The sequence below is a fragment of the Dendropsophus ebraccatus genome, chromosome 4 (assembly GCF_027789765.1).
Source record: "Dendropsophus ebraccatus isolate aDenEbr1 chromosome 4, aDenEbr1.pat, whole genome shotgun sequence".
NCBI lineage: Eukaryota > Metazoa > Chordata > Amphibia > Anura > Hylidae > Dendropsophus > Dendropsophus ebraccatus.
This window is the reverse complement of record NC_091457.1, coordinates 93,288,522-93,360,610: the sequence shown is the minus strand read 5'-3', so window position 1 is coordinate 93,360,610 and position 72,089 is coordinate 93,288,522. Positions and strand designations below refer to the sequence as shown.

General features: G+C 43.6%; 1 protein-coding gene and 1 long non-coding RNA gene across 3 annotated transcripts; both read right to left on the bottom strand.

Moving 5' to 3' along the window:
• Positions 1-33,316: 33,316 nt before the first annotated feature.
• Positions 33,317-56,923, bottom strand: LOC138789785 (thyrotropin-releasing hormone receptor-like). The gene is made up of 3 exons (XM_069968596.1): positions 56,445-56,923; positions 49,424-49,847; positions 33,317-33,721 (listed from the first exon to the last, which is right to left on the bottom strand). The coding sequence occupies exons 1-3, from the start codon at positions 56,819-56,821 to the stop codon at positions 33,317-33,319; spliced, it is 1,206 nt and encodes a 401-aa protein (XP_069824697.1). The 5' UTR covers positions 56,822-56,923.
• Positions 56,924-56,925: 2 nt separating this feature from the next.
• Positions 56,926-71,190, bottom strand: LOC138789787 (uncharacterized). 2 transcript variants are annotated; one of them, XR_011362797.1, is made up of 3 exons: positions 70,946-71,190; positions 69,983-70,106; positions 56,926-56,965 (listed from the first exon to the last, which is right to left on the bottom strand). It is a non-coding gene; the product is annotated as an uncharacterized lncRNA (long non-coding RNA). The 2 variants fall into 2 exon arrangements; XR_011362796.1 differs by having other exon boundaries at positions 71,071-71,190.
• Positions 71,191-72,089: the final 899 nt, after the last annotated feature.

Sequence of the window (72,089 nt, the reverse complement as noted above, 5' to 3'; positions counted from 1 at the left end):
CTTCAGAACACTTCAGAATTCAGCTGGGATGGGGATACCCCTTTAAAACTGGAGACAGCAGACTGTGGATTACATAATAGGAGGCCAAAGCAATTTTCTATACTACAAGATTAAAAATAGAATAAAATAATAATATCCCCAACAGAAGAAGAAGAATAAAAGCATCTCCATGGTGCCAGGCCCCCTGGTAATTTCCACTAATAAATGACTGAAATAAAATTAGGTTGCAAGGTAATTTCAATAAAACCTGTAGAATGTCACCGTAATCAAATCCACAGTTTAATTATGCACGGCATGCAAATTATTGAGCGCATAATTAATAAGCTGGCGGAGTGGTTTAATAAAAGCGTGCAATGTTTGTTTTTCATCCATTCGAGGGTGCTACGGGCTGTGCCCAGGGTCCATTAATGAATGTGTTAATGGCAGTCGCTGTCGCAGAGAGATTACCCCCCCCCCCCCCTCCTTCCCTGAAGCGCAGCACAATCCTCTGGTGATTTATGGGCAGGGACTAGAAGTGACATTTCAGAATTACATAAAGAAATATCACATGGAGCATCAATGGGGAGAAAAGCAGTAGCAATTATGGACGACTCATCTCAAATATTGGAATTAATCACTCAATCTTGGTGCCAAACATCAGAAGTTAACAATTCTATATTGGATGAAAGAGGAATTCCACTTTGGGTCGAGCAGTGGTAATACACTTAGTCACAGGAAATTAGTACAAACGCTGACAAAATGTGGCTCTCAAAATCTGACCTGAAAGGGCCACAGTTGAGAGCACTAGTAAGTCTATGTTCCTCAGCCTTATTCTTATTGGAAATATCTTCTGAAGAATGCATGGAAAACATACAAGGCATACCCGTAAGACAGGGGTAAGGAACCTTGGCTCTCAAGCTGTTGCAAAACTACAACTCCCATCATTCATGGACAGCCATGATGGGAGTTTTGTTTTGCATCAGCTGAAGAGCTAAGGTTACCTATCTCTGCCCTAAGATTTCTGCCTCATAACTCACTGTCCATCGCTGCATTTTTCGCCAGGATTTTGCATGTGGATCAGCAGCTAATCTTTGTTCTGGCTACTCACTGCATTTTTTGCACAGAAAGTGCATCTGTAAGTAACATGTAACTTATTTATGTTCTGCGACGCTGACGTTAAAGCCTCAAAGCTGTTCACAGTGTTAAAACAATGAAATACAAATTGCACATGCTTTTCACACATATTGCATGAATATGCATAAAAAATACATTATGTGAGCATACAGTTACATTGCTGAAAATGCACCTCAAAGAGGATGTCCAATATTAGAAAAATGGGGGCTTTCATCCTAACACAGTGCTACATCAGTCCATAAGTTGAATGTGATACTGCAGCTGAGCTCCTTTGAAGTAAAGGGGGTGAGCTATAATTTCATACACAACCAGTTTACAGGTGTGATGTCATTTTTGGAGGATATTACTTACGTTTTTCTAATTTTGATATAGCCAGGTCCTCCAGAAAGACAGAGAGGTAGGTATGATTAAGATTAAAGTGTTTATTCAACAGTATTATAAACTAGATAAAAGATACACTAAAAACAATATTAATTGATAAAACCTGCAAAAACAGTCAATAATAAACGTATAACATTGATGAGTACTATATGCATGCAAAATAAAAAATGAGAGAAAAAAAAGGAAAGAAAGAAAAAATGTGTGATGAAAAATGAAAAAATGGAAAAATATATGAATGAATAAAATAAGAAAAAAATAAAAAATAAATATAAAAAATAAAATAAAAAATGTAAAAATAGATAAATAAATATATGGGAGTTGGTCTGTTTATGGGTGTTGACCAAGTAATACAGCAATATTAGTAGTAAAAAAAAATATATTGCTGGAAATGGATATTAGTTCATATTCCGTATCCTTTATATTTGAAGTTGCGGGCATATTACTTGGTCAATACTAATATTGCTGTATTACTTGGTCAACACCCATAAACAGACCAACTCCCATATATTTATTTATCTATTTTTACATTTTTTATTTTATTTTTTATATTTATTTTTTATTTTCTTCTTATTTTATTCATTCATATATTTTTCCATTTTTCATCACACATTTTTTCTTTCTTTCCTTTTTTTTTCCTCTCATTTTTTATTTTTTTATTTTGCATGCATAGAGTACTCATCAATGTTATACGTTTATTATTGACTGTTTTTGCAGGTTTTATCAATTAATATTGTTTTTAGTGTATCTTTTATCTAGTTTATAATACTGTTGAATAAACACTTTAATCTTAAATATACCTACCTCTCTGTCTTTCTGGAGGACCTGGCTATATCATTCTTTTTCTGTTTGTTCATCTCTCCTAGGGTATAGGAGCCCCTTCAGGTTAACCTCGTTAGACTTAATAGACAGTTGATCTCACACTTACATTCTAGTTTTTCTAATTTTGTACAGCCTCCAGGGGAACCTGTGGAAACTTTTCTGCTACCTAAATCGCAAGTCATTGGGCAGTGGTCTCTGGTGGTTTTGCCTGTCTGCTGGCCTTAAAGGGGTTATTCAGTGCTACAAAAACACGGCCACTTTCTTTCAAAGACAACACGACTCTTGTCTCCAGTCGAGGTGCGGTTTGCAATTAGAACTGAGCAGCAAAACCCCGCCCAAGCTGGAGACAAGAGTAGGTCTCTCTCTGGAATAAAGTGGCCATGTTTTTGTAACGCTGGATAAATCCTTTTATCGATAGATCATATACCCAAACTGGTAGAAATCTGGCCTATCACAGTTTTAACCAGGTGATAAAAACTTTAAACATGTCGCTAAAAAGGCACTGTTCTTTAACCCCTTAAGGACAGAGCCTGAAATGGCCTTAATGACAGAGACAAATTTTATGAATATGACCAGTGTCACTTTAGTCATTAATACCTTCGGGATGCTTTTACCTATCCGGCTGATTCTGAGATTGTTTTCTCGTGACATATTGTACTTTACATTTCTGGTAAATTGGAGTCGATACTCATAACAAATCTTTATGAAAAAAACCCAAATAATGTGAAAAAATGTGAAAAAATGCATTTTTCCAACTTTGAAACTTTTTTGCTTATACAGAAAGTGGTTATACCACATAAATTATATATTAAATAGCATTAGCAACATGTCTACTTTATGTTGGCGGCATTTATTAAACTATTTTTCATTTTTTTTACACAATAGGGAGCTTAAAACATTAGCAGCAAATTTCCAAATTTTCAGTCAAATTTCAAAATCAGATATTTTTAGGGACCTGTTCAGGTTTAAAGTGTATTTGAGGGGCCTGTATGTTAGAAAGCCCCACAAAGCACCCCATTTCAGAAACTGCACCCCCCAAACTCTGCAAAAGCACATCCAGAAAGTGTTTTAACCCTTTAGGGGAGTCACAGAAATAAAAGCTAAGTGTGTAAGGAATTTGAAAATTTTAATTTTCTGTGCAGAAATTTTATTGTAATCCAATATTTTTCATAATTATAAACCTATTACCAGAGAAATGCACCCCAATAATTATTGCCCCGTTTCTGCAGTTTATAGAAATACTCCATATGTGGCCCTATTGCGCTATTTGACGCAACCACAAGCCTCAGATATAAGGGAGCGCCTAGTGAATTTCAACACCTCCGTTATATTTGGTCATTTTTGACTGTACCACTTCAGGTTGGCAGAGGCTCTGGGGTGTCAAAACCTAAAAAACACCCCTAAAGGGACACCATTCAGAAAACTACACCCCTCAAGGAATGTAACAAGGGGTGCGGTGAGCATCTGGACCCCACAGGTGCTTCACAGATTTTCCGAACAATATGGCGTGAAAAAAGAAAAATTTATTTTTTACACTAAAACGTTGTTCTAGCCTTCAATTTTTCATTTTCTTAAAGGGATAAGAGGCAAAAAAAGACAAAAAATGTGTAGCGCAGTTTCTCCCGAGTACAGAAATACCCCACATGTGGCGATAAAGTGCCAAGGGGGCGCAGGACGAGCCTCCAAAGGGAAGGAGCGCCAATTGGCTTTTGGAAGCTGAATTTCACTGAAAAGGATTTCAAGGGCCATGTCGCATTTACAGAGCCCTCGTGCTGCCAAGACACTGGAAACCCCCCACAAGTGATTCCATTCTGGAAACTACACCCCTCAAGGAATCTAACAAGGGGGGCAGTGAGCATATGGACCCCACTGGTGACGGGCACAAATGTGGAACAATGTGACGTGAAAGGGAAAAATTTCATTTTTTCACTTTCATGGCACAAATGTGCCCGTCATCAAGGGGTCCATATCCTCTTTTCCCCCCCTGTTAGATTCCTTGAGGGGTGCAGTTTCCAGAATGGGGTCACTTGTGGGGGGTTTCCAGAGTTTTGGCACCACGAGGGCTCTGTAAATGCGACATGGCGTTCATCATCCATTCTAGCCAAATCCAACCTCCAAAATCCAAATGGCGCTCCTTCCCTTCGGAGGCTTGCCCTGCGCCCACATGGTGCTTTATGTCCACATGTGGGGTATTTACGGACTCGGGGGAAATTGCTCTACACATATTGTGTGTTTTTTTCTCTTTTAACCCCTTGTGAAAATGATAAATTCAAGGCTAAACCAACATCATAGTGTAAAAAATTTAATATTTCATTTTCACGCCACATTGTTCCACATTTGTGCCCGTCACCAGTGGGGTCCATATGCTCACTACACCCCTTGTTACATTCCTTGAGGGGTGTAGTTTCCATAATGGGGTCACTTGTGGGGGGTTTCAACTGTCTTGGCAACACAGAGGCCTTTTGAATGCAACATGGCCCCTCAAAATCCATTCCATCCAAATCCAGCCTTCAAAAACGAAATGGTGCTCCTTCCCTTCGGAGGCTTACCCTGCACCCGCATGGTGCTTTATGTCCACATGTGGGGTATTTACGGACTCGGGGGAAATTGCGCTACACATTTTGTTTTTTTTCTCCTCTTTTAACCCCTTGTGAAAATGATATATTCAAGGCTAAACCAACATTATAGTGTAAAAAATGTAATATTTCATTTTCACGCCACATTGTTCCACATTTGTGTCCGTCACCAGTGGGGTCCATATGCTCACTACACCCCTTGTTACATTCCTTGAGGGGTGCAGTTTCCATAATGGGGTCACTTGTGGGGGGTTTCAACTGTCTTGGCAACACAGGGGCCTTTTGAATGCAACATGGCCCCTCGAAATCCATTCCATCCAAATCCAGCCTTCAAAAACCAAATGGCGCTTCTTCCCTTCGGAGGCTTACCCTGCACCCGCATGGCGCTTTATGTCCACATGTGGGGTATTTCCGTACTCAGGGGAAATTGCTCTACACATTAAATGTTTTTTTTTATCTTTTAACCCCTTGTGAAAATGAAAAAACATGACAAGATTAATAATTTAGAGTAAAAATTTTACAAAAATTACACTAAATGTTGGTCTAGCCTTGATTTTTTTCCATTTCCACAAGGGGTTAAAAAAGAAAATGAACACAAAACGTGTAGGGTAGTGTCCCCTGAGTACGAAAATACCCCACATGTGGGCATAATGTGCCATATGGGCACAGGGCAAGTCACCAAAGGGACAGAGCGCCATTTAGAGGCTGGAATGGAGGATGGAGGCGATGTCGCAATTACAAAGCTCCTGTGCTGCCAGGACAGTAGAAACCCCCCACAAGTGACCCCATTCTGGAAACTACACCCCATAAGGAATCTAACAAGGGGTGCAGTGAGCATATGGACCCCCCTGGTGACGGGCACTTACGTAGAACATGTGCCGAGAAAATAAAAAATACAATTTTTTTCACTTTCACGTCCCAAATGTGGCCGTCACCAGGGGGCCATATCCCCGCTGCCCCCCTTATTAGATTCCTTATGGGGTGTAGTTTCCAGAATGGGGTCACTTGTGGGGGGTTTCTACTGTCCTGGCCGCACAGAGGCTTTGTAATTGCATCATGGCATCCTCTAATGGGAATGGCGGCCATACCTACTTAGCTGGGGAAAAGGGACAATTCTAATTTATTTGGGGGTATTAGGCCAATTATTAGTTTATAAGGTTGGAAATGACAGGTGTCCATCAAATTCAACCTGTGTTGATCCAGAGGAAGGCAAAAAATCCTCGTGAGGCAGACGACAGTAGCCTCATCACAGGGGAAAAATTCCTTCCCGACTCCATAATGGCGATCAGAATAATCCCTGGATCAACGTGACCACTGAAATAGGAATAAGGGGAAGAATTTAGATAATGTGGAACCCCAGTGACGTGTGGTGCGCCTTGGAGCGATCCAGTATGCAGAGGCCGGGGGGATCAGGACAGGTGTCACACAGGAAAATGGTGTCCTTCCTGATCCCCCTGTTACCCCACACTCTGCACTTCTTCTGGCGTCTCCTGTTTTCCAGTGTGGGGGACGTCACCTGGAGAATGTTGTCCTGGTGCGATACGGGGTCCTTCATATCCAGAAGCGCTGGGTCCGCTCCATGGCTGCTAAATATTAGGGCGCTATTACTACTTCTGATATGTTCGGATCGTGCCGGAAGCTACAGGGCAGCGAGGGACCGGAAGAGGGGGCGCTGGTATAAAAGTTATCCCCGTACAGGTGGTGACCTTTATCCAGCAGTGGGAAGATCAGTTCCCGGACGATCTTCCCACTAACTCCGAGGATGGGGGGGGCGGGGGCATCTGGGGGCTGGATTCGGGTGTCCCTTCCTACATACACTCTAAGGGTACATGCACACTGCGGAATCGCGACAGATAACCCTTCGTGCATTCCACAGCTGGCACCCGCCGGCGGACTGATGCAGGCGCACGTCTCCGTCCGTGTCATAGACTCCATTCTATGCACGGGCGGATTCCGCTCTCCGTCCAACGTGTTCATTCTTTGGATGGACGACGGATTCCGCCCGTGCATAGATTGGAGTCTATGACACGGGTAGAGACATGCGCCCGCATTAGTCCGCCGGCGGGTGCCAGCTGCGGAATGCACAAAGGGTTATCCTTCGCCATTCCGCAGTTTGCACGTACCCTAAATCTGTAAGTGTACCCTGAGGTACGCTCACAGAGTTTGTAGAATTTCACACCATACTGTGATCTCTTATTGGGACGGTACTGGCGGAAAAGACGTGTCTGGGGGGCAGTGCACACTACGCTACCCCCAGACACGTCACTGGATGATGAGGATGAATGGAGGAAAGAAGGATCCCCCCCATTCATCCTCACTGGCTGTTTCGGTGTCGGAGGTAATAATAACGTATCCCTCTGACGCCGAAAACACCCTGGGGGCCATCTTTATACGGGGATTGGTATATGGGGTATGTAGTGGTGTAGTGTCAAACTTTATTCAATGTAGTGTGGTGTAATGTAGTGTTTTTTACGTGTTTTTTTACAGTAAGTATAAAAAAAAAACCTACGCCAACAAAGGAGTTGCTGATAAATGCCGCACTTATGTGCGGCACTTATAAGCAGACCGTGGCAGTAGGATATAGAAAAAAAAACACCCTACGCCAAAAAGGAGGAGTTGCTGATTAGCAGCGCACTTTCGTGCGATGCTGATCAACACTCAGCGGCGATAGGGTGCGGAAAATAGAAAAAAAAAAATTTGGAAAAAAAAAACAAAACCTTTTTCTACATTCAGAATATCCCTGTAGCTGCTGATAAGTGTATTACACATATCAGCCGCTAGGGGGCAGCAGAGCGCAAAATCCGGAAAATGACGAGGCTGGAGCCGAAAATAGCCGAGAGAAGACGACGGGGACCGCCGGAAAGACCCGAAGACCGAACGGAATGACGGAGGACGCCGCGAACCCGGAAGACGCCGATCAGGAGCCCGGGACAGGTGAGTAATGTACAAATACCTGCTCTGGACCCCTCGGCTACCTAGCTGAGGGGTCCAGGGCAGGTATTTACTATATTGTGGGACTCTGATCGCCGTGCCACCGGCCCGATCGCCGTGAACGGCCGGCCGGCCGTTCACGGCGATCGGGCCGGTGGCACGGCGATCACCATTACTTTTTACAGTAATGGCGGTCGGTGCCGTCCTCGGACAGCACCGACCGCCATTTTTTTCCGGGTCATCGGGTCACCGATGACCCGGAAAGGTTCCGATCGCCGCTATTGGCTGATCTGAATTGATCAGCCTATAGCGGCGATCGTAAGCACGGGGGGTGTTAACCACCCCCCGTGCCGTGAAGCTATGATGGCCTGCTATGATTTATAGCAGGCCATCTTCCCCGACCGCTGTGTGTGAACACGCAGCGATCGGGGAAACATCGGGCGTACCCATACGCCCGTTTGCGTTAAAGCCCAGGCAACGGGGGCGTATGGGTACGCCCGATGTCGTTAAGGGGTTAAAGGGAATGTGTCATCAGAAAATGACATATTGTTTAAATCAATTTTTTTAATGCTAAACATATTTTTTAAGATTTCTTTAGCAATTATTTTGTTAATTCTTCATTTTACAGTTTACATTCTACAGTTTAACTAAGCTAAGACTTTATGTCCTGTCTGTGATGATATGTAGAAGTCTGCTGTACAGCATTACAGGGAAAGGTGACAACAGAAAATAAAGAAGGCAATAGCTCAACCTTCTCCTCTTTTTGGAATGACCTCTTCAAAAGTCACAGAGCACAGCCAGACATCTTTCCTATTCCTGTGAATGGGACAGTCCCTGTCCATTGTCCCCAATACCCATGGGCTTGCATTAAAGCATATCTCTAAATAATGTTAAAAACAATTCAACATGCACATGTCCCTTTAACAGCACATGTCCCTTATTCCATACCTGCTGCTGGTCGCTCTGTGCTTCAGTCATCTGTTCACTCTCCCGCTCTTTCTTTCTCCTGGTAACCTGCATTTATGGCCTCAGCACACAAGTTCTAGTGAATTCTAGGCTGATCACCTGCGGGTATTTATAGCCTCCTCATCCAGACCTCTGTGCTTAGTTGTTGGTTTCCCTGACCATTCGCCACTGTCCTCACATCCCAGCGGCATTCTAGCCATTTGGATCTCTCTATGCTCACCTCTACTCTGGTTGACGCCATCACTTAAAAATATTGCAGTTTGACAGCGGAAGAAGAACATCTAGTCCCATGCTACAGAACTCGTTCTTTCCATTCAATTGGACCGGGGACCTTCTCTGAAGGTAGCTACCTGGAAGTTTCCCGCAGTGATGACCATCCTGGCTTGGGGCAGGCTGTAGTGAGAACTGGGGGCTCCTTAGACTCCAACCCTTGGAGACGGTACATCAAAACTCCTGGGTGATGTAGAGCAGTGACTTTCAACCAGTGTGCTGCGGAACACTAGTGTGCCACGACACATGGTCGGGTGTGCCGCGGGGAAAGTTCCCCAAACTATGGTGCCCTTGCAGATCGCCCCGCTGCTGCTGTCCGCCTCACCTACTGGCCGCCTGTAGCGCCCGGACGTGCTCCTTCTATCCAATCGGCGGAGACCGGGAGCATGGTGCGCTGCGGCGGGCCGTGATGCATGCATCCAATCAACGTGTGCGCTATGGGACCGCCCACGCTCCCGGTCTCCGCTGATTTGAGGAGCACGTCCGGGCCCTATGGGCGGCCAGTAGGTGAGGCGGACAGCAGCGGCGACCATCTCGGAGGAGGTGAGGAGGAAGGGGGGAGAGAAACCTGGGGATGGGGAGAGAAACAGGAGAAAACAATGGGGGAGAGAAACCTGGGGATGGGGGAGAGAAACATGGGGATGGGGGAGAGAAGCATGGGGGAGAGACTGAGAGAAGCATGGGGGAGAGAAACCTGGGGATGGGGGAGAGAAACATGGGGATGGGGGAGAAACAGGGGAGAGAAGCAGGGGGAAGAGAAACATGGCGATGGGGGAGAGAAACAGTGCAGAGAAGCAGGGGGGAGAGAAGTATGGTGGAGAGAAGCACAGGAGAGAAGCAGGGGGGAGAAGTATTGTGGAGAGAAGCACAGGAGAGAAGTAGGGGGGAGAAGTATGGTGGAGAGAAGCATGGGGGAGAGAAGCAGGGGGGAGAGAAGCATGGGGGAGAGAAGCATGGGGGAGAGAAGCACAGGAGAGAATCAGGGGGGAGAAGTATGGTGGAGAGAAGCACAGGAGAGAAGCAGGGGGGAGAAGTATGGTGGAGAGAAGCACAGGAGGGAAGTAGGGGGGAGAAGTATGGTGGAGAGAAGCAGGGGGGAGAGAAGCATAGGGGAGAGAAACACAGGAGAGAAGCATGGGGGAGAGAAGCACAGGAGAGAAGCAGGGGGGAGAGAAGCACAGGAGAGAAGCATGGGGGAGAGAACAAAACAGGCTCAGGTTTCACACTGAGTGAGTATAAATACATTTAGAATCTATATTATTAACTATATGTATAATATGTACTGTTTTAGTGTCATTTTGTGCCATTTTGGTTGGTGGTGTGCCCCGGGATTTTTTAAGTATAAAAAGTGTGACGCGGCTCAAAAAAGGTTGAAAATCACTGATGTAGAGGATCCTTCCTCCTCTTGCCTGGTCCATCCATTACATTCCCCGTAATAATGTACAGAAAATTTAAATTAGAATCAGAAAATAGAAAATGATCTAGATGATACATGCCCTTTACACACTTACACAAAGATTGATTAGTCTAGACCAGGTATGAGGCCGTGCTCCCACATTTGTGTTTGTGTAACATTTTTAAATTCAGGACCTGTTCTTATGGAGCAGCTATGGCGAGTGGAAAGTTACCAACATGAGATGGCCAATGGCAGCACAACACTGGTGTGGTGTCAAATGGAAAAAATTGGTACTTTGGACAATATAAGTATGTTTTACATTTTTGACATTTTATGACATGTTTTCTTGTGTGTCAATGTGTAAAATTACAAAATGCTTGCCATACAGAGAACATAAAAATGCTTCAAAATTTGAAATTTTCATTTTCCTTGTTAGTACAAGCATATAGCCTTATTGTAATAAAGGGCTTTGGAAATGTACAGGTTATATAATGGGAATAGAAGCAGGGATATGAATCTGACAGGAGGACAATATGTGGCCCCTGATTGTGATTATGAGTGGCAGATAATCTGCATCGTATATAGGAGCTTTGCATAAATCGGATTTTACTGATTTTTATCAGTTTTTGTGGTTTCCAGTTAATCAGCTATCAGTGTTTGCTTGTGATCTGTATGGGGCTATTATCTACCGAACATTTATCAGCACAATACAGTGTTTTCTAGGGATTGCTCATATAACATCACATATTATACTGAATACTTTTATTTTCTCTAAGATCATCATCCATGTGAAATACTCAAATATGCTGGGAGATGCCCATAGCTGTAAATAAAGTTTCAGCTGGTTATTTGTGCTGTGAGCAGGGTTCTCCTCCTAGCTGAGAACTTAAATGGGTTATCCAGTGTTAGAAAAGCATATGGGAACTTTCTGCCCTGTCTCCAGTTTTGCAACTCAGTTCCATTGGAGTGAATGGAGCTTAATTGCAAACCACACCTGAATAAGAGACAAGAGTCGAGTTGGCTCTGGAAGAATGTAGCCATGATTTACTAACACTGGATAACAGTTGTGTCCCACCATGGGTGTTGTTATATATGCACCCCAGTAAGTTGCACACTCAGATAAAAGTGGTGGATGAAGTACCTTAGTTTCACCACTGGGTGCTACTATTATTTGTTTGTATCTCTATACACAGGTGAGGTAATGGGTTAAGTGTTTATGTCATGTGTTTATATGCTGACCACCCACAGGTGCTTCTTCTATCTGTCCTATCCTCTTCTTCCTCTCTCTTACCCACACTCAATTTAAATATTGCCCCTGTAGGAGAAGTTAAACTGGTGGAGGAAGTAAGTTCAATCTTAGTCAGATTTCTAGTGAGAGAGGACACACAAAACAGTTCCTGCAGAAGACAGATGCACACAAATATTTCTTAAATACAAACCACTATTTCTCGTATGCATAGCTAAGTCCAACTAGAAGAGAGCAGACACTGAGGAATACCCTAGCCCACACCAGGAATCTCTCAAAAAAGTGCAGGGCAATCTCCTGTTACTAGAGGAATCGTCCCCAGTAGGAAAAAGCTGCCAGAGTGAAAAGTTCTACGTATCCTACTGCGCAGTGCAGGGCAACTGGGAAGTCTCCGGAACCCGCTACACCCAGATAACCAATGACTGGGGCTTGTGCTACCCACCTAGGATGGGTTCTACAATACTAGGGGGCAGAAAGCAGTCAGACATTTATCACTTATCTACCTATATATCTACGCTACATTTCCGGCAAAGTACAGGATCTACACTGGGCAAGGGCTCCTTTGGCAACTCGTCTTGACACCTCTCTACCTCTACAAAGCACTACTACTTCTACCAAAGTTCTTACTACCTTCCAGCACCTATTCTTAAAAGTACCAGGTCTACTTCATTGTCAGCACTTAAGTTTGTACAGAAAAAAAACCAAAAAGTGCAGCAGCAACCTACAGGTGCAGGGGCCTACCGTATATACTCCTCCCAGCATACACACGATAAACACCTGCTCTGTAGATATTAAAAAGTGAGGATCTTAGCAAACTATTTGATCAAACAGAGTGTACCATGTCACCACGTTAAGGCGTGCTCGAGACATGGTCCCTACTCACTAGCATTTTCACACTAGCAATGGCCTCTCCCAGGCTTTAATAAGCCTACAACTGGGCAGATAGGAGCCAAATGATCTCTTTTATAACACCCTTGGGACATGGGCGGAGTGCAAGCCAACAGGAGGTAGCCACACACCCCCACATTCAACAGAAAAAAAAAATAGTAAGAACTTGTTAGCTGGGAGGAGGAGGGGGAGCGGTGGAGGGGGCATTCTGAAGCTCTTGGGACAAGCAGCTGTGCGGCAGCGGCGTTCGTTATGGGGATAGCACAGGTATTACTCCCCCATTATCTGCTCATAGTATGAGCAGATAATGGGGGAGTAGTACTGTGTATATGTGGCAGCACCAGCAGCACCGAGCAGGGGGGGAGGTAGATGCACTTCTCTCCCTCCCTGCTCGGTGCCCTCCAAACGTACTGGTTAAATACATTTATGGATTACTTTGGGGAGCAAGGACACTTGCTCCCCAAAGTATTCCATAAATGTATTCAATCAAAAACATACTGTCTATTACATTTACATACACATCCATTGTAATTCCAATGGAGTGTCCAGCAGAGGTGCACTATATATAGAAGTCAATGTTTTTTTTAGAGAATCTGAAGTCTCCCTGGCTACTAAATTAAGGGAAATAGCCCTATAAGCGCATTTCCCATAATTAATGTACATTAGAAATTTGTCGAACTTTCCATAAGTAATAACATATTAAAAAATAGTTTTGGCCGGACTTCTCCTTTAATAATATTGGTCTTGGTATACCTTAATTTGGTCAGTAACAGTATGGTAATATTTGGCCCTTGTATTATAGCTATACATACAGATTTTTTGGGGGTGAGGGGGTGCAGGGGGTAGCATGTCTTTATAAATTCTATCAGTGCTTGTCTTATCTGAATCAGCTACCAAAGAGCCTTGTTCTAGTAGGCAGCCCAATTTTTTTTTAGCCAACTACATAATCCTAGAAGCCTCTCCTGCAAAGAGGCTTCTTTTGTGATATAGTTATCTAAGCACTCTCCAGGTTGAGGCTTTTGGATGGGAGGGTGCTTTTTTAGAGTTTACCTCAGGCAGCAGAGGCCAGGGTCACCCCTTCACCATATCTGGAAACAACTGGAAAAGGCCAGCGAATCTTGCAGTGCCACAGTTTTTATTGTAATATTATTACAGCACAGCCCTGTGGATTTCTGCATGTTAATATTTCCTCTTTTTCTTCTGCCCTGTGACTAATGCGATTAAACGAATTAATGAAGAGCGCTGGAATATGTCATTAATAAACATTTGCTGTTCTTTCATGTTGTGCGTTAGAATTGTTTAATTAATAATTACGTTGTTTTCTGATCTTGGTCTTTACAAACAACATGAAGCATCTTTAAAATATTTAAATAAATTATCATTGAAAGTTTAACCCCTGTGGCCACCAGGGGGCGTTATAACAGTAACCCTAATTACAATGTTTGTCTCAAACAGTTGTTTGTAAATCTGCAGTCCACAAGATTGTACACAACCCAATGGCACCAATTTACTATGTCAGCTTTCCTTTTTACATTTCTTTCCCTCTGACTCACTTGCAGTTTGTCTTGTCTCATTTACTATTTTGGCACTCTTTTGATGTAGACAAGTTTGAATATTCTTTTTAACCTCTTTTCTTAGCTTATTGTGTAACCTAATGTTTTGATATTTAAGGGTATGTTCACACTGGGTAAATGAGTCCTCTCCAGCTGCTCTCCGTGCAAAGAATTGACATGTCAATTCTTTGAGTGGAGACCATGTAAATCACATTAATTAGTTTGTGTAAAAGATGCAGCAAAGATTAAAATAGTAAATAAGGGCCATTTTAGTTCTGTAGCTTGATAGTTAAAATCAATATGTAGCGCTACAAGAAGTCTCAGTATAGCCTTAGGCTGGGGCCATACAGCAACTTTGTTCATGTCACATAAAGATCGCAATGTCACATTGCAGCATCCCATCTAATGATTGTCAATGTTGTTGTACTGGGACATAACTCAAACGTGACATTTTATACAAAAATAGATTAAGACATATCCATTTTTATTTTTTGGTGCACAAAAAATGTGGTTGACCATGTTTTTTTGTACAATAAAATTATATATACTGAACAGTGTATGGACAGTGTGAACAAATGGACAAATGCAGTGTGAACAAAGTCTAACTATCAGGCTGCAGCTACAGTTTCATGTAATCTTGATGACTACGGCTGTCACTTGATTTAGTTAAAATCAATCAGTAGTGCTACAAAAAGTCTCTGTGCAGCTCAGGCCTAGTGGTGTGTTTATCTGACAGGTTTTTGAAGCCAAAGCCAGGAATAGATATGAGAAGAAGAGAAATCCCAGTCTTTCTTTATGACCTGTTCTCTGTTTATAGTCTGTTCCTGGCTTAGCTTCAAAAATCTGTCAGATAAATCTCTCGAATTCGATCGCGATAACGATCGAATTCGAACGATAATCGTACGTGTAAACGCGGCGAACGATCGAAAAATCGTTCATTTTGATTTTTTAACATGTTCATAAATCGTCGTTCGCCGATCGCAAAAAATTCGCCAATCGTTCCGTGTAAACAGTCGTCGCACGATAGTCCGGCCGCCGGCCGCCCACAGCCCCACCCGCCGCCCGGCCCCCCGCTCGCAGCCCGGCTCCCCGCTCATCCGCAGCCCCCTGCGCCGGCTCGATCACCACCCCCGCCGCTCTGATCGACACCCCCGCCGCCCCGATCGCCTCCCCTGCCGCCACTCGGATTGCCACCCCCATCCGCTGCCGCTCCGATCGCCACCCCCACCCGCCGCCGCTCCGATCGCCGCACGCCGCCACTCCGATCGCCCCCCCCCCCCCCGCCGCCGCTCCGATCACCCCCACCGCCGCCGCTCCGATCCCCCCCACCGCCGTGGCCAAGAACATACGTTACCTGCTCTGCGCAGCAGGTCGTCGGACATCCCCGACTCCGGTCTTCAGTGCACTGATTGGCTGAAGAGATGAGCCGGGAATTTCAAACGGCTCCTCTTCAGCCAATCAGTGCTCCTCTTCAGCACTGATTGGCTGAAGGGGAGCCGTTTGAAATTCCCGGCTCATCTCTTCAGCCAATCAATGCAAGGCATTGGGTTGGGTGTTACATAGTTCTAGGGTATTCATTTTAAAATGAATACCCCAGACCTATGTAATACCCAACCCCATAGATTGGGAACTACAGCTCCCATCATGCCCTGACAGCTATAGACCTTTAGGAACTGCTGGGAGTTGTAGTTCTCACAACTAAATAGATAATTCTGGAGTATCCATTTTACCTTAATAAAAAAAATATATATTTTGTTGGGAGAACTACAACTCCCAGCAGTTCCCGAAGGTCTATAGCTGTTTGGGCATGTTGGGAGTTGTAGTTCACAACCTATGGGGTTGGGTGTTACATAGTTCTAGGGCTGCGGCAGGACAGTGCACTGAATGGCTGAGCGGGACACCAGGGAGCCCCAGAAGCAGCCGGAGCGTGGACGAGTAAAGTATTCACTAGGCAGGGACGGGGTAAGGGGGGGCGGGGCTTTACATACTCTCAGTGGAAGCAAGAACGTAAACCTATACAAACTGGCAGTAGCGGGAACTCACAGCATGAAATCCACTGCAATTCCGCTACATGTAAAACTGGCCTTATACACAATTATTAATACCCTTCCACTGCCACACACTGACTACAGACACCCATACACTGACTAGACACCCTTATACTGACTACAGACACCCTTTCACTGCCACACACTGACTACAGACACCCATACACTGACTACAGACACCCTTATGCTGACTACAGACACCCTTTCACTGTCACACACTGACTACAGACACCCATACACTGACCACACACACTGACTACAGACACCGACTACACACACCTATACACTGACTACACACACACATACACTGACCACACACACCCTTTCACTGCCATACACTGACTACAGACACCCATACACACACCCTTACCCAGTCTAATCTTCTGTGGTGCTGACAGTCTCTTCACATTCTCCATCCTTTGAGGGGGTCAGGAATATAGATGATGGTCACCAGGAGCAGGGGACAGGGGCAGACATCTGTGCAGGCAGCCTCCAGGCCTCCATGATCCCTCTGTGCTAAGCAGGATGCCATACTGTCATCCTCCTTCCTCCTCCCCCAAGTCCCGACAGCAGGAGGAAGCTAATTGGAGTGACAGTATTGCTCCATCCTCTATCCCCTTCTCTGTTTCCAGAGCTCTCACACCAGTGCCAGGACCTTGTGGGCGGCTTTAGGTGTGTGCATCCAAAGAGGGAAACAGGAAGGCAAGCTGTGCCAGACAGAGAAGAAAGGTGCCCTGGAAGTTCCAGTGGCGGATTAAATGTACCCTGGGCCCGGGGCTGTCCACCTAACCTGCCCCCCCCCCCCCCATAAACATCTTGCCACCTCATCTGGTCCTTTGCTCTGCCCCCCCCCCCCCCACCAATAAACATCTTGCCACCTTGTTTTCTGTTGTTGCCCTTAACATATGGCCATCTGGCCCCCCTATGCAGCCTGTCCCAATAATCATTGTCCGGTCCCACTGCCAGGCAGCCTCCCCCCAGCCCCCAATGGTCCATGTTCCGGTCCTAGCACCCCCAGTGCCAACACACACTGCTTACATGTTAGCCGGGCCGGGCTGGGACTGAAAATCATCCCTGGCATTCCAGAGCACACAGGCCCGCTCACAGCGCGGTGATAGGTTATGAGAAGAAGTTGTGAGCGCAGCACGGCTACATGTTGTATCATCACAGCCATGACTGGAATTACAGATAATAACACAGTAAATGGGGTCAGAAGCTTCCGTATCTGTACTGTGTAGCTGAGCTGCAGTTCCAGGTCATCACCACTACACAATATACAGAGACAGAAGCTTCTGGCCCCGATCACCGTGCTGAGTTTAACACCACCACCGCATACTGACTAATACCACCGCATACTGACTAATTCCACCCCCTACTGACTAATACCACCGCATACTGACTAATACCACCACATACTGACTAATGTCACTACATACTGACTAATATCACCACATACTGACTAATGTCACTGCATACTGACTAATACCACCACATACTGACTAATACACCCACATACTGACTAATACCACCACATACTGACTAATGTCACTACATTCTAAATAATACCACCACATACTGACTAATACCACCACATACTGACTAATACCACCACATACTGACTAATTCCACCACCTACTGACTAATACCACCGCATACTGACTAATACCACCGAATACTAATACCCCCGCATACTAACTAACACCACCGCATACTGACTAACACCACTGCATACTGACTAATACCACCACATACTGACTAATTCCACCGCATACTGACTAATACCACCACATACTGACTAATTCCACCACCTACTGACTAATACCACCGCATACTGACTAATACCACCGAATACTAATACCCCCGCATACTAACTAACACCACCGCATACTGACTAACACCACTGCATACTGACTAATACCACCACATACTGACTAATTCCACCGCATACTGACTAATACCACCACATACTGACTAATGTCACTACATACTGACTAATGTCATCGCATACTGACTAATACCACTGCATACTGACTAATGTCACCACATACTGACTAATACCACGACATACTGACTAATACCACCACATGCTGACTAATACCACCGCATACTGACTAATGTCACCACTAATAGTGACTAATACTGCCGCTGCTACTGAATAACATCCATTGTACACAGATCACTATCACCTCATACAGTCATGTAGAGGTACCCAGCTCTACACAGGTTCTGTACACCATATACATTACAGTGCTGTTATATCAGGTGACTCACAGGGGACGTCTTCTCTGATCGGAGTTCTTCCCTTTTCATCTTCGTCTTCATCTGCTCTGGACCATCATGAGAACTTCTCCGAGCCACAAATCCACAGAATCTGCCAGACAGACATATTAGGCTTCTCACTCTGACACCATCCTCATCTTTTTACAAACTGCACATCTTTATTGGCCCCTTTACACCCTCGTTTAGTAGGTAGGCTGACTCTATGTGATCCCCCTTATAGTATATACTTTCCTCTATGTAGCCCCCTTATAGATGGCCCCCTCTTTCCCTATGTTGTTCCCCTGCCCCTTATAGATGGCCCCTTCTCTCCCCCCTTATAGATAGCCCCTTCTCTCCCCCCCCCTCCCTTATAGATGGCCCCTTCTCCCCCCCTTATAGATGGCCCCCTCTCTCCCCCCCTTATAGATGTTCCTCTCTCTCCCACCCTCCCTTACAGATGGCCCCTTTCTTATCCCCCCCTTCCAGATGGCGCCCTCTCTCCTCTCCCCCCCCCTATAAATGGCCCCTTCTCTCTTCTCCCCCCCTTATAGATGGCCCCTTCTCTTCTCCCCCCCTATAGATGGCCCCCCTCTTCTCCCCCCCTTATAGATGGCCCCTTCTCTCTTATCCCCCCTCCCTTATAGATGGCCCCTTCTCTCTTATCCCCCTCCCTTATAGATGGCCCCCTCTCTTATCCCCCTCCCTTATAGATGGCCCCCTCTCTCTTATCCCCCTCCCTTATAGATGGCCCCCTTTCTCTTATCCCCCTCCCTTATAGATGCCCCCCTCTCTCTTATCCCCCTCCCTTATAGATGCCCCCCTCTCTCTTATTCCCCTCCCTTATAGATGCCCCCCCTCTCTTATCCCCCTCCCTTATAGATGGCCCCCTCTCCCCCCCCCCCCCCTTTATAGATGGTCCCCTCTCTCTTATCTGCAAGTCAGATAAAAAAAAAAAAACTTACCTAACAACCCGCTCCCCCGATCGCCTCTTCTTCTCCAGCCTCTGTCTGCCCCCGTCTGATGTGCGGCTGCCGGGGGTGTCGCGTCCTATCCCCGGCAGCGCGCGCATCATAGAGCTCCCTGTACGCTGGGGATGGGACTTCCGGCACAGGGACGCTCTCTGTACCGGAAGTCACGGCCACAGGGAGCTCTATAATGCGCGCGCTGCCGGGGATAGGACGTGACACCCCCGGCAGCCGCACATCAGACGGGGGTGACGAGCGCTGTGGGCCGGGACTCCAGGGACAGAGCGCCACTGCAGAACATCACTCAGGGGCCCACTAGGCCCCAAAAGTGATGTGCTGCTGCTGTGTAATGTGGGCGGCGCGGCATGGGCCCCCCCCCCCCCGGAGCCTCGGGCCTCGGGCCCCGGGCGGCCGCCCACATTATAATCCGCCATTGTCTGGAACGTACCATTACGGACCCCCCTCCCCCTGTTGCTACTTTGCCTGTGTCCCTGCTCTGCCTGCTCCATCACCCTCTGCTGGTATATACTGTAATGAGCACGGCAGCACTGAATAATAGGCACAGGCCGTGGGGGGGAGTAGCTGTAGTAGCATTTCTGTGACTAGTTTATGCTGCCCTCATCTTTTATACCTTTTATACCCAAAGGTCTTCAATGGGAGGGTGATAAATTTAACAGATGGTTTAAATGAAACCAATAGTTCCTGTAAATGAAATAAATTCACACAGAATGTAAGAGAAGAAGCTTTTTATTTTTAAAACCACAGATTGCTATATAATATAGATGGAGCCACATGACATCATATAATAATACCTAAAAATATATGCAGCTACATACAGTTCTCTTGCGTATATATATCAAGCCCCCTCTCCAGTCTAATCTTCAGTAAGTAGAAAAATATGTTAACACAAAGGCGTCACCTAAGGAGCTCTGCACCTACATGTTTATTCTTTGGTCCGACTACAGTAAAAGGAATGCCACTTTGAAGGGTATTCCACTCAAACATAACTTTTAATATGTTGCCCATGGTAAGACTAACAATTCCTTCCATACTTGGTATTATCCATTGAGTCTCCTTCCCCTATTTCTGAAATGCCTTTTTCTGCAGAAGACACAAAAACTCTGTGAGCTTTTCTACCTTCCCCTCCTCTCCCCTTCCTTCTGTGATGGCTGATGTAAACAAGTTTCTATCTTTAACATTGTAGCAACTTTGTAAAGGCCCTATTCCACGGGCCGACTGAGAGGAGCAAACGAGCGCTATTAGCGTTCATTTGCTACTAGTTCCCCGCTCACTGCCGCCGCTATTCCACGTGGTCCAGGGAGGGCCGTGGAGAGGTGCGGGGGGGCTCATAGCATACAGCAGGGGTCTGCTGCCGCTGCTCCTATACCACAGAGTGATGCCAGCAGATCGTTGCTGTATGAGTCGTTTGTTTTTTAACATGTTTGAAAGACAAACGACCTTATGTTTGAGTGGAATTCCCCTTTAAATATAAGAACCATCAATAAGTTGCTGTTAATGGATCCAATGTTTCCATCATGTCTCACATTAGTACTTTGAGTGCATCAGGGTAAAATCACACTAGTTTTTGCAAACTATGGAATGGCAACTTTGGTGCATGCTATTTTTTAGCTAAAAAATGCTGCGGACAGATGAGAGTCAATAGGGAAATATAAAAATACCAAACCCATAGGGGGTTTTCGTGTTGCTGTTTTTTCAGGGCATTTGTTTGTGTGTGCTTCATGACAGTTTTGCTACTGTATATCACAGCATGCTCTTTGTTTGCCAACTTAAAAAAAATTGTGGAATTTTTCCCTCTCATAGACTCCTGTAGGTGGGAAAAGATGCCAGGAAAAAATGTTCGGTCTGTATGCATGTTGGTGTTCTCTTCTGCCATTTTTATTTACCCAGTTCTTCAATAGAAATCCTGGAACCACAAGATAAAAGATAAAACACCAAACAAAACGCTTATACCAAGAAAATGTCATGGCTTTTTTGAGCAAAAATGCAGCGGCCAGATGTTAGCTGTGAGTCAATAGAATTTTATGAAGTGCTATAGGCTGGGTTAACACTACGTATTTTTCATCCATTTTTTGTACACAAAACACATGGTCAACCACATTTTTGTGTCCGGTAAAACAAATGGATGCATTATAATCAGTTTTTTTCTTTTTTATAATGGAAGTCAATAGAAAAACAGGTCAAAACAGATGCACACAAAGGCATCTGTTTTTCCATCCGTTTTTTTCATCACTTTTTACAAAAAATGGATGAAGAATAATATAGTTTGAACCTAGCCTTACTTACTTGGCAGAGTTTATTATTTTGTGGCGTTTTTCTATCCTCTTTGGGGTTTTTTTTTGGCTCTGTGGCAGTTTTTTCATTGTGCAGCATGCTGAAGGTTTGGTGTTTTCAAGTTCAGTGGAATTTCTTCTGTTTGTCTCAAAAACAAAGGCAACGGCAAAAAATATATAAAAAAAAAGGCCTATCACAAGTCAAAAAGGCCACAAAAATCCCAGATAATATTTGTCAGTTTCTCTGGCTTTTTTTGGTCAGAGAGATGCCACAACAAAGCTGTGTCTGGGGGCACCTTTACACTTAAGTGAACAGGACTGAAAAACTAGTAAAGTAAAACAATTGGCTGATCGCGCTATGTTAAAAATATGAGCCTGATTAGTAAACACAAAAATGACCAGTGCTGTAATGGTCAGGTGAGAAGAGATATACACCCAATAGATGTGAATCGGCACCATTTTGTGGTGATCATATTGGATGTATTATGTAGTCCTTCTAAATCCCCATCCAATGTGGGTATGCACTGAGGGTCAAACTTCCTTACCATGTTTCAAAGGCTACAGCCTTCTTCCTCAAGAGGTTCCGGCTCTCACTTCCTTACTCCTTAATATGGGTAATCACCATACATCACGGGATGGAAGTTTGGCCCTCACAGCGACCTATACTATCTCTGATGTCACAGTAAATCCATTCTTGGGACTTTCATGCAGCAAGCTGAAGTACGCACCACTGGCCGGGGCGCGCGTTCCTTGCATTCCACTATCAACATGTACTAATGAGCTGTATCAAGAAAAGTGGCAACTATCTCAGTGCATACCCACGTTGGATCGGGATTTAGAAGGACTACATAGTACATTCAAATACGATCACTACAAAGCGGGTGAGTGCCGATTGTCATCTGTTGGGTGTATATCTCTTTTCACCAGACCATTACAGCACAGGTCATTTTTGCATTTACTAATCAGGCTCATATTTTTAACATAGCGCGATCAGCCAATTGTTTTACTTTACTAATTTGTATACACATAGGGGGAGATTTATCAAACTGGTGTAAAGTAGAATTGTTTTAGTTGCCCCTAGCAACCAACCAGATTCCTCCTTTCATTTTTCAAAGAATCTGTGAGGAATGAAAGGCAGAATCTGATTGCTAGGGGCAACTAAGACAATTCTTCTTTACACCAGTTTGATAAATCTCCCCTAGTACGTCTTACTAGTATAGACACAGGGGGGGATTTACGAAGGCGCAGATTCACCCCTTCTCCCTGGTGTACGCCTCCCGTGTGCCCCCCTCGCCCGATGGGCGGACTGGCAAAGCTTGCGGAGGCCTGATGAGGTGGGGAGGAGGCGTGGCCTCCTCCTGCACCTCATTTAACATGATTTACTCCTGCTCGCAGGCACAAATCTACACCTGCTTAAGCAGGTGTACATTTGGCACGCCGGGGGCAGATTCGGGCACCCGGCCGCATGGATTCACTAAGAGACGTACGCTGGAGGAATCTGACTGGTTGCCAGGTGTTCATAAATACCCCCACAGTGTTTTTTTGTGTTTTTTTGGTAGTAAGCAGGTAACACCGGCGAGATTACGCTCCTATAATGTACATACAGAGTCTGTTAGCAGCACTTGTGTCCTTCATCTTTTTAATCTTTTAAGACTGAAAAACTGACTGGGCATTTTTCTATCTGACAGAAACCTTAGGGTGAGAACACATTGCAGTTTCTGCCTCAAGGTTTCAATACAAAACATAAGAAGCAAAGCGCTTTCATCCAAAGCCGCTAGTTAAAACTTTTCAGTAGGCAATAGAATCTTATTGTGTATTTGAGGGACCTAAAGTGTGAATGAAACATCACAATTGGGGATCCATAAATAGCAGCTTGTTAATGGCTTCTGGTTAGCAGAAGGTGAATCTTTTCTTTCCCAGCTCCCAGTATAAGCAAATAAAAATATATTGGAGAGACACGTTGATGTCATTTAACCGCGAATGAGCATCTCTGGTAACTGTCAGTGATGAATAGCTTTGTGACGTGGAATAACATTACAAGACACTTCCTTGCACAAGGACACTTGAGAACACTTTGAGGCTTGTGTATAGTGTAACCTGTGTGACTGAACATCAGGGCCCTGGAAACCTTCATGGAAAAGTTGCAAAACTTGTGATTATACATTTAGACGATAGCTTCTATATATCTTTATTATCAGCTTTAGTGTTATGGAGTAATCCTATCTTTTTACTAATAATATACGACATGGAGAGAAAGGAGCGGCTGCACGTCCCACCTAGGCCGCTAGGCCTATTTTAAAAACCAACGCCAGGATGTTGGTATATAATTTGATAAAACCATATTGCTCCGTGTACCACGTGCAGGTCCCCTGGTTCACACGGGTCCCTACGCCAACTCCACACTGTGTCGGGCAGCGACCGCCAACCCCACAAAGCGTGCACATGCAGGGAAGGGAGGCCATGGAATGGCCCTGCAACCCCAATGTCACAGGACCAAACTCAATGTAAGTGAGGATTTTCAGTGCATTAGAGGCACCTACAAATGAATATTCAACCGGTGTTCTGCAGTGACATCACTTTAATCTGTCATTCACTGCAGAGGGCTGGCGAAATATTTATTAGGGTGCTTTTACACGTACAGAATCTGCAGCAGATTAGATGTTGTGTTCAGTTATTTTTAGTTAAATATGCTGCAGATCTGCTGTGGAATTGCACCATCAAATCTTCTGCGGATGCTGTACGTGTGAAGCTAGCCTTAGTAGGCATTCTGCAGAAGTCAGCAAACATCCTCATTTAAATGTTAATAAAAAGTTAGTATTATCCAACAACGCTGCAGTGCACCAACGTTATACTGGTGTGCACAGCCTCCCTATCCCCATTAGAATCTTTCAGCAGGTTACAATCATCTAACCTGCTGATAGATTCCCTTTAAGCTTCCTTCCCTGGATACTGTAATAGTGGTGAGCTGAATTCAGCTTCAGGATAAGATCATTTGTATCGATTTATTGTTCCCCAGAATACACATACACAGGACAATTCACACACAGCTCTATTAAAAGCTGACAACAGAGAATAATAGAAGCGCTATGTCCCAGTGTCACCTACTACTTTGCATTGCACATTTTTTTCCTACTCGTACTCAGTGGTCCTGCCACAAACCTTATTAAACCCCCTGAATTCATGTGCTGAACACGTAACTAGAAAATCAATAATTATCTTGTCTTGGACTGAGCATCAAGGCTCTTTACTTATCTGGGAGATATTGTTCTTGGCTACAGCACAGTAACTGCAAGCTATAAAGGTCCGCTATACGTAGTGGGAAAGGGGAGAGAAAAATACCAGGAGCAACATTTAAAAAAAGTCATGATAGATACACAGACAATTTAGCTATCGTAACCAATCTTAAAGAGACCTGTCACCAGAACTAACTACGCCCAAATAAATCTGAAACAGAAGGAGCAAATAAACCCACTAAAATCCTCTCCAAAGTGCCATTTGGAAATGTCAAACAAGCTCCTCCATCTATGAACCTTCCCAGCCAATCAGAAAAGCTGGCAGGGATCACATGGCACATTTCTTTGCAATTTTAAATATAAGCAATAGGAAGAGCCCTTTCTTCAATGTGATGGATGGGGTTCCTCCTAAATGGCACCTTGTGGGGTTTGTTTAATGACTGTAACATGAACTAGCAAAGAAGACATATGAACAATTCTAAAGTATTGTTATATAGTAATTATTTTATAATACAGACATCTACTTGTGGCGACACAACAAGCTGTTGGGCCCCAAAGCAAAATCTGAAACAGAAGCCTAAACCAGCTATTTATAAAACTGGTGTTTTCTTATGCAACACCTGAGCTTTTGAGACCACTTTGGCACCAGGGCCCTGCTGAAACTGTCACTTCTCTACCAAAACAATTTTATTTTCACCCATAATTGTCAACATAATCCTGAGACATTTAAGCACCGCCCCTGGGATGGACCAAAACAGCCAGTAACACTCACAAAAAGACTAGAAATGCGCAAGCCCCATCCAAACTTTGTTCCCTCTACAGTCAGCCCTGCCCCCTTGCAGCAGTTTCACGGTGCTGTTGTCTGGTTTCACCCACAAAGTGCAGTAACTCTTCATGGACATAAGGGATTGAATAAATAATGGTGGTTTGATGGCCAGAATAAACATCAGATTTAGTTTCTAGCAAGTTTTCTGTCTCCATGCATTTGGTATCATTCCTTCGCACCTTCACAAACCAAAGCTTTTCCATGCACACTTAAAGACTAAACATTTTCAAGAAATTTATAGAAACCCATCAGAGGATAAAACATGTTGGTCACCAAGAACATACAGTGAAGAGACCAAGGCTCTACAGTAAAATCAGCAAAGGCCCCATCTCTTTGTGCATGTCTGTGAAAAGTCAACACACAGGGCAAGGGTGTCTCATTGTAGTATACCTATACAGACACTTAAGCCCCATCTTGCCCCATCTCTCAATGCCCTGAAAGGTGTGGTAATATGGCCAGTGGATCGGACCTGAGGCAGCTACTCTGACACCATGGGACATTTTTAGGACATAGTCTGCACCTATAAAGCACAGCAATTTGAAGCCAGTGTATATCTATAATGTCATTATGCAAATGGTCTTTCATCTGCATTTGCGCTGCTTATATTGCCAGGATTTTCATGGGTCTTAGAATTTTGGCTCAGCTTGTATTCGAGCCTGTGGTTTTGTAGTCAGGTGCAGCAAGTAGAGCTTTACCTTCACTGGTAGTATGAAGCGTGAGCGTACAGTGGGATTACACAACACTATAATACAATTCTCCTTCTACCTTCGGCTTGTCGGATTGTTTTGGTACAATGTTTGGGTTCTCTAGTGGTGGTTTCTCTTTCTTCTCGAGCCTGACATTGGTGGGATCCTTTACCATGCTGTAGCTGGTGGTGGTCATGTAAGTGTTCCTCCTTTGGGTCTCCACTTGGCCACACTTACACAATCTTTTGAAGGCTGTGCGGAACTTCTGGGACATGACGTTGTAGATGACAGGATTGATGGCACTGTTGGCGTAAACACAAATGCGACAAAAGAGAAGAAACCAGGGGTCCAGGTATGGTTTCTCCACAAAGGAGTTCACTAGAACTAAAGTTCGGTAGGGCATCCAGAGAAGCGCAAAGAGCACTACCACCACTGCCAACATCTTGGTAACCTACAAACAAGACAAGGAGAAAAAGTAATAGCAATGACAAAGATAAAGTAGCATTTTATACAGGGCAATTAGGCATTGTGGAGAAGTTTTTAGTAATACCATCATCCCTTATAACATACCTACAGTGGTGCTGGAAAGATTGCAAACTCTCCAGAATTTTCTACATTTCTGCAAAGATTTTTTACCTAAAACTACATCAGATTGTCATACAAGTCACAATGTATAATTAAGTGTTGGTTATGTGAATGAGAACATGCACTGCATTTGCTTAAAGGGATTGTGTCACTAAAAAAACAACCTACTGTTTAAATTTTTAGCATATTTTAACATATCTAAAAATCTATATTATAAAATAATACTGAAATCTTGCAGTTTATATTCTCACTACTGGGGCTAAAGCTAAACTGAGACTTTCTGTTCTGTCTGCAGTGATAAGAAGAGCCTGCTGTAAAGTGATCTGCACAGAATTGCAGCATCAGTCAGGTGACACCAGCAGATAGATAGCACCGATATAAGACAATATCAGCTCCCATAGAATGACCTCTTCAGAGGTCAGAGAGCATGCTCAATAATGCTTCACATTCATTTCAATGGAACAGGTCCTGTCTATTGATGTCTGTGAGCATGGGTAACACAGCAAGGCAACAACCTTAAGCACAAAAGTCATAATACAAAAATGGTTAAAGTATTCTAACATTTTAGAATAGCAAAGTATTGATCTTAATCCAATAGAAATGCTGCAGAAGGACCTAAAATGAACAGTTCATGGGAGGTAACCCACCAACATAACAGACTTGAAGCCGTTTTGTTAGGAGAAATGGGCAAAAATTCCTCTAAGCTGATGTGCAGGACTAGCCAACAACTGCCATAAACATTTTAATGCATTTAGTACAACAAAAGTGGATCATACCAGATAATATTGTCACTCACAGATATGTGATATGGATGATTTTCCATGCTAAATTACCAAGTCTATTATTTTTGACTCATTTGTTTGATCTGGTTGTCCTTATCAACTTTTAGAACTTGTGTGAAAATCTGATGTAACTTCAGGTAAAATTTATGCAGAAATCTAAATTAAATTCTGAAGGGTTCACAAACAGTGTCGGACTGGAGTATCTGAGGCCTACCGGAGAAAATGATCCTGGGGGGCAACCAATGAAGAACCAGTGAGAAAAGACATGTCAATCAGTGTTAGTGCAGGTTCTAAAGCTGGGGGCCCACCGGAGGATCCTCTGGTCCTCTGGTGGGCCAGTCCAACACTGTTCACAAACTTTCAATCTCCACAGAACATAATGAACTTGGAATCAGAACCAGCTGTTTAAAACCGGTGGCGTCAGTGTTCAAATTTGTATAATATTTTTGGGTTTATTCATGCAGAATATTAGCATTCGAAATGCAGCTAAATATATGGATACATAGACAGACATCCACATAGATAGACAGACAGACATGGAGGCAACTTTTATTGATTTCTAATATCTGAGTACAGTCAGGCCTGCATGGGAAGGAATGCTCCTTAGTAATTATACTGAGCACAGAATCAATAGTCTCCATACAACCGCCTCTTTAGGTTCCCGTCCCCCTCACAGTTTTCTTTGATGTGTTGTAGATAAATCTTAGTCTGTTATGTGAGGCCTACGATGAGCCGCGGGATCTCTTCTTCCATTAAGCTTATCTCCTACTGGAAAGCACTATGACTTCAGTAAAATCTACAGAGGGGAATGTACATAATGTTCTGCAGCCAACATCACACACTGTGGCAGATCAAGTAATTCCACCATAAAACAACTGGAGACGACCGACTGTGTCCTGCAAAACTGGCAGGCTTTATTTCCATCATATCTGAGTCTCCTGCACAAGAAACAAATGCTGGGTGACAGCTGCTAGAAGCTGCCATCACAGTGCCCACATCCTTGTCAGCCGTCTGCAGCAGCGAAGCAGCGGTTTTTATGAAAGATTTTCCAGTGACAGGACTGATTGGTTATTGTTTGCTGATGTTTTCTGGTCGGAGAACCATGTGTCTGGCCATACTAGCCCTCAAAGCCCCAACCCACATGCCTTGTGTCAGTAACTGATCACCAGGAGAAGCTAGATTAAATTTGAAAAATAGGTAGTCATGAGACTACACCTTTAAAAGGGGTATCCAGGTATAAGACCCTGTCAACAATCAGCCAAGAAGCGGGAAAATGGCCGCTGTTTGGCTGATCTCATCTTTTGTGCAGCTTCAAAATGTATCACTATAAGTCATACATCTTCCTGTGTAAACAGGGGTAGTGCAGTCGACAGTAATTCATTTAAGTTGCTGCACAAATGATACAGTGATTAATTGTGCTGATTGGCACTCACATGCTTGCACAACCCGAAGACATGGATGGTGCTGTTTTTGCAAGAAAGTAGCTGTGCTTTTCCTAATCTTGGATACAATTCAATGGTTCTATCTTGTCTATGGCCAACTGGAATTAAAAAAAAAACACTGTTTTTTCTAGATGACAGTAATTAGTAGCAGGAAAAACTTCTGACAACCTTGTTCCCATGCTTTTGCTGCAAAAGTATAGCCAGCCAGAGCTCCGTGAGAGAAATATAGTGTGCAATCCAAAATCAGGCTGGGTTCACACTACGTATATTTCAGTCAGTATTGTGGTCCTCATATTGCAACCAAAACCAGGAGTGGATTAAAAACACAGAAAGGATCTGTTCACACAATGTTGAAATTGAGTGGATGGCCGCCATTTAATGGCAAATATTTGCTGTTATTTTAAAACAACGGCTGTTATATTGAAATAATGGCAGTTATTTACTGTTATATGGCGGCCATCCACTCAATTTCAACATTGTGTGAACAGATCCTTTCTGTGTTTTCAATCCACTCCTGGTTTTGGTTGCAATATGAGGACCACAATACTGACTGAAATATATGTAGTGTGAACCCAGCCTTAATGGAAAAAAGGAAGATTTTCAGCTTTCAGAAGTTCTATGCTAGAAACCTGTCGGATTATGAGGTAAAGAATACAAATGTTTTTACTACATACAGGGATTAGTAGGAATTGGATACAATTGGAAATGAACAGTAAGAAATCACCATTAATGTTTCTTCAAGGGGTCTACAAGGTGATCAGTCCTGCTCCTGACCTCCCGGTAAATTGAGATGGTGCGCTCTGCTGTTTGTGCACAATTGTGATTAACAAACCTGTTTAAAGATGCAGTGTCTATCTATCTGCAGTGATGCTGATGCTCAACAGCAAGCCCATTCCCACAGTCTTCTTATGGCAGCCAATGTGGATGTATAAATCAAGGTAACCTCATACCTCTAAGACAGATTTTCCCAAACAGGGTTCTTTGGGATTCACTGTAACAAGACCTGTCACTTTTACAATAAGGGAGATTTCCAGTATATTAATATACTGTACTTCCAGTATATGTAAAGCAGATGTGTCTGGATCCAGTGACACCAGATGACCGTCAGGATCGTGTACTTACCTGATATCAGGCATTGATCATACAGTGAATTAAAGCTGCTCTATTATTTCTCTGAGACTTGGAAATTGTCCATTGAATGTTGCAGAATCATATGAAGAATATGAGTATTCTCTGTCCTCCACGCAGCCCCTCACTGTGGCCAGCTGGATCTCTACATGGGGGATGTGGGAAGCGGGTTCTGTGCCAGTAAAGAGAGGAATTTCATTTCTCCTCTGATAATCTACATCTACATACAGTGCGCTATGTGCGCAGAGAATATGAGTTATTTCTGCCATACACTTCACAGCATGAACCAGAATTTGATCCTTGTTGGTGACAATTGCTGCAATGACGCCACCATCCCAGCCCTCTCCTTGCCCTCTACCCTTAGTCATATAGAAGGCAGTCTGTACACTGTTTTACTGTAACAGTATATGTTCTGTTTCTATGGAGGTCTGTGGATTACGTATGTCACCATGTAGTATACAGTGGCATTGGTCAGGGCTTTATGTTGGGAAATTAATTAGACATATACAGTATGACGAACAAAGCCCTAAAATGTAATTGGACCATAGCCTTATTTGCTACAGAATTAGCTGTGTTGGTTCATATGGCTTATAAAGGTATAATGGGCTAGTCTTACTTGGCCCTTTTCTCATGTTTCTTATACCATATACAACAATTTTATAATCTGAACTAGAACATACTTAGTTAAAAAGAATGGTGGACTCCTTATGAACATATCATTTTCACCTTCTTCACCCATGATCTTGCACACCCTATACAAGTTTTAATTTTTGGAACTTCCCTTTAAGCAGCTCCTTTTCAAGTACTTTTCTTTTTACTGTTCAACAATCCATTTATATAAAAAAGTATTATGAACACAGACAAAAAAGTCTGCTTAAACTGCGGATATGACATCAATAAATTCAATGAAATGTACTTGCAATTCACATGATGCATGGATAGGATAGAAGCCTCAGTCCTTGAATGTTACATTGCGTTTTAGTAAAACCACATTCCTCTAATTTTTATCATAAAAGCTTTAAAAAAAAGGAAAAACACAATAATAACAGAGATAAAAAAACACACACCGAAAAGAAGATGCAATACACAACAACGCATACAAACCTGCCACTTTTTATTATCTGCCTATTCCTATGTGCATTAGTCTGAAGCAGAGGATTAGGCTTTAATAAAAGGCTCCTCCTGACGTTTGTAAATTAAGCTTTTTAATGAAAAATTCAGCATTTTTTACAGATGTCTTGCTATCAACAAATACAATTTTATTTACATCCAGAGCCTCAAAATCCAGCACCACTTTGTACTTCTCACCCAAAAGTTTGCTACTATGCTTTCTTCCCTGTGTTCCAAACAAGTTGGATTGTAGATTGATTCTACATTGTGCACAGCACAGTTGAAACATGTCTTGTTCTGCTGTAAAAGGCCATGTTCACACATGGCAAAACAGCGGCTATACGTAGTGGGAAAGGGGAGAGAAAAATACCAGGAGCAACATTTAAAAAAAGTCATGATAGATACACAGACAATTTAGCTATCGTAACCAATCTTAAAGAGACCTGTCACCAGAACTAACTACGCCCAAATAAATCTGAAACAGAAGGAGCAAATAAACCCACTAAAATCCTCTCCAAAGTGCCATTTGGAAATGTCAAACAAGCTCCTCCATCTATGAACCTTCCCAGCCAATCAGAAAAGCTGGCAGGGATCACATGGCACATTTCTTTGCAATTTTAAATATAAGCAATAGGAAGAGCCCTTTCTTCAATGTGATGGATGGGGTTCCTCCTAAATGGCACCTTGTGGGGTTTGTTTAATGACTGTAACATGAACTAGCAAAGAAGACATATGAACAATTCTAAAGTATTGTTATATAGTAATTATTTTATAATACAGACATCTACTTGTGGCGACACAACAAGCTGTTGGGCCCCAAAGCAAAATCTGAAACAGAAGCCTAAACCAGCTATTTATAAAACTGGTGTTTTCTTATGCAACACCTGAGCTTTTGAGACCACTTTGGCACCAGGGCCCTGCTGAAACTGTCACTTCTCTACCAAAACAATTTTATTTTCACCCATAATTGTCAACATAATCCTGAGACATTTAAGCACCGCCCCTGGGATGGACCAAAACAGCCAGTAACACTCACAAAAAGACTAGAAATGCGCAAGCCCCATCCAAACTTTGTTCCCTCTACAGTCAGCCCTGCCCCCTTGCAGCAGTTTCACGGTGCTGTTGTCTGGTTTCACCCACAAAGTGCAGTAACTCTTCATGGACATAAGGGATTGAATAAATAATGGTGGTTTGATGGCCAGAATAAACATCAGATTTAGTTTCTAGCAAGTTTTCTGTCTCCATGCATTTGGTATCATTCCTTCGCACCTTCACAAACCAAAGCTTTTCCATGCACACTTAAAGACTAAACATTTTCAAGAAATTTATAGAAACCCATCAGAGGATAAAACATGTTGGTCACCAAGAACATACAGTGAAGAGACCAAGGCTCTACAGTAAAATCAGCAAAGGCCCCATCTCTTTGTGCATGTCTGTGAAAAGTCAACACACAGGGCAAGGGTGTCTCATTGTAGTATACCTATACAGACACTTAAGCCCCATCTTGCCCCATCTTTCAATGCCCTGAAAGGTGTGGTAATATGGCCTGTGGATCGGACCTGAGGCAGCTACTCTGACACCATGGGACATTTTTAGGACATAGTCTGCACCTATAAAGCACAGCAATTTGAAGCCAGTGTATATCTATAATGTCATTATGCAAATGGTCTTTCATCTGCATTTGCGCTGCTTATATTGCCAGGATTTTCATGGGTCTTAGAATTTTGGCTCAGCTTGTATTCGAGCCTGTGGTTTTGTAGTCAGGTGCAGCAAGTAGAGCTTTACCTTCACTGGTAGTATGAAGCGTGAGCGTACAGTGGGATTACACAACACTATAATACAATTCTCCTTCTACCTTCGGCTTGTCGGATTGTTTTGGTACAATGTTTGGGTTCTCTAGTGGTGGTTTCTCTTTCTTCTCGAGCCTGACATTGGTGGGATCCTTTACCATGCTGTAGCTGGTGGTGGTCATGTAAGTGTTCCTCCTTTGGGTCTCCACTTGGCCACACTTACACAATCTTTTGAAGGCTGTGCGGAACTTCTGGGACATGACGTTGTAGATGACAGGATTGATGGCACTGTTGGCGTAAACACAAATGCGACAAAAGAGAAGAAACCAGGGGTCCAGGTATGGTTTCTCCACAAAGGAGTTCACTAGAACTAAAGTTCGGTAGGGCATCCAGAGAAGCGCAAAGAGCACTACCACCACTGCCAACATCTTGGTAACCTACAAACAAGACAAGGAGAAAAAGTAATAGCAATGACAAAGATAAAGTAGCATTTTATACAGGGCAATTAGGCATTGTGGAGAAGTTTTTAGTAATACCATCATCCCTTATAACATACCTACAGTGGTGCTGGAAAGATTGCAAACTCTCCAGAATTTTCTACATTTCTGCAAAGATTTTTTACCTAAAACTACATCAGATTGTCATACAAGTCACAATGTATAATTAAGTGTTGGTTATGTGAATGAGAACATGCACTGCATTTGCTTAAAGGGATTGTGTCACTAAAAAAACAACCTACTGTTTAAATTTTTAGCATATTTTAACATATCTAAAAATCTATATTATAAAATAATACTGAAATCTTGCAGTTTATATTCTCACTACTGGGGCTAAAGCTAAACTGAGACTTTCTGTTCTGTCTGCAGTGATAAGAAGAGCCTGCTGTAAAGTGATCTGCACAGAATTGCAGCATCAGTCAGGTGACACCAGCAGATAGATAGCACCGATATAAGACAATATCAGCTCCCATAGAATGACCTCTTCAGAGGTCAGAGAGCATGCTCAATAATGCTTCACATTCATTTCAATGGAACAGGTCCTGTCTATTGATGTCTGTGAGCATGGGTAACACAGCAAGGCAACAACCTTAAGCACAAAAGTCATAATACAAAAATGGTTAAAGTATTCTAACATTTTAGAATAGCAAAGTATTGATCTTAATCCAATAGAAATGCTGCAGAAGGACCTAAAATGAACAGTTCATGGGAGGTAACCCACCAACATAACAGACTTGAAGCCGTTTTGTTAGGAGAAATGGGCAAAAATTCCTCTAAGCTGATGTGCAGGACTAGCCAACAACTGCCATAAACATTTTAATGCATTTAGTACAACAAAAGTGGATCATACCAGATAATATTGTCACTCACAGATATGTGATATGGATGATTTTCCATGCTAAATTACCAAGTCTATTATTTTTGACTCATTTGTTTGATCTGGTTGTCCTTATCAACTTTTAGAACTTGTGTGAAAATCTGATGTAACTTCAGGTAAAATTTATGCAGAAATCTAAATTAAATTCTGAAGGGTTCACAAACAGTGTCGGACTGGAGTATCTGAGGCCTACCGGAGAAAATGATCCTGGGGGGCAACCAATGAAGAACCAGTGAGAAAAGACATGTCAATCAGTGTTAGTGCAGGTTCTAAAGCTGGGGGCCCACCGGAGGATCCTCTGGTCCTCTGGTGGGCCAGTCCAACACTGTTCACAAACTTTCAATCTCCACAGAACATAATGAACTTGGAATCAGAACCAGCTGTTTAAAACCGGTGGCGTCAGTGTTCAAATTTGTATAATATTTTTGGGTTTATTCATGCAGAATATTAGCATTCGAAATGCAGCTAAATATATGGATACATAGACAGACATCCACATAGATAGACAGACAGACATGGAGGCAACTTTTATTGATTTCTAATATCTGAGTACAGTCAGGCCTGCATGGGAAGGAATGCTCCTTAGTAATTATACTGAGCACAGAATCAATAGTCTCCATACAACCGCCTCTTTAGGTTCCCGTCCCCCTCACAGTTTTCTTTGATGTGTTGTAGATAAATCTTAGTCTGTTATGTGAGGCCTACGATGAGCCGCGGGATCTCTTCTTCCATTAAGCTTATCTCCTACTGGAAAGCACTATGACTTCAGTAAAATCTACAGAGGGGAATGTACATAATGTTCTGCAGCCAACATCACACACTGTGGCAGATCAAGTAATTCCACCATAAAACAACTGGAGACGACCGACTGTGTCCTGCAAAACTGGCAGGCTTTATTTCCATCATATCTGAGTCTCCTGCACAAGAAACAAATGCTGGGTGACAGCTGCTAGAAGCTGCCATCACAGTGCCCACATCCTTGTCAGCCGTCTGCAGCAGCGAAGCAGCGGTTTTTATGAAAGATTTTCCAGTGACAGGACTGATTGGTTATTGTTTGCTGATGTTTTCTGGTCGGAGAACCATGTGTCTGGCCATACTAGCCCTCAAAGCCCCAACCCACATGCCTTGTGTCAGTAACTGATCACCAGGAGAAGCTAGATTAAATTTGAAAAATAGGTAGTCATGAGACTACACCTTTAAAAGGGGTATCCAGGTATAAGACCCTGTCAACAATCAGCCAAGAAGCGGGAAAATGGCCGCTGTTTGGCTGATCTCATCTTTTGTGCAGCTTCAAAATGTATCACTATAAGTCATACATCTTCCTGTGTAAACAGGGGTAGTGCAGTCGACAGTAATTCATTTAAGTTGCTGCACAAATGATACAGTGATTAATTGTGCTGATTGGCACTCACATGCTTGCACAACCCGAAGACATGGATGGTGCTGTTTTTGCAAGAAAGTAGCTGTGCTTTTCCTAATCTTGGATACAATTCAATGGTTCTATCTTGTCTATGGCCAACTGGAATTAAAAAAAAAAACACTGTTTTTTCTAGATGACAGTAATTAGTAGCAGGAAAAACTTCTGACAACCTTGTTCCCATGCTTTTGCTGCAAAAGTATAGCCAGCCAGAGCTCCGTGAGAGAAATATAGTGTGCAATCCAAAATCAGGCTGGGTTCACACTACGTATATTTCAGTCAGTATTGTGGTCCTCATATTGCAACCAAAACCAGGAGTGGATTAAAAACACAGAAAGGATCTGTTCACACAATGTTGAAATTGAGTGGATGGCCGCCATTTAATGGCAAATATTTGCTGTTATTTTAAAACAACGGCTGTTATATTGAAATAATGGCAGTTATTTACTGTTATATGGCGGCCATCCACTCAATTTCAACATTGTGTGAACAGATCCTTTCTGTGTTTTCAATCCACTCCTGGTTTTGGTTGCAATATGAGGACCACAATACTGACTGAAATATATGTAGTGTGAACCCAGCCTTAATGGAAAAAAGGAAGATTTTCAGCTTTCAGAAGTTCTATGCTAGAAACCTGTCGGATTATGAGGTAAAGAATACAAATGTTTTTACTACATACAGGGATTAGTAGGAATTGGATACAATTGGAAATGAACAGTAAGAAATCACCATTAATGTTTCTTCAAGGGGTCTACAAGGTGATCAGTCCTGCTCCTGACCTCCCGGTAAATTGAGATGGTGCGCTCTGCTGTTTGTGCACAATTGTGATTAACAAACCTGTTTAAAGATGCAGTGTCTATCTATCTGCAGTGATGCTGATGCTCAACAGCAAGCCCATTCCCACAGTCTTCTTATGGCAGCCAATGTGGATGTATAAATCAAGGTAACCTCATACCTCTAAGACAGATTTTCCCAAACAGGGTTCTTTGGGATTCACTGTAACAAGACCTGTCACTTTTACAATAAGGGAGATTTCCAGTATATTAATATACTGTACTTCCAGTATATGTAAAGCAGATGTGTCTGGATCCAGTGACACCAGATGACCGTCAGGATCGTGTACTTACCTGATATCAGGCATTGATCATACAGTGAATTAAAGCTGCTCTATTATTTCTCTGAGACTTGGAAATTGTCCATTGAATGTTGCAGAATCATATGAAGAATATGAGTATTCTCTGTCCTCCACGCAGCCCCTCACTGTGGCCAGCTGGATCTCTACATGGGGGATGTGGGAAGCGGGTTCTGTGCCAGTAAAGAGAGGAATTTCATTTCTCCTCTGATAATCTACATCTACATACAGTGCGCTATGTGCGCAGAGAATATGAGTTATTTCTGCCATACACTTCACAGCATGAACCAGAATTTGATCCTTGTTGGTGACAATTGCTGCAATGACGCCACCATCCCAGCCCTCTCCTTGCCCTCTACCCTTAGTCATATAGAAGGCAGTCTGTACACTGTTTTACTGTAACAGTATATGTTCTGTTTCTATGGAGGTCTGTGGATTACGTATGTCACCATGTAGTATACAGTGGCATTGGTCAGGGCTTTATGTTGGGAAATTAATTAGACATATACAGTATGACGAACAAAGCCCTAAAATGTAATTGGACCATAGCCTTATTTGCTACAGAATTAGCTGTGTTGGTTCATATGGCTTATAAAGGTATAATGGGCTAGTCTTACTTGGCCCTTTTCTCATGTTTCTTATACCATATACAACAATTTTATAATCTGAACTAGAACATACTTAGTTAAAAAGAATGGTGGACTCCTTATGAACATATCATTTTCACCTTCTTCACCCATGATCTTGCACACCCTATACAAGTTTTAATTTTTGGAACTTCCCTTTAAGCAGCTCCTTTTCAAGTACTTTTCTTTTTACTGTTCAACAATCCATTTATATAAAAAAGTATTATGAACACAGACAAAAAAGTCTGCTTAAACTGCGGATATGACATCAATAAATTCAATGAAATGTACTTGCAATTCACATGATGCATGGATAGGATAGAAGCCTCAGTCCTTGAATGTTACATTGCGTTTTAGTAAAACCACATTCCTCTAATTTTTATCATAAAAGCTTTAAAAAAAAGGAAAAACACAATAATAACAGAGATAAAAAAACACACACCGAAAAGAAGATGCAATACACAACAACGCATACAAACCTGCCACTTTTTATTATCTGCCTATTCCTATGTGCATTAGTCTGAAGCAGAGGATTAGGCTTTAATAAAAGGCTCCTCCTGACGTTTGTAAATTAAGCTTTTTAATGAAAAATTCAGCATTTTTTACAGATGTCTTGCTATCAACAAATACAATTTTATTTACATCCAGAGCCTCAAAATCCAGCACCACTTTGTACTTCTCACCCAAAAGTTTGCTACTATGCTTTCTTCCCTGTGTTCCAAACAAGTTGGATTGTAGATTGATTCTACATTGTGCACAGCACAGTTGAAACATGTCTTGTTCTGCTGTAAAAGGCCATGTTCACACATGGCAAAACAGCGGCTCTTCTGTGACACGGCCTTGTCACAGAATGGCCACTTTCTGAGATGTTCAACCCAGCCAATACTGCAGTATGGGCCAGGTGAACATCACTTCAACTTAATTAAAATGTTGGCACATTTGGGTGTGCCTGCAATCCAATTAGCTATAGTACACAATGTAAAGTGGAGCCGTACATTGTGTGCACAGTCTAGTTCGTGCTGCCGATGTTCACTGAATAGCGACCGCACAAATAGACATGGCAGTTTTCTCTGTGGCCGCATAGAATCCCGGCCATAGTGTATACAGTGTGTATACACTATGGCCGTGATTCCGTGGGGATTAATGCGATCGGCCGTTGTTGCAACGACCGTTGCTTAATAAAAAAATACATAGTGTGATCTTGACCAAAGAGAGATTTGTGTTTATGTTGTGTTTAGCACATAGGAGACGCCAGGGGATGCCAAGCCAGAGCAAGTAGGGTGAGGAGAGAGTTCAGGTTAGGGTGCTTTTTACATGGCCCAATATCCCTATTCCATGGGATGGTTATTGTTCGGATAATCGTTAACGATAAATTATCTCAAACGACCGCTATTGCGAACGACCTGAAATCGTTGACCCAATTACTCGGAACGATGATTGTTACTTATAATCATTCTTGCGGTCGTCTTGTCATCGCTATTGCGTTCATCGCTACTGCAAACAATTTCTTATTCCATTTTCGATTTCCGAACGAGCAACAATAAAAATAGGTTCAGGTCTCATTAAGCGATCAATGATTTCTCGTTCGTTGTTTAATCGTTAACTGCTATTCAACTGAACAATTATCGCTTCTATCCGAGCGATAATCGTCCTGTGGAATAGGGCCCTAACAATTCATTCCATACATGTCATTACCTTATCTGTCTCCTTTCTTCAGTTTTTGAGCTATTAATTCTGTCTCTGCTTGTCAGGCCTTTTCTGCAATGCTAGAAGGGTTAATCTGAGGTCAAGTTGCTGATAACCTTTGATTATCTCTCCCAGCATTGCAAAGTTGCTACAATGTTGCAGATATGGAGCTGTTTACATCAGCCAGCTGAAAGGGAGTGGGGAGGGTATTGAGAGCAGACATGGACTCAGCAGCTTACACACAGTTTTCTGTGTCTTTAGCAGAAAGCAGCATGCTCAAAACCGAGGGAAGGAGACAGAAAAGGTAATGACATGAATTACATGAATTGTTAGTCTTCAGGAGAGGGATGATTCAATATAAATATTTACTTAACAGGATAACCCCTTTAACCCCTTAAGGTCAAAGCAAATTTTCGTTTTTGCGCTTTTGCTTTTTCCATTTTATGTTTAAAAGTCCACAGCGCTTGCATTTTTTCACCTAGAGACTTATATGAGTGCTTATTTTTTGCGAAACCAATTGTACTTTGCAATTACAGGCATAATTTTTCCATAAAATATGTTGTGAAACCGGAAAAAAATCATTTGCGCTGTCAAATTGAAAAAAAAATGAATTTGTTTTGATTTCGGGGAGTTTTGCATTTACGCCGTTCGCCCTATGGTAAAACTGACTTGTTATGCATGTTCCTCAAGTAGTTACGATTACTATGATATATAACATGTATATGTATATCGGATGGCCTGTAAAAATTTCAAACCATTGTTAACAAATATATGTCACTTAAAATCGCTCCATTCCCAGGCTTATAGCGCTTTTATCCTTTGGTCTATGGGGCTGTGTGAGGTGTCAGTTTTTGCGCCATGATGTGTTCTTTCTATCGGTACCTTGATTGCGCATATACGACTTTTTGATCGCTTTTTATTACATTTTTTCTGGATTTGATGCGACCAAAAATGCGCAATTTTGCACTTTGGGATTTTTTTGCGCTTACGCAGTTTACCGTGCGAGATCAGGAATGTGATTAATTAATAGTTCGGGTGATTACGTGTGCGGTGATACTAAATATGTTTATTAATTTATTTATTTATTAATTTATATTTATAAAATGGGAAAAGGGGGGTGATTTGGACTTTTATTAGGGGAAGGGATTTTTTATTAATAAAAACACTTTTTTACTTTTTTTTTTACATACACTAGAAGCCCCCCTGGGGGGCTTGTATATACATAGCACTGATCTCTCATAGAGATCAATGCTGTGTATATACACAGCAAAGATCCATTAGATCGGTCATAGATTGCTATGGCCTGCTGCAGGCCACAGCAATCTATTGCCGAGCCGGGATAAGCGTCATTCCGACGCTGAGGCCCGGCACGGGCAGAAGAACGGATCTCCCCCCCGCGATCGCATCGCGGGGGGGAGATCCGTGCCACTAGACACCAGGGATGCACGGAGGAAAGCACTTCAATGCAGCTGTCAGGTTTGACAGCTGCATTGAAGGGCTTAATTAGCCGGCGCGGGTCCCGTTGCCGCGCCGGCTAATTAAGCCCTTCAATGCAGCTGTCAAACCTGACAGCTGCATTGAAGTGCTTTCCTCCGTGCATCCCTGGTGTCTAGTGGCACGGATCTCCCCCCCGTGAGGCACTGCCCGGCTGCAGATTGCAGCCGGGATCGGTGCCGTTCAGAGCGGGGTCCCGGCGGGACCCCGCTCTGAACACCCCCTGCGGCACCATGACGTATCAGATACGTCATGGGTCGCTAAGGGGTTAACAACAACCCTCTAATATCTATCCTTCAGCCAAACGCAAATACACTAAACTATCCAGGTATTAAAGGGGTTTTGCAGTGTTAGAAAAACATGGCTTTCTTTCTTTCTTTCTTTCTTTCTTTCTTTCTTTCTTTCTTTCTTTCTTTCTTTCTTTCTTTCTTTCTTTCTTTCTTTCTTTCTTTCTTTCTTTCTTTCTTTCTTTCTTTCTTTCTTTCTTTCTTTCTTTCTTTCTTTCTTTCTTTCTTTCTTTCTTTCTTTCTTTCTTTCTTTCTTTCTTTCTTTCTTGACACAGCATTACTCTTGTCTCCAGTTTGGGTGGGGTTTTACAACTTTCATTAAAGTAAATGACACTTAATTGCAAACCACACCTGAACTGGAGACAAAGGTCATGTTGTCTCTGGAAGAGACAATTTTCATTTACTTCTCTATCAGCTCTTTATGGGGAACTGTATGAAAAGCTTTGGTGATATCCACGGCACCACCTTTATCCAGAAAATTTGTGACATAATCAAAGAAATCTGCCCTCAGTGAAGCCATGCTGATTTGCATCCATTAAATGATTGTTTTCTTCTTTAAAAGAGTTCCCATCATTTTTTCCACTCGCATGTCAAGCTAACTGGCCTGTGGTTACTAGGCTCTTTTCTACTACTATTAATAGTAAGGAAAGGGTTACACTAAGCACTGAGTTAAAGGGGAGGGTGGGGGGGGATTACACAGCAGCAAGGTGGACACACAGCAGTAGATACACTGATATCTACACAATGGAAAAGCCCTGATTTACCTTTGTGGAAAAGTTTGGATTATCTTCAGCAAACAGGCTGAATCAATTTCAGGCACACAGGCCAGGCTCTCTCCCTCTCTCTCCTTCATAGAGCACAAGCTAAGCTGCACCACCACTTCCTGAAATGTTTTCTAATCTATCTGTTACTAAAATGAGATTTTCCCTGAAAACTGACAGTGGACAGCAGATTGCAGGGAAGATGTGTGAAGCCCCACCCCTTTCACACCAAGCCCTGCCCACTGGTGAATACAAATAATAAAGTCTGTTAGAAAGTTGCATAACATTTATTCAAATACAAATAATGCAAATAACTTTTTGCACTGATATTTGATTTCAGTACATCCAAGGCTCCAGTCACATGCAGAGCTGCATTTATAATTTATTTAATATTTTGTAACCGGAGGGCAATGCATCATGGAAGTTGAGCAATTAGGTTATTTCCTGTGGATAACTCATTACTCCATCCTTCAAAATGATGGCCATCCAAATAAACGCCCGCAAAGCAAATGTGTGAGCATAGCCTTAAAGTTAATAGTCCTTTGATGAAAGGTAGAGGCAGTTACCATGCCCTAGAGAGTAATTCTGTGAGTCTAAAACTCCCCCTCCTTATATTCTTAAATGGAAAATTTATTAAATGAATAGAATTTTCCAGTTTCCAGTTATAATATTGACAAAATAAATATACTTAAGTATATCTAATACATGGCTTGAGGGAATGGTGCATGACTTTCATGTTCTTTGACTCCTTGAGTCAGAAGCCACGTTTAAAGGCCCTGCACCAAGCATAAGACAATGCATTGGTATTACACAGAGGTTACATAGAGGTTACACAGTCATGGCAAGCATATCATGTCTTTAGATTTCCACACTACTCAGGAAATTTGGACATGTCTCTATCGCCAGTGGGGGACAGCTACTTATTTCATGCACTGGAGAGTGGCTACCTATAATACTTGGTCCATCAGCATTTCCCTCCAAACAATGAACTGATTACTGTAAATTACAATGCCCACAGGGCCAACTACGAGGGAATTGCTAACAATTGAAAAAAGTGCCCAACAATAATATACAGTATGATTAGCTCTCAGGTCTTATAGAGAGTGTTCTCAAATGGAGACACCCACTTGTAACCCCTGCAGACCTTCGATAAGACAGCCCCATTCAGTGGACAATGGCAGTAAAGTGTAACTGTAAGTGTAAGTGTAAAGTGTAACGACCTCCTCCTGCCCCATGCAGCCGCCGGCGTCCTTGTGCAGGGACCCGGCGCTGCTGCTAGTTCGGCCCCTGGGGGCGCCTCCGTCTGTGCCGGCCGGCGCGCGCGTCCCCGCCTCCTAGGGCGCGCGCGCGCGCCGGCTGTCTCAGATTTAAAGGGCCAGTCCGCCCTCAATTGGTTAATTGCACCTATCACTCCCTATAAATCCCAGCATGCCCTGTCCCTTGTGTTGGAGCCTCTACATGCTTCCCATAGCGTTTGGCCCAGCTCCCTGTTGTTCCTGATACCTATCCGCTACCTGGTCCCTAGTCCTTGTTCCTGGTTCCTGTTCCCCTGTTTCACCATTGCTCCTGTGTTCAGCCTGTCACCTGCGGTTACGCCTACAGACCTCGGCCAGCACCATCTCCTGCCTACTGCTCCTACCACGCCCCGCCTGCCGTCACTAGCAACCAAGCCAGGGGTAGCGACCTGGGGGTCGCCTGCCGCAGCAAGTCCATCCCGCCTTGCGGCGGGCTCTGGTGTAAACCAGCGGCCCCTTAGACTCCGCTCCCTGGTGAGGTTAGTGCCATCGCTGGTGACGGTCCAGTGGATTCACTACTCCAGGCGTTACAGTAGGCTCCAACCATGGATCCCGGCGAGGTGCCTGATATCCGTGACATAGCCCGAGTGGTCGCCCTACAGGCGCAACAAATCCAGCAACAGTCGCAGCAGATCCAGCAACTCACTGCCGCCTTACAGCAGCATACTACAGCCCAGCACACACCACCTCCTGCTGCTTTTTCTACACTTCGACTGGCTCTCCCAAGCAAATACGCTGGTGACTCCAAGTTGTGCAGAGGATTCCTGACTCAGTGCACCATGCATATTGAACTTTTAAGTAGTCAGTTTGCCACCGAGTGCTCTAAAGTGGCTTTCATCATCAGCCTATTGGAAGGAAGAGCTCTGGCCTGGGCCACACCACTGTGGGACCGTGATGATCCTGTGGCTGCTAATCTCCGAATTTTCCTGGCTGAGTTCCGCTCTGTCTTTGAGGAACCTGCCCGTGCCTCTTCAGCTGAAACTGCTCTCCTCAACCTCTCTCAAGGGAGCTCCTCTGTTGGTGACTACGCCATCCAGTTCCGCACCCTGGCGGCAGAATTAGACTGGAATGAGGCCGCTCTAATAGCCACCTTCAAGAGGGGTCTGTCCAGTCGGGTGAGAGACGTGCTTTCCGCCCGAGACCTACCTACCTCCCTGAACGAACTCATCCTACTGGCCACCAGGGTCGATACTCGTTTTTCTGAGAGGGAGAAGGAGGTCTGGCATGAACGGCGACTAGGCCTGTCCCGTCGCCATCACCAGCTGGCGCCGGTCTTCCAGTATCCTGACGTTCCGGAGTCCCAGTCGACTCCTGAGATTCCTATGCAAGTGGAACGGGCTCACCTGACGCCTGATGAAAGAATTCGTCGTCTGGAGCTGAATCTCTGCCTCTACTGAGGTGGTTCGGATCACTTTCGGCTGAGATGTCCCCAACGTCCTCAAGCGTCCGGGAAACTCCAGCACCTAGGTCCGGTGGGAGAGGTCTCCCTGAGTGTGAATGCCACCTCTCCAAGTTTGTCTGTGCCAGTTTCCATCCAGACACCCTCAGGACAAACTCACCAAACTACTGCCTTTCTCGATTCTGGGTCAGCAGGCAATTTTATTGCAGCTACATTGGTCCAGAGATGGCGGCTACCCGTGACACCACTAGCCAGACCCCTGTCTATCTCCTCGGTCACGGGCGAGATTCTTACCGACCATGTGCACTACCAGACCGCACCTCTAGTCCTCCAGGTGGGCACTTCACATCTGGAAAAGATCTCCTTCTACGTCCTGCCCCATTCTTCTTCCACCATCCTCCTGGGACTCCCTTGGCTGCAAATACATGCCCCTAAACTGGACTGGAGAACCGGGAAGATTCTCAGTTGGGGTCAGGACTGTTCCAACCAGTGTCTGAGGTCACCTCAGCCTAAGCATTCTATGTTGTCACCCGAGCCCGCCAAGCCTTTGTCCGGCCTACCGGCGGAATACCAAGATTTGCCTGATGCCGCCTTCTGCAGGCAAGAAAGAGGGGGAGGCCAAAGGGGGGGGTACTGTCACGGCCGCGGCAGCGTCCCGTGTTCCGGGCCACCGCCGCGACCTCCTCCTGCCCCATGCAGCCGCCGGCGTCCTTGTGCAGGGACCCGGCGCTGCTGCTAGTTCGGCCCCTGGGGGCGCCTCACCTCTCCTCCGCTCCTGTCTCCGTCTGTGCCGGCCGGCGCGCGCGTCCCCGCCTCCTCGGGCGCGCGCGCGCCGGCTGTCTCAGATTTAAAGGGCCAGTCCGCCCTTAATTGGTTAATTGCACCTATCACTCCCTATAAATCCCAGCATGCCCTGTCCCTTGTGTTGGAGCCTCTACATGCTTCCCATAGCGTTTGGCCCAGCTCCCTGTTGTTCCTGATACCTATCCGCTACCTGGTCCCTAGTCCTTGTTCCTGGTTCCTGTTCCCCTGTTTCACCATTGCTCCTGTGTTCAGCCTGTCACCTGCGGTTACGCCTACAGACCTCGGCCAGCACCATCTCCTGCCTACTGCTCCTGCCACGCCTCGCCTGCCGTCACTAGCAACCAAGCCAGGGGTAGCGACCTGGGGGTCGCCTGCCGCAGCAAGTCCATCCCCCCTTGCGGCGGGCTCTGGTGAAAACCAGCGGCCCCTTAGACTCCGCTCCCTGGTGAGGTTAGTGCCATCGCTGGTGACGGTCCAGTGGATCCACTACTCCAGGCGTTACAGTAACCCTAGTGAGGTTTGTCTTCTTTAAAGCAACACTTTCACCCCCTGACTGCCTACTGAGCAGGCTGCATCGATGGATAGATATCAATAAAAGAATTCAGAACATACCTTTCTTGCCTGTCTCTTTTTTTATAGGCAATGGATAGTGTCAGGAGGCGATGCCTATTATTTCCTGGGTCCTAGCATTGCTACAACTCACTGTATATGCACAGTACTTGGACTTATGCAAAGGGCTGGGCATACAGCACAGTAAAGTGTAGCAGTGCTAGGGCTCAGGGGAGGATCGTCCCTGTCCTTTATTCACAGCCCAAATGAAAGCCTTTTTTAAGAAAATAAAAACACAGACACAAGCAATAAAGGTATGTTCTGATTGCTTTTATTAATATCTATCCAGCAGTGCAACAGGTATGAGGGCAGTAAGGGGGTGATCACAGTGTCACTTTAAAGCGAATGTACCATTTTTTTATCTTTACATTAGCCAATCAGTGGTGGGGTGGTCTTTTTTTTAAACACCACCAGGTTCCCGCATGCACGTCCTGGCTCTGGGGGTTAAAATGGAGACACATGACAGAGGAAAGGAGAAATGGTCACACGGGGGGGGGGGGGGCAGTGCATACAGCTGGGCCAGTTCACAGCAAAAGAACGGTAACAAGCGCAGGAACCAGGCAGCATTTCAAAAAAGGATGGCGCAACCGGGGTCCCCACACCAGGGCGATCAGCTAATGGGGGGAGGAAGCGAGGTACCTGCTCTTTTGCATGCTATGGAAGTTCTATGGTGTCATTATTGCATGTTACTGCTTACAAGTCAATGGTTTACTCTGGTGGAAATAATGCAGATGACCTTGCTAAGCTAAAATACAAAATGCTGCGTAGAAACTGAAATCAATGGCAGCTAACTACTCTTTAAGAGATTTTGCTAATTAGAGATGAGAATACGATCTGATCTGGAATGATCCATATAACTATGGCCTCTGATAAACCTGCCTATGTAAAGCCTGGGCACGACATCATGGGACACCAGAGCTACTACCCGCAGGCAGTCGTTTCTACAACCAAGGTGGCAGACAGAAGCTGGACTATTCTGGTGTAAAATTGAGTTGGCATTATTGTGGTAAATTGGGTGAGATTGGGGAGTGACTCCATGTGTCTGCTCCAATTCTTCTTTTGGTGTACAATAACTGCAAGTAAGTGCCAGTATTTTTGAACAACTTATTTGTCAGAAAAATTATTTTTTTGTCCATTTCCCCTGATGTTTTAATGTTCCGCCCTATTTACTAATGGTGTGTGACACACAAAAATGCCAGAAACCCGACTGAGCCATGTGGGCGAGTCGTGGGCATGTCCCTTTACACCCACTATAACCAACCCATTTCTCAAACAGTCATTTTTGTTGGGTTTTGCATTCTAGTGTGGCGGGAAGATCAGGTATTAGTTTTGTTCTTTTTAAAAACCCACCATTTATAAATCTGACGGCTTGGGAAACTAAAACGTTGATGTGTACAGTTGTTGAAAACCGGACAATTTTAGTAAATGAGGCCCTATAAGTCAATTATTGTAAGATATACAAGATTGCATTTACTATTTAGAAACTGTCTTGACATTAATAAAAATTTGTGACCATGGTCTGACATTAAAGGTTAATCAAGCGACCCTCATAGTAAGTGTAACAATGGCTGTATAATATCCAATATTAAACAGAATCCATATTCATAGCCGCGTCTGAATTTGCCTTCTAATGACTGATTATACCGTGCGCCAGTGACTCAGAAATGGTAATTGTATTCTGTAAAAGGCCATCGTCTAGATCTCAGAGTTGAATGTGATTGTCACACAGTAATAACAAGGCAAAGAAAAAGAACAAAACCTGATGAATATTCCTGTAGGTTTCTTATGGGAGATCTGAAGATACATGGAGACCTGAAGAATCTATTTGTCTACATAATGGGGTAAATTAAGAAAGTAAAAAGCGGACATAAGATTCACATCAGGTGCAAAATCAAACAAAGAATGAACTTTATTATTCGCAAGGTAGCAAATCAAGAGAAAATATAAAGTTGTGAAAAGGTAAATCCTGGATTAGAATGCAGGGTTATTTTAAGGGATGCAGGATACAGTGTCTCACATACACAGTCATATACATATCTACACATATATACCTATAGACAAAAGACACACATAGCTCAGTATGAACACAAAGGGGATGGCTTGTTTGTGGGTGATGTAAACTGACTGGCATATAAGAGGACAAAATGGTTAGCACTTATTGGCTGGGCCGTATTTACCACTAGGCACCTGTGGTCCGGTGCCTAGGGCAGCACCTTACAGGGAAGCAGCTTCAGGGAGCAGGGGGAAGGAAACAACTTTTGCTTTTATTTTTTTAATCTCCCACCTCCCATTCAGACTTCCCACTAAATCTGGTGTCTTTTCAAAAAGGGGGGGGGGGGTTATGGTGGAATTATTTAGGTCTGGTATGGTGGTGTTATCTAGTCACAGTATGGCGGCATTGTTTTGGTCTGGTATGTCAGTGGTAAATGTGATATCTGAAGCTATTACCTACCAATCCTGTGGTGAGAAGGCCTTCAGACAACATGTAGACGGCTCTAAGCATTGATTTAATGTGTGGAAATTTGTTTATGTTTTAAGCAGTTCATCTTCAGGTTTAGTGCCTAGGGCAGCAGCAGCTGTTAATATGGCCCTGCTTATTGAGAATGCAGCTGGTACCTATAAAAGCAATTTAATTGCTTACAGGGGCAATATAGATGACACTTATGGCTCTTATGTAAAGTAACACTTATGGGGCTTTTGGTTTTTACTTGATCAACACTTGTTGTACATGAGCAATGTGGCTTGCCCTGATGGCTTAAAATGTAGCAATGAGGCTGAGTAAGGGTGCATTAACACTAAGGAAAAGAGGTGGAAATTCTGAGCGGAATCCCTGCCACAAACTCAGCTTGGAATGCCACCTGGCTCACTGTCTCAATATTATGTATAAGTCGCCTCCGCTCTCCTTTCAAAGAATTGACATGTCAATTCTTTGAGTGGAGAGCTGTGGAGGCGCCCTATAGATAACTTTGAGACAGTGAGTTAGGCGGCATTCTGAGCGGAGTCCGCGGCAGGGATTCCGCTCAGAATTTCCACCTGTTTTTTGCAGTGTGAACGCACCTTAATGTGGCTAACACAGAGAGGATCATCTTTGATCATAAGGACCATGTGTTAACTTTATTCGTGAGAAAGTTTCTCACATGGAGAAATAAAAGATGTATGTTTCAATATCTCTTATTTTTTATGCAGTTCAGATACATTATTTTTGCACTTTGATACATCACCACTGATCAAACACATTTTTTTCTGGAAATGTACCTGCTTCCTTGAGGACAGTGCTCCCTTAGGTCGATTACGACTGTTCATCTTGTTGCTGTCGGATTCTGCCCCATTTTTTTCCTTGCTGCTTTTTTCCCTCCATCTCTCAGTGGTGCTCTCTGGATGATTGGGGATAGGGCTAAGAAACAAGATTCGTCCAATAAGCCCATATAAAATGGTGGCCAAGAACAGCGGGATCACGTAAAATATAGCAAAGTCTGTGAAGTAAATCGGAAGGTACAGGTTCCGCGAGACCTTGTAACCACATTCCACCTGTTGGTTCTTGTTTACTTGAATATCCACAAGGAAGAACCACAACATGCAGTAAATACAAGTTAAGAACCAAACAATGGCAATGATGCGTTTAGCACGGGATACCGTGCACACTGTCTGTGCTTTCATAGGGTGGCAAATTGCGATGTATCTATAGAGGAATGAAAAAAAAAACACAGAGATATTACATTGTCTACGTTTTCACCTATATCTTGTAATAGAGTAAAATTCCACACTTTACACATTTCACCCAACGGAACATCTACAGCACCAGAGATAATAAAGAGAAGAAAGGATATGCAAAATAGCTCTCACAGCACTTAGAATAGGTGGTGTCCCTCAAGTCAGTGTTTCACTATATTCAGGAGACTAAGAACATTGACCAGGGATTAGTGTTGAGTGAAGTTGACGAACTATTCGTGTCCCGCAACTTTCTCCTAACCCGAATGCTCAGTATTTGATCTAAAGCAAAGTTGGATGCCACCTTAGGGCTGCCAGGACAACGTGGCTATATTCATGTTTTTTAGGACTCCCTAGGGCAGCATCCAAGTTCTCTAGCTGCGGGGAGTCAAATGCTGAACCTGAACAGCAAGTTCACTTAAAGGGAACCATTCACCCCATGGCCCCCGGCAGAAACTGACATACAGTGACATAAAGGTCAATATACTTACCACATCGCTCCCGTTCCCGTCCCGGATCCCATTGTTGACACAGAGAAATCGATTCTTCTTTTCGCGCCCATTATGGTAATGAGCGCTGCCGTGTCCGAAGTCCAGCCTTATCCCCGCCTCCGACACTTGATTGACGCTGGGTCTTCTTCCTCCTCGTCTTCTTTCTTCTCGCCGGATCCCGCGCAGGCGCCGTGACAGTCGTTTTCGGCGCATGCGCAGTTCACAATTGAAGCCGCTCCGCAGCTTCACTGTTTACTGCGCGTGCGCCGATTGTCTCGAACACGTATCCTGTTTACCGCGCAGGCGCAGAAGAGGTGACGAGACCGTCGCATTGGCGCCTGCGCGGGAATTCGTCAGAAGACTGAAGACTGAAGACGTCAATCAAGTTCCAGTAGGCGTGGATGGGCGCCGACGAGAAGAGGACCTCATGAATAAGTTGGACTCGTCCGTCATTTCCTATGGACGTTGGACTCATCTCAGCTCATTACCATAATGGGCGGGAGAAGAAGAATCAGCGATTTCTCCGTGTCAACAACGGGATCCGGGACGTGACCGGGAGCGATGTGGTAAGTATATTGACCTTTATGTCACTGTATGTCAGTTTCTGCCGGGGGCCACGGGGTGAATGGTTCCCTTTAACACTATTAGAGATATATGCAAAGCCAACAATCTCTACAAAAGGAAAAATACAGGAAATAATACAGTCAGGGGCGTAGCTAATGTCCCTTGGGCCCTGGTGCAAGAGTTCAATTTGGGCCCCCCCTTCCTCGACCAAGCAATTAGATAGATAGATCCAAGAAATAGCAGCACTTGGGGGTAAATTGGGGTCTTCTCATCATGGAATCCCATTTCTTTTGTCCACATAAAAAAGTTAAATTATCTATTATGCCATGGTACAAAGACCCCCCTTGCATTCCAAGCTTCCTTTTTTACTTACTGCCCCCACTTTCTCACAAAAAAACATCCTACCCCCATGTGTACCCTGCACCACATCCACTGCCCCTATGTGCCTCCTAACATACCCTTCACCACACACACTGCCCCCTATGTGCCTCCTCGCATAACCTGCACCACACACACTGCACCCTATGTGTCTCCTCACATCACTGCACCACACACACTGCCCCCTCACATACCCTGCACCACACACACACTGCCCCCTCACATACCCTGCACCACACACACTGCCCCTATCTGCCCCCTCACATACCCTGCACCACACACACACCTACTCACATAAGCTGCACCCCAGGGGATCATGGCGGCGGGCGAGGAGCAGGCTGCACACCTTCAAGCAGCAGAATTAGGCCCATAAGACCGGCTGGCACCGTGGCCGCAGTGCACAGGATCGCGAGAACTAGGGTGAGAGGAGAGGGCACCACCTCACAGCCTGGCCCAACACCTCCATGTGTCTCCGACGTGTGCAGTCTGTATCCCCTGCCTCCCAGTGCACGCCGGGGCTGTTATTTCCGCACAGGGAGCGACGCGCTCCCTGACCCGGAAGTAACAGCCCCAGCACACACAGCTCCCTGGTGCGTGTGCTGCTCGGAAATCCCGGGGAAACCCCCAGGGAGCCAGAATCAACCGGGGCCCGTGCAACGCTGACTCTTATGGCCGCAAGCAAAACACTGTGGTCACAAGAGTTGATTGATCAATGGGGCAGCGGGCACTGGGGAGGCAAGGAGAGGGGCCGCAGGTATCCTGTGTGATACCCTAGATGTCTACTGTACTCATGCATGGGGGCAAGTTCCTGGTCCTGACTACCTGCAGGTTGGATGTAAATCAAGATTGGCAGCCTTGTAACCATTCACAGCTGTCCCCAACTATAATCTAATATGTTACTATGACTGCAGGATGGTGGAGCCATATGTTAACTCAACATATCAATGTCATGCTTCACACCAATTTATAATACCCAATTTTAAAGGGTCACTTACTAAATGTGGTAGCCTCATACAGTAGGTAGTAGAACTGATGGTAATAGTCATGGTCAGGTCATGCTTACAATTAAAGTTTGATACAGTCGATCAGCCTTAAAGCACAGATCTATTTTATTGCACCTTTTATCCTAGTTATCCCACATAGTTATGGGTTTATAAAGTTTTGGCTGCCAGCCACTGCCACTTGGGGAATCAGAGGTGAGGTTGGCTTTAGGTTGGATAGTATTCTGTGCAAAACTTTACTGTTGCCCTTTTTATACTTTTATAGTGGACTTTCACATGGGTTGGATAAGCTGCAATTAACAAACCTCTTTTACAAGCTGCAGAAAAAAATCAGCACAGAATCTGAACAGAAATTTTGTGCAGATTAAGGCTATGTTCACACTACGTAAGTTTCCGGCCGTAGCGCGCTCCGTGAATAAGCGGCCGGAGATTTACTTAGTTTGCGTACAATGTAAAGTATAGGATCTACGGCTGCACAGTTAACACTACGTACGAACTTACGCCCGGATCGTATGCGTCGCTGTAAAAAATGAACCAGACCATTGTTTTGGGACGGAAATGCTGTAAATTACAGCCGTAGCGTAACATGCGGTCCCGTACGGAGTGGTGATTTCTTCTTTTTTACACTTTGATTTGTCGATCCAAAAGGTTCTGTGGGGTGTCTGGGGCTAGCCTAAGATATCCTAGTAAAATACCGCTGTCAGATCGCTACGTACGCCGCTCGGGAAGCGTAAGTACATTACGGGCGTAAGTTTGCGGACCGTACGTAGCCGGCCGCAACTTGCGTAAATCCCGGACGGAGTTTTACACGTATATATCTGGCCGCGAAAAATATGCGGCCGGACATATACATAGTGTGAACATAGCCTAAATCTACAGGACTCATTGACTTTGCAAGTGCCCTCATTTTACCACAAAATATACACTAAAACACAAAACAAATTATTTGATTTGTAAGGTAAAATTAAAAATAAGTTTTTCTTTGCTAATTTTATATCTATATTATGTGGGTCAGTATGAATACAATGATACCCAATATATATATATATATATATATATATATTTATAGTCAGTGGCCATGACAGGCTGAGTAGACCTCACACATCACAACTTGGGTCCCCGCTCAGACCAGGAATCGACTGGGGACCAGAGTGGCGGTAGGTGGCCACCAGCGCTGGAGCGGGGGAGGTAAGAGCACAGTTTTTCTTTTATCCTCCTCCTCCCCAGCATTTGCTAAATCAGCATTTGCTAATCTGACCCCTATAATTTTGTTATTTTTATACAGTGGGGAAAAAAAGTATTTAGTCAGTCACCAATAGTGCAAGTTCCACCACTTAAAAAGATGGGAGAGGCCTGTAATTGACACCATATGTAGACCTCAACTATGAGAGACAAAATGAGAAAACAAATTCAGAAAATCACATTGTCTGATTTTTTAAGAATTTATTTGCAAATTATGGTGGAAAATAAGTATTTGGTCAGTAACAAAATTCCATCTCAATACTTTGTTATATATCAATGACAGAGGTCAAACGTTTTCTGTAAGTTTTCTGTGTGAACTGACAGGTCTTTCTGCGGCGGGAATTCACTGAATTCCGTCCACAGAAAACTGACATGTTTTACGTAGTGTGAACATAGCCTTAGGCAGTATTGATTAATGTTGCAGCTTGCTGCTTATGGAGCTTCATAGCCATGATTTACATGGTTACAGTATGTGCTGACACTTATCAACTGCTAAAAGCACCTACAATGGCCATGTGAGCATGGGTTTATGTGCAGTCCATGACTCAATGGGACAGAGCTGTTTCAGACACATGGGGGTGTAGACAATATTAGGCAGGTCATTTTATTGTTATAGTAGATTAGTGTATATAAGACACATATAGGGCATACACCAGGGCTGTTTCTAGGTAATTTGAACTACAGGGCGAATCTTGCTAAAAGCGCCCCCCCCCCCCCAAAGTGATGTTGGGGGGGTTTGTTACTAGGAAGAAACAGTGTGTGTATTATGGCATAGAGCAGTGTTATTCAATCCTTTTCAATTTGGGGCAAAGTCATTCAGTGACTCACAGGTGACGTCTTCTTCTGAGGTGTCACTTTCCTTTCCCTCTCCATCCAGCCCAGACCACCATGATGATTTCTTGCAGCTACAATTCGTCTCTTCTGAACCTGCCAGACAAACATTTTAGGCTCCGCACTTTTACAACTTTACTTGTGCAGTAAAGTCAGTAGCTATGTGGGTTGCCCCCTGTATGTAGCATCCCCTGCTACCTGCTTTGCCTCCATATAGTAATAATCCCCCCTGTGCTGTCCCCACAGTAATAATCCCCCTGTGCTCTGTCCCCACAGTAATAATCCCCCCTGTGCTCGCCCCCTCAGTAATAATCCACCCTGTGCTCTGTCCCCACAGTAATAATCCCCCCTGTGCTCTGTCCCCACAGTAATAATCCCCCCTGTGCTCTGTCCCCACAGTAATAATCCCCCCTGTGCTCTGTCCCCACAGTAATAATCCCCCCTGTGCTCTGTCCCCACAGTAATAATCCCCCCTGTGCTCTGTCCCCACAGTAATAATCCCCCCTGTGCTCTGTCCCCACAGTAATAATCCCCCCTGTGCTTGACCCCCACCAGTAATAATCCCCCCGATGCTCGCTCCCCACAGTAATAATCCACCCTGTGCTCTCCCCCCAGTAATAATCCCCCCTGTGCTCTGTCCCCACAGTAATAATCCCCCCTGTGCTCTGTCCCCACAGTAATAATCCCCCCTGTGCTTGACCCCCACCAGTAATAATCCCCCCGATGCTCGCCCCCCACAGTAATAATCCACCCTGTGCTCTCCCCCCAGTAATAATCCCCCCTGTGCTCTCCCCCAGTAATAATCCCCGCTGTGCGCTCTACACACAGTAATAATCCCCCCTGTGCCTGCCCCCCCCCGGTAATAATCCCCCCTGTGTCTGCCCCTCCCAGTAATAATCCCCCCTGTGCCTGCCCCCCCCCCCGGTAATAATCCCCCCTGTGTCTGCCCCTCCCAGTAATAATCCCCCCTGTGCCTGCCCCCCCCCCCGGTAATAATCCCCCCTGTGTCTGCCCCCCCCAGTAATAATCCCCTCCCTGCTCTGCTCCCCATCGTAAAAATCCCCCCCATGCTGTCCTCATATTAATACCCCCCCCCCCCCGTGGTCTGCCCCATAGTAATAATAGTAATAATCTCCCCCTGTGCTCTAACCCCCCGCCCCCGCCACCCCAATTACCAAACACACACACACAAAAAAAAAACCAACCTTATACTCACCTTAATACATAGATCGGGTCCCTGTCTCCTCTCCTCCTCCAGCCTGCGAGGAGCAGGCAGGCCGCTACCTCCCCCGCACACATCCTCTTCCTCCAGGCGCAGTAATATGACGTCACTGCGCCTACTTGAGGAAGAAGATGTGTGAGGGAGCAGCAGTCGCCGGCCAGGTGATGAGCGCCCGGCTCGGCCGAGCCGAGCTCGGTCCGAGAGGGGCGGAGCTTCGGTCCGGCGGGCGGTCGGGCATTCATGGCAGCTGATGGGGAGGGGAGGGGAGGTCAGGCCAGGTGATGGGGCGGGCGGACTGACGGCCGACGGTGCGTGCCGATAAGTGACGTCCTGGGGGTGCCACCAGCGCCCCCAAGCTGTCGGCGCCCCGTGCGGTCGCCCGGCCCGCCCGCCCCTAGAAACGGCCCTGGCATACACACACACACACAATACATCTCACTGGCTGATCTCAGAGGTGGAATCTTCTGCTGCCTTTACTTTCTGAATATATTAACAGGAGCATAACATGTAGGAGCAGTGGGAGCCCCTTTCCACACCAGACACCTTGCAAAAGAGGGGAGCTTATGGTAGCATACTGATTATTAGTTAAACATAATAAAAGCACACTATGCAATAAGGTCCTAAGCTCCCCCTAGTGGTGTCCACAGGCAGCAAAGATGTTATTATTTGCAGCGATCTATTCAGCAGAGAGATGGCTAAAGGAGGAAGAAATTGGTTCTTCAAATGGGTTAGAATTCATGCATCCACCATGTGCCATAATTACATAGCCTGCCTCACCCTGTCTACTATGTTACCATTTTAGCAGAGTTTTTCCAGCAGATACATATATATACACCTACCTTTCAACAGTAAAAGCTGTTATAGAACAGGAGGAAGCATTGATCCCCAAATATTGGAAGTAGGTTATCCCGAGACATCCAGCGTGTCCATATATCCATGTTCCTGCCAAGCTGTCTGATACATTGGGCAGTCCAGCAGCCACCAGGACCATTAAGTCAGCCACTGCTAAGCTGACCAAATAACAGTTAGTTGGGGTTCTCATGTCCCGAGTTATAAAGACCACAAGGACCACCATGATGTTTCCTATTATACCAACACCACAAACTAACAGGACAAGAAAAACAGAAATGGCTTTGTACTCAATCATGGTGGAAACTAAGTCTTTATTTGCCAAGGAGATGTTGGTTGGGCTGTCAAATTTGCTGCCGTTCTCCATGTTGTAACCAGGAGCACACCTAAGCCCCACAGCTTATCTACAATACTAACTCCATTATGTTCTCTGGTTTGGTGCTGAAGAAGATCTTTTTCATGGTAAATCCTAGGGATGGATATGTTGATTCACCATTCACCAAGGCAAAATCTGGAAAGAAACACAACAACAGTTATTTTCTCAAACTTTGTGCAAAAAATAGGACTTTAAAGCACTTTAGCATAGTATCATACAATGCATGTGGGGAAAAAGAAGAAGAACAATCTGAATTGCTACAAATTCAATATATGGAGTTGTTTAAAGAGGACCTCACAGCTATCCTGACTGTGTTTTTGTAAGTACATGTATTGCCCATGAAATAACTCAAGAGAATTGTCTTTTTCTAGAACTCTCTGGGTGTTACCAGTCTCCTTGTCAAAGGGGTGTTATCCCACATATTTTATATAGGCCATTTCACATTAGATATTTCAACTAATCCTCCAACATTATATACTCTGCAGGACCTGTGACAGAGATGCACAACCTGAAATTCATAGAACCCTACAGATGGAAGACATGCACGGCCAGTCTGATAGGCCTATTACACTGGTCGTTTAGAGGAGCAAACGAGCGCTCTCAGCGCTCGTTTGCTCCTCGTTCCCCGCTCGCTGCCGCCGCTATTCAACGCGGCTGCAGCGAGAGGGTGAGTGCGGGAGGGGGCGGCGGGGAGCTGCGTGGGGGGCCCATAGGATATAGCAGCGTCTGCTGCCGACGCTCCTATTCAACGGAGAGACGGCAGCAGATCACTGCTATATCAGTCGCTTGTTTTTCAACATGTTGAAAAACAAGCGACTGCAACGATCAGCCGACATGAACGATGTCGGCTGATCATTGCACTCTATTCCACGGGACGATTATCGTCCGTAGCGGCCGATATCGGCCGAATACGAACGATAATCGTTCCATGGAATAGGGCCTTGACTCTGCACTAAGCGTAACACATCAGAATTTCCTTGTATGTCTCTTTAAAGGTTTGCAAAACTGCTCAAACTCATTATTCAGGGTATGCAGTGACAATATGAAAATAGAATGGAATTATACTTTAAAATGCACTTCTCAGAAAAATACACACATAAATTACATTTACATATCTAGAACTATAGCATATTATATACTCTAGTTTTATCTACAGTCTAGATGACCCATAAAGCTTAGTCAGACGGTCACATGTCTGATTGGCTCATTTGGCTAAATAGTAGTCTGTTTCTAAAGATCCTTTTACATGGCCTGATATTTGGCCATAATGCTGCTTGTAGGGCATGATTGAGCGATTCATTGTACGCTCATTAAATACATTGTTATAGGCAGCACATGTCCTGTTTAAAAACAGAATGTGCTGCCGATAACAATAACCCCTGCAGTGATCTGTGATCGCTGCGCTCCTGTCACTGTCCAGTCCGGGACCCTACAGTGTGACCTATTTTTACTGCCTGCTGGATGTCCCTTACCTTCCTCCCAGCAGTCAGCTTGGCGATCAATGCATAGAGTCTGCCACAGGCAGCCTCAATGTAATGATCGCAGATAATACTGATCAGTGCTATGCTATGGCATAGCATAGATCAGTGTCAGTAATCTAATGTTAGGCTATGTTCACACTACGTATGAGTCCGGCTGTAGTTCGTACGCAGCCGTACATGTGCGGCTGAAAGTACAGCCGTGGGAAAAATAGACATGTGGCCGGATTGCGAACATGCGGGCGAACCGCGAACATATGCCCGTAGTAGAGTTATGCTTCCCTAGCTTGTTTCAAAGTGATCTGAAACAGGTTATTTACTTGGAAATCTTCGCCCAGCCCAATAAAACACACAGAACCTTTTGGATCTAAAAATCACGTTCAATTTGGCTAAAATAAGTACTCCATACGGGATCGCATGAAAATCCACGGCCGTGAGTTGGAACATTTCCGTCCTCAAACAATGGTCTTGTTCATTTTTCACGGCGCCGTATACGATCCGGCCGTAAGCTCATACGCAGTGTGCATTGTGCGGCCGTATATCGTATACTTTCAAGCGAACGCATCAACCTCAAAACTACGTGCTTATATTCGCGGTTCGCACTACGGCCTGACTCATACGTAGTGTGAACATAGCCTAAAAATTTTAAAATCCCCTGGGGGACTTAACAAATGTAAAATTAACAAAATGTAAAAAAAAAAAAAAAAAAAATGACATAGAGCAACACGTTTAAATTACCCCTTTTCCATTTTATAAATAAAACATATAAAAATAATAAAACAAATAAACATATTATATACTATAGCATGTGTAATTGTCAGATCTATTAAAATATAACAATATTGTTCCTGCACAGTGAACGGTGTAAACAAAAAGCTGAAAAAACACCAGTATTGATGATATTTTCTTACATTTTATATAAAAAAACTATAAAAAGTGGTCGATACGCCCCATCTATACATATATGGTACTAATAAAAACTAGAGATCATGGCGTACAGCCCTTTGGGTGAAAAAATAAAAGTGTTATAAGAGTCACAATAAGGCAATTTTAATCATAGCTACGTGCACCTCTTCATAAATCAGCAAACCGTCGGCACTGCAGGGACATTTAATAAATGTCCCCCATCATGTCAGTTTTATCGTTAAGTGCACTACGTAAACAAGGACACCCCCCCACACACACACTAAAATTGGCATTTTGAATTCTATTTTTTGTATTTTGAAGCCAAAGCCAGTTTCCCTTTATGACTTCCTGGCTTTGAGTATGTTCACACTGAGTAAATCAGGCGGAATTCCACGGCGGAACTCTCTGCTGTGGAATCCCGCCTGCCTCAGTGTGCCATTGCCTGTCTATAGGAGAGTGCGCGCTCCTCTACTGCTGCCCCTCTCTGCTCCAGGAAGTGCCATGTCTTGCAGAAAGCGGCGGCAGCAGAGGAGTGCAAGCTCTCCCACAGATAAGCAGTGTCAAACTGAGCCAGGCAAGATTCCGCCGCGGAATCCCGCCTGATTTACTCCGTATGAACATACCCTTTGGCTTTCATGATCTGTCAGATAAATCTCTCTGTGTAAAGACACCCTTAGAAGGTAAAGAGGAAAAAATGAAACTGCTAAATAAAAAAAAAAATTGTTGTGGTCCTTTAGGCTCTGTCCTTAAGAGGTTAAGGAGAGCCACCAAAATATTTAAGGCAGCTCTGTCTGTAACTTTAACAAGTGATAAGATTTGACTGTGGTGCTAATCTAATTGGAGGTGTTTTTTTCACTTGTTCAATGATAGTTACATCTTTGTCAGGCTGTTGTTAGAAGCAGATAACACACTGCGTACAGACTGCAGAATGGAAAAAATAATTGTATTCAAGAGTCACTAAAGTCGTACATCCTGTCTCACTTGAGTGGATTATTACTAACAGTGACTCACTTAGCATCAGGACACTTAACCTTAGAAAGATCATTTATAAATGTATTTTCTGCACCTTCTGATTTGTATCTCTATTTCTTAATGTCCACAGCATTTTAAACCTTCCATATCAGCCGCAATGTGCAAGTTGGTTACATGCTGGGTCAACCATTAGAACAGTTTGATATTTCTTGGACTATCTAAGTGATCTATCTTTTTAGTTATTGCAACTGCTGAAGCAAACTTAAAGTGAATGTACCATCAGGTACATTCGCTTTAAGTGCTGCACATGAATAGAATTGTGCCGGCATGGAGAAGCCTGTGGCACGGTCCTTTTTTTAACCGTGTCCCGGTCTATTACCGAGCACCAGCCCGGGCTGAATCACTGGAGGTGGGCCGCCCTGCCTTCAGTGGGAGGAAACCCTCTCCCCTCTGTGTCATAGGGCTGCGCAATCTGTTAGCCCTATACAAATAGATATTATTATTAGAGGGACAGGGGTTTCCTCCCACTCAGGGCAGGCCGGCCCGATTCCAGTGCTTCAGCCCGGGCAAGTGCTCGGTAATAGACCAGAGTTGTGCATGGGAACTGGGCCGCGGTTCAAAAAAAAGGACCGTGGCACCAGCTTCCTCACACAGAGCCCGTTCTATTCATGTGCAACACTTAAAGTGAATGTACCTGATGGTACATTCACTTTAAAATAGCATGACACACAGGACCCAGCTGGATAGGCAGGTGACACGTAGTGCTTTTTTGTTCCCTTACTGAGAATTTATAGCCTATTTTAGGTTTAATCTCACTTAATTTAATGATTGCTTTAGAAAATTATCCATATTACATCCAAAAAACCTTCATCTCATATCAAAAAACATTTTTCCATTTGAATGCCATTAAAGGGGTACTGCAGCGTTTAACATTTATTCACTAAATAACACACTTGACATGGCAGAGGGGGGCCGGCATGAGGAAGGGCTAGAGCGGTCTGGCCAGCCTCCCGAAGATGACATCGTTGACAGCAATTGAGTAAGTATAATGACAGCAATTAAGTAAGTATAATACACCACACTTCTGGGGTGGGGGGAACACGGGGAAGGGGGTCATTCACTTAAATAACACACATTACAAAGTTGTATAACTTTGTAATGTGTGTTATTTAGCGAATAAATGTTAAACGCCGCACTACCCCTTTAAATTCAACTTAAAAAAATCTGTCAGTTCATAAGTTGTTTAATATTACATCTGTAATTACAGATGTAAAATTATGTGTACAGGGGTTTCTTGAAACATTTTTTGACATTGTTTATGACTCCAAAATGGCGGATTTCCAAATTTCATATTAAAGAGGAATTCCCATGAAACATCAAAACATCAGGCAGGCAATATCAAACAAATAAACTCACCCGTCCCCATGCCTCTCTTGCGCCGCTCCCAGGTCTTGTTGACCAGCGCCAGATGTCATCTTAGGCTGGAAACCGGATATGTCACATGCCTGGCTCTTCCAGCTGCAGCGCATGGCCCTGATGAGTGACTGCCCACTCAGCCAGTTAGTGAGCAATCGCTCATCAGGTACATGAAGAGTTGCAAGACACTTGCGGCTGTGAATGGGACCCGGAAGTGGCGCTATGGGGCAGAAGGATAGGTAAGTTTACTTTTTATTCTTTTCTTACCCACCCCTGCCAGTCTGACCCCCCTGCCTGCCTGACAATGACGGTTGCTTTCCTGTGGCGCAAAGTCATTCCAATGATCCATTCGAATCCCACTGGTGTCTACATCACAGCTCTTCTGACCCCTCTTCTTTCCCCAGGGCTTCTGAAGACCAAAAGTTAGTGTCTTTACTGCATCTCTATCAGAGTGCTCTCATAGCGATACAGTGAAGACACTGACTTCTGGCCTTTTTAGATGTGGGACAGCTGAAGAAGAGGTCATAGGGCGCCAGCTGGATTTAAACAATGTTGTAGCACTGGAATGGTGTTGCGCCATGTGAAAGTGATCATCATAGGTGCTGGGGGGCAAATAAAAGAAAAACAGAGTGCTTTTTTAAGTCATGTATATTGAAAGATGGGGCCTTCATGGATTAGTTTCTCCAACACATTCCAGAAACGCTCGATCATATTGACCTCAAGGGAATTTGGAAGCCAAGTCAACACCTTGAATTTTGTCATGTACCTAAAACTATTCCTGCACAATATTACAAAATGGCAGGGGGCATTACCCAGTTATGTTCAATGATAGTTACATCTTTATCAGGCTGTTGTTAAAAGCAGATAACACACTGCGTACAGACTGCAGAATAAAAAAATGTATTGTATTCAAGGATTACTAAAGTTGTACATCCTGTCTTACTTGAGTGCAGGACCCATAGTGCACCTTTCCCAAGTAGCAGTACACATGCATTCATCTGTCCACATGGTGGCCACTTTTATTTTAGTTGTTCCATGCACCCATGCTCGTTGTGGGTACCTTGGGCAATGGACCGGTGTTTGCACTGAAACTAGTAGAATGTTGTCCCTCTAGACCAGGGCTTCTGAATTCCAGTCCTCAGGCCTCATCAACAGGTCATGTTTTGAGGATTTCCTTAGTATTTCACAGGTGATATAATTATACTCAGTGCATCAGGTATTCTCACAGGTGTCCTTTGTATGGGATATCCTCAAAACATGACCTATTGGTGAGGCCCGACGACTGGAATTGAGAAGCACTGCTCTAGATCTATCCGCAGCCAAGAAGAGTGATGGAACTATTGTGCTAGTGCACGGTGTTACCGACCTGTTGGCTTTCAACAGTTATTTCAGCATGACTTCTGCTTTGGGACTACACGCATGCCACAGATATTAGGTAGACTATTTCTAGTATTTGCGTTTTAGTGGCTTTTCTATTGTAGACTGCTGGATACCTGCCATGATAATTACAAAATTAAACATTGTCAATACTGCCTACTACTGATGTTTATGAGACCGGCCATCACTGTGTGACAAAAAGATTTAGTGTATTTGAATACACGGTATTCCCCAATAGGGAAGTTTATAACTGGAATATCATTTGAAGTGCTGGATGTAGCACACACACACACACACACATATATATATATATATATATATATATATATATATGTACTGCATATATACACTTTACTTAAACTTGGGAATATGTCATTGTCACTAGATAATAAATGTTATTTATTTAATGTTATGGTTGTCCGGTGTACTGTATATTATATTCTATGCCAGTGCTTCTCAAACTTTTTCTATGGGAGCCTCACCTAATAGACTAAATAAAGCCTGGGCCTCACCAGACTGATCAAGAAGATGCTGGGCCTCACCAAGCAAAGATAAAAAACTATTGCTCAGTCTACCCTTCATTTGTCTTCTAACCTCTGTATAACATTAAATAAGCACAAAATGAGTCAATAATGTTCCTTAATGGTGCGTTCACACCTACAGGATCTGCAGCTGATTTTCTGCAGCAGATTTCATTTAAATAACTGAACGCAGCATCAAATCTGCTGCAGATCTGCTGCAGATCTGCTGCAGATCCTGTAGGTGTGAACGCACCCTAACCAGAGATTTAGGGAAAGAACTGTGCCGATAATAGTCACTTTTGTGAATACTGACTCCTCAGCTGTGCCTCACCAACAACTGGGGGGTGCCTCACAGTTTGAGAAGCACTGTTCTATGCTGCACATCAAATAAATCCTCTATCCTACACATCATCTTCTAGCAAATGTTATGCCAGTAAAGAGTTTAGCTGTAGCATACATCTCACTTACAGAATACCAGGATCTCATTGATTGTATTGTTCTCATATTGTGTATAGAAATGTAGTATGGGAGATTGCACGGCTCTATTAGACAATGAGTCCATGTAAAGTATTTGTACCGGAGTCCTAGACAACTGTTGCAGCCATGTATATTCAGCCTCCTGCAGAAAGACAGCTCCTCCGCATGAGATAATCGCCCTTTGTTATGGGGTTGGCAGAGTTTTGTATAACAGCGGTTGGGGAGTATAAAACATAGAATTAAAAGTCAGGAGCCAACTAGCGGATTGTCTTCTGTTTGCAAAGCTTCCCTCCTCTTTATTTTTTAATCTCCTTTTCTTTATTTTCTTAGACGGTAACAATCTATATTTAATACAAGAAACTTTCTACTTCATCCTGGGATTCCAACCCTGGTCGCCGACATTCCAATACATCTCTATGAGGAGCAGGGGCGTAACTAGACATGGCTGGGCCCCATAGCAAACATTTGATTGGGGCCCCCCCCCCCCGACTGACCACTAAACAGTCAAGTGAAGTCATAACTACATAACTGCTAGCTCTGGTCAGGAGTGCTTGCAGTTAAAGGGACATTTGCAAAACTTAGGAGACCAGCAGGGCCACCCGTGCTGCAAATGATGACGGCTCAGGGGGCCCAGTGTATTGCAGGAGCAGGCCATGGGGGCCCCTTATGCGGCGGGCCCCATAGCAGCCGCTATGGCTGCTATAGTGGTAGTTACGCCCCTGATGAGGAGCCTTGTTATGGTGAAAAGGCAAACCCTTAGGGGGACATTTATCATTTTCACCTTATATTATTATATTTAGTCAAATATTTCGAAATATTCACAAGTTGGTTCATAAATCACCTGCCATAGCTTCCCTGGCGCTACATATTATACTGTAGGTATTCATGAATTGACCTGCTATAGTGGTAGTTACGCCCCTGATGAGGAGCCTTGTTATGGTGAAAAGGCAAACCCTTAGGGGGACATTTATCATTTTCACCTTATATTATTATATTATTATATTTAGTCAAATATTTCGAAATATTCACAAGTTGGTTCATAAATCACCTGCCATAGCTTCCCTGGCGCTACATATTATACTGTAGGTATTCATGAATTGACCTTAGTTAGGAGAGTTCCGCTACCCTGGGACTGGAGTACAGATGCGAATAAATCTGCGGATATTCCAAAATTCGCAGATGATAAATCACAGCTAAGAAAATTCTTAAGAATAACCACGCCCACATAAGTCAAGAAGGAAAGAAACAGGTATAAGTTGTCATATTCACACATACACCGAGCTACACTGTTTAGTAAATCTGACGAAGGTCTGTGCACATCACGCATACGCCAAAAATTGCCAAGGAGCACAAGGTACACTGCTTGATACATGTCCCCCTTAGTGTTATCCCCACATCTAAGCTTATTTAACCCTTGCTGATCTGTTTCTATAATAATCATATTGCAATGGGATATGACAGGAACTCAGCTGTGCAAACATTGCTCTACATGTGCCAGTGCAAGTGGAAAGTTGGCAGCCATTGACCAAGTTGGTAGCAAAAGAACACATACTAGTATATTAAATAGCAATTCCAGGATCCCTATAGACCACAGTCACAGATGCCTTATGGCTGGAAACAATTCATTGCTACATTGGGATTTGTCTTACTGCTTGTGTTTTATGTGCTGTCAGAACTTCAAGCACTAAGCATAAAATGGGATGTATGGGTCTGTTCATCCTGAGCCTCCTGGTAAGCCAAAAACAGCAGCAGAAACACACAAACCTCTCTCCTGTCCTTATAGCTTCTTTCAATCTATTAGTGCAGGTAAAGGCTACAGGCTTCACAAGTTTTGGGCCATTTTTTTTCTAAAAAAAAAGTTAAGGATATCAAGGTAAAGGATGTACAGCAGGGGTCTAACTATTTTATGGATACCTAACTACTACATGGGGGCGCAAGGGGGACATAACTTTGGAGGTACATTACTATGGATGCACAGTAGTTAATACTGATGCCTTGCAGTACTGGGGTCCTGGTTTCAATTCCCACCAAGCAAAAAATATTTGTGTGGGTTTCCTCTGGGTATTCTGGTTTCCTCCCTCATCCAAAACATACAGATACTGTAGCTGAATTTACATTATAAGTCCTAATGGGGACAGGAACTGATTTGACTGATTTGAGTGCAAATCACTGCAGAGTAGGTTGCTGCTGCAATAATAATAATAATTATTATTATTATTATTATTATTATTAATATTAGGGCACAAGGGAGGCCCAACTACTATATTGGGGCACAGAGGGACCTAACTACTATATGGCGGCACTGTTACTCTGCAAAGGAATTTGGGGGCATTATTATTGAAAGAGGGCAGAGTTGGAATATTATTTTTCAATGGAAGTACTTTTAGGTCATTATTTGTAAAAAGTATCAAATAAGAGCGGAACGCACAGTTGGGGCAATATAAGTGAGGACATTATTACTATATGGTACACTAAAGGAAGCACCATACATTGCAGAGTGGCGTCCCAGTTGGAAGAAGTCATCATGGTGGACAGATGCAGAAGAAAATGGAAAGGGAAATACTCTGAATACTCAGAGAAGACGTCACCTGTGAGTCAGTGGAGCTGCAGAGCTCTTATATAACACTAGCATCTACCACTGTATGGGGGTTATATTGGTGTGTAAAAAGGTCCAGCAATCACAGCTTCTTGAAAAACAATATGTTCTTTGATTAAAGCATTACAAAAACATGTGAAAAACAAAATAAGTCAGCTAAAAAACACGCCAAGGTGTTGCGAGGCTAGCTGCCTCTTAATCATTGCAAATGTGAACTGTTCATAACTAGAGATGAGGGAACTGGGTTCGGGTCGATCCGAACTCGAACGATCGTTTTTTGATTAGCGAGGGCTGCTGAACTTGGATAAAGCTCTAAGGTTGTCTGGAAAACATGGATACAGCCAATGACTATATCCATGTTTTCCACATAGCCTTAGGGCTTTATCCAACTTCAGCAGCCACCGCTAGTCAAATACTGAAAGTTTGGGTTCGGATCGACTTGAGCATGCTCGAGGTTCGCTCATCTCTATTCATAACACTCTTTTAAGTTTAAGTTTTTAAGTTGCAGTGTGTAGCGCCCTAGTCCCAGGAATGCCTCCCAATCAAGTGGGGGGGGAGCACCTGATTCAAGTAAGCCACACAACCTGCTTACATCAAACACAGCAGCAATATAAACACACTTTACAAGAGAAAAAAACATAAACAAGAAAATAATAAGCAAAAATAATCTAGTATATATACATAAGGTCAGTTTTATAGTTTAACCCTTTAGGGAATCTATTATCTAGAGTAAGTATCCACAGGGCTTCCCTTTTTACGTAGCAGTAATGTCCAGTCCCCGCCCTGTCTGGGTCTACTCACTCTCTCTATTGCCTAAGACTATCTACATTACCATCATGATGCTCTACAAAATGTTTGGAAAAACCAGATAAAGATTTATTAGTTCTAAAATGAGAATGTGTTCTTATATCAGTAAGGTGCTCTCCAATGCAAGTTTTCAGCTTACGTGTACTAGAACCCACGTATTGGAGATCACAGGTGACACAGTGTGCTATGTAAGCTGTATGAGTGGTATTACAGTTAATAAATGAATTTATCCAAAAAGTACGGGGTGAGCTGATATTTTTGATTTTTTATATTGGTCTGTACCATAGATACAGTATATGTGGTCATGGTTTATAGGGGTTATTTAGCACTGTTAATAAGTGCAGGACTTTATTATGCAGAGACACACTGTTGTATATACTGTGCTGACAAAACATTTATGGGTAGACATTTTATAATAAACTAATATTCAGATAAGGGGGTTTAGCTTTGGGTGTCATGCCCCTAATCTTTTTAAATCCTAGAAACACCCTTGGTTCATACAGGTTACATTTACAGCTGTAATTGTTTGGCTGTAAAATAGCAAGGCACTTCTTTAACGTCACTTATGTGGCAAAATGTGGATGTATTTTGGAAAGTAATTTATTATGTAGTTTATGACTTAATTGGCCTCCATTCGAAGCAAGAATGAATAGAATGAAAGTGAGGGAGCTCACACTAAATATCAAAGAAACAGCTAGGTGTGCAGCTAAGTGTCCACTATATACATCTACAGCAAAAAAACAGCTGGACACTATAAATTAGCGCACACTACTAAATATATGAAAAAAATATATACAAGCTTTATTTATATCATGATTCAAAAACACGGAACAACATAAGAAACTTCACATTAAAAAAACATATGGGTATATGCAAGAACTGAACTTAGGGATATAATGCTCCCTAAGGGTCCTATTCCACCGGACGATTATCGTTTGCATAATCGTTAACGATTAACGATCTCAAACGACCGCTATTGCGAAAGACCTGAAAACGTTCACTCATTTCCATGGAACGATAATCGTTACTTATGATCGTAATTGCGATCGTTTTTTCTTCGCTATTTATTCTCTAATGCGTTCGCATCTATTGCGAACGACCGAACGATGTCTTATTCAATGCGAACGATTTGCAAACGTTTTGCGAACGAGCAACGATAAAAATAGGTCCAGGTCTTATATAGCGATCAAAGATTTCTCGTTCGGTCGTTAATCGTTAACTGCATTTCAACCGAACGATTATCGTTTAGATTCGAACGATTTAACGATAATCTGAACGATAATCGTCCGGTGGAATAGGGCCCTTACTCACCCAGACAATCAAACAAAATCAAAGTAGTTCCACATGATTACATATAACATACACTGTGCGACTGGCTTCCGTATAAACCAATAAGACCTCCTAAATAAACAGGTGTATAGATAAATAGTACAATAGTTTATAAAAATTAGTACAAAAATATCATATATAAAGTAAGTGCCTATTGTGCAATCCACTCAGTAAACTGATAACCTCTCCTACATAAAGTGCAAACAGGCCAGAAAAAAGTGAAGGAAGCCAAGTCATATACTTCACAGAAAATCCTCAATAACTTTTGGTATCATGAGAACAGATGCCCTGGCAAGGACCCAACGTGTGTCGTCACACCCCATTCAAAACAATTGAAAGCAGGCATTTTCTATGATATAAAAGGCTTTTTTTATAGCCCAAAAAACGGTAGGAAATATGTCCAACATGTAACCAATACGTAATAAATACGTAATAATTTTTAAAACCTTTTTTTAAAAAACAACCTTTTTTTTTGCCATTTTGCCTCAGAAAAACAGTGCACCCACTTGGCCAAAATGAACAGTCTATCATCTATAACCCCACCTGGATAACATTCTAACAAACCGTTAGCTTTTGGCAGTATGAGGTCATGTGGCATTTGTATATCTAAATGCAAACAAGAATGTTTCCATTTACTGACAGTGAACAGAGATCTTAAAAGTAGTGAGGAATTAAAACACAAAGAATACAGAACATTATATTATAATATGAAACACAGGAAACCCCTTTAAAATGAAGAAACATTACAAAAGAGGGTGACTAAGGCTGGGTTCATACTGCGTTTTTGCAGTCCGTTTAACTGATCTGTTTTTAAATGATTACTTAGCGTACACAAAAACATGGTCAGCCACATTTTTCTGTACGCTAAAAAAAAGTTTAAAAAAAACACATCCATTTTGATCCATTTTTTTTTTTATAATGGAAGTCAATGAAAAAACTGGATCCAGACGCATTATACACAATTGCATCCATTTTTGCATGCATTTGTTTCCCTAAAACATATGCATTAAACAGAGTGCAAAAACACTGTCTGAACCCAACCTAAGGGACCTATAATATAACTCTGATAGCCAAAGATTCTGTCCATAACCAGCATCTGAACTATGGAATAAGAATTGGTTCCATGGTTTCAATTATCGCCCTTTAACACAAACGTTATTGATTTTGCGGAGAGGCCGTCCATTCCAGCTCATTCTCCAGTCTCTCTGATGACATACTGCCTCATAAATACTTTAACAGGCTTTGACTGGAGGCCTCATGACACACTTCCTACCTGCACGTAGTGACAGCGCCACTTAAATCGGCTCCAGCTAATTAAACACAGCGCTGTGGTTCATGCATATCATAGAGGAGGCTCGTTTGACTCCTCTCCTGGAGGGCTCCTGACAGCCCGGATCCTAAAGGCAATGGAGACACACTAAATGTCAGGACCATTTGCTTGTTAATTAGAGATCTTTCAACTCATCATCATTTGAGGTTTGGGAAAGCTGTTTGCAGACAAGTCGTTTGATCTCTGACTCTCAAGTCATAGTCAGGTTATGTGTTGGTGATATACAGGTGACTTAGGTAGAGGAATATTAATTAACCTGGCCGACTAAGATGACTCAGGCCACATCACTTTTTATGAGAATATTTTAGACTAGACAGAAGTGTAGCAATAACATGCCCTGTATGATTTATTAGGAACTTTTACCCATTTACAAGGATGGGTCTTTTACCCATTTACAAGGATGGGTAACCACAATGAAGAACAGCCATGCGACAAAGCTCTTTGCTGAAACATGGTTCCCAGAAATACCTATGTGGTGATCCGGGGCAGCTTGTTGGGAGTAGTAGTTATTAATAGTAGATTTAGCCCAGTTAGTCAATGGCCAGATGTTATGTCACGGTTATGGCACGAGGGGAGCTGACTAACTGACGGGCATCTGTCCAAGCGGGCCCCGCTACACCACACAATTCTTCGTTGTCCTTAGTCAAGGCATCAATAATCAAACCAATGCCAGGGTTCAGAAACAACGGTAGTTGTATATTTATTAACTCGGTGGTTACTAATAGCAACAGTCTTTCTCTGGACGCAACCAAGATTGAAGCAAACTTAAATATAACTGATAATAGTAGTTGATGCTGCAATAGGCCGTGGTGTAGTAGTGTTACTTTGAGTGAGGGACAACTGAATGATGGGCGTAGTAGTCTCAGGAGTATAATGCTGGGTAAACAGGCTGAATAGGATACTTGCTGTTAACAATGATGAAGCGACTGTGACTGGAAACGACGCCCAGATCTTAGATAAATATGATAATTGAAGAGTCAGGATGATCTGGACTAGACAGGAATACTTAAGACCAGCAATAAATAGGATACCGCAGGGTTGTGGCGTCTCTTCTTGAGGAGACACAGGAAAACACGTCCTTCCCCCTTGTAGGTAGAGGGAAGTCTCTAGAAAAAGGGGTGTGACCAACTGATCCCAGCCAGAGCTCAACAGCTGTTATGGTTACTATGGCAGCCGGGGAGGTCACATGATACCAGGCCAGTTGCATCATCATACTACTAACCAACAAATAAACCAATATGTATGAGACATATGAGTAATACCAAACTTGAACACTGGGGGTGACATAACACTAACCGTTTGTAGTGGCCATTATTCCTTTCAAAACAGATACAGTCAGAATATAAATAAATACAGATACAGACTTATAATAAGGGAAAAATCTTCCGTTCTGGGCCACTACACCTATAGTTTAATTCATGGTCATGGCAAGTCTTAAAGGGCGATGGTAAGTCCCATTCAGAGGATTCCCTCTTCACACCCTTATAATACATTAGGATATTTATTTTTACTAATACTATTACTATTTTTACATTTGAGATTGTGTTCTTTTATCCAATTTCTACACAAAGTGCTTAAGAGGATTTAGTCTGTCAGAAGCCATCTCTGAAAATAGAATACATTTTATAAATGTATATTAGTTGAAAATACCATTTGTTTTAATATTTATATGATGCTTTCATCTTCCATAGTTGTTTTTAACAATAGAGGACTCACATACAGTATGCAGCAGGGCTGATTCTAGTTTTTAGCTGCCTGAGGCGAAACCTAAAATGGTGCCACCCCACTGCTCCACCAAACCCTTCCCTGGCGTATTAAAAATCAAAAGTAAGTAAGGTGTGTGTGTAAATATGTGTATAATAATAAGGGCATAAATACACACAATCCGGCACCACCATAAATCTAGCATTGCCTTCCATCCTTGGTAAGAACAAGACAGAAAAAGTTGCAAAGTTCCCAATTCCACAAGTGTGTAAACAATTCTTCAATCTTTATCGTTTCTCCAAGAATAAAGCCCCCCCCCCCCGATACACTGACACATGACTTTGAA

Coding starts and splice junctions, on each gene's coding strand:
- LOC138789785 (XM_069968596.1), bottom strand. CDS start 56,821: ATGGAGAACGGCAGCAAATTTGACAGCCCAACCAACATCTCCTTGGCA. Junction 49,848..56,444: donor ACAGCTTTTACTGTTGAAAG/GTAGGTGTATAT, acceptor ATTCCTCTATAG/ATACATCGCAATTTGCCACC. Junction 33,722..49,423: donor CACTGTCCTCAAGGAAGCAG/GTACATTTCCAG, acceptor TCTTGTTTGTAG/GTTACCAAGATGTTGGCAGT.